Source organism: Papio anubis, chromosome 13, assembly GCF_008728515.1.
Source record: "Papio anubis isolate 15944 chromosome 13, Panubis1.0, whole genome shotgun sequence".
NCBI classification, from domain to species: Eukaryota; Metazoa; Chordata; class Mammalia; order Primates; family Cercopithecidae; genus Papio; species Papio anubis.
This window is the reverse complement of record NC_044988.1, coordinates 62,578,177-62,648,326: the sequence shown is the minus strand read 5'-3', so window position 1 is coordinate 62,648,326 and position 70,150 is coordinate 62,578,177. Positions and strand designations below refer to the sequence as shown.

Here is a 70,150-nt window from a genome sequence, read left to right as displayed (position 1 = left end):
CACGAGGGCTATAGCCACATATGTAATTTCCCTGTGGAGGCTGGGTGCGGTGGCTCACGCCTGTGGTCCCAGCACTTTGGGAGGCTGAGGCCGGCGGATCATTTGAGGTCAGGAGTTAGAGACCAGCCTGGCCAACATGGTGAAACCCTGTCTCTACTAAAAATACAAAAATTAGCCGGTCGAGGCCGGGCGCGGTGGCTCACGCCTGTAATCTCAGCACTTTAGGGGGCCGAGGCGGGCAGATCGCGAGGTCAGGAGATCGAGACCATCCTGGCTAACATGGTGAAACCCCGTCTCTATTAAAAATACAAAAAATTAGCCAGGCGTGGTGGCGGGCGCCTGTCATCCCAGCTACTTGGGAGGCTGAGGCAGGAGAATGGCGTGAACCCAGGAGGCGGAGCTTGCAGTGAGCCGAGATTGCGCCACTGCATTCCAGCCTGAGCTACAGAGCAAGACTCCATCTCAAAAAAAAAAAAAAAAAAAATTAGCCAGTCGTGATGGTGCACGCCTGTAATCTCAGCTACTTGGGAGGCTGAGGCAGGAGAATGGCTTGAACAGGGGAGGCAGAGGTTGCAGTGAGCCAAGATCCAGCCATTGTACTCCAGCCTGGGTAACAGAGTGAGACTCCATTTAAAAAAAAAAAAAAAGTTTCCCTATGGTGTGACAAGTACACAGATTAGGCAAGTTTACTGCTGCATGAGTTCAGACAGAGCCCGTATTCCAACCTTTAGAGACACACAAAGATTTAAAGAAGAGAAGGTGATACGTGTGTGGAATCTTGGATAGCTTAGGAGAGACGTGGGCATGACATTCCAGGTGAAGGGAAGGGATAAGCCAAGGCATAGAAGCAGCATAGAGATGATCACTGGAGCATGAAGTTCAAGGCAGAGAGTAAGGCATGAGGCTCATAGGTGAGTGGGGGTCAGACAGGGAGGCCTGCAAGCCTGGCCAAAGGTGCCTGGACTCTATCTTGAGGGAGATGGAACATCACTGAAGGCTTCAAGGTGGGAGCTCTGCGGAATATCAGATTGTGTTTAGAAAGAGAACTCTGGCTACAATGTGGAGAGTGGATTGGGGGTACAGGGCAGGAAGAGCAGTGAGAAAGCTGCTATAGGGATCCAGCGGGGAGTCAGTGAGGCCGAAATTATAAGCAGAGCAGGCCCTGAAGAAGCTCCTCCCAGCCCACAAGGCCATTCAATTCCTGGCACTTTAAAAGGGTTCTTGGCCCTAGGAACTCTCTCCCCCACCATCTGAACCACTCAGCCCCTCTGTTCCTGAGACTCCTTTTGGTGCTATCTCAGCAACTCTGATTATTCTAGCTGGAACCATGGTCTTTGTCAGTTTCCATATGGAGGCCACTGTGTCCTAGGTTTCTCTATGTTGGTAGATTTGTTAGACTCCAGCTCAGCCTACACCCCAGCCTCTCTCAGTGTGATCCTTTCAAGCACCCTCAGTTACGAATGTGACTGAAGGATCGCCTCCACCAGGGAGCCAAGAGGAGCACTGCTCACCCCTGTCATCTCCTGCTACTCCTTACCAGAGGCCAGTGGCAGGACTGATGCTGAGGGAAGGGCATCCCCTGCAGGCAGAGGAGCATAACCTGAGGAAAGGCCTAGAGGTAGAAAAATGCAAAAGAGGTTTGGGGATCAGGGGCTGGCATTGTTAGCAGGGTCTGGCAGGGAGAGGTCAAGGCCTACAAAACCAGGCTCAGAGCCATACCATATACTACAAAGCATGAGATACCATAGCCAGGTTTTGAGCAGGGATTGAGAGTCACCTTCATTCATTATCTCATGAATATGCACAGAAACCTGTTGAATTATTCAAATAGAAAGGATGTAAATGTGTATGCAATTTTGGCTCTGCCCTCCCTGTTGCTATGGAAACCAGAGAATAGCAAAGTAGGAGCCCAACACCCTGGGGAGACCAGGCTAGAGAGACTGAGGCCAGGAAACTCCTCTGTCCCTCGCCCACTTTTCCCACTCCTAATGTTTTGGTCTCTTTCTTTGCCTCACCCTGTCTTTGCTTCCTTCTGCCTTGTCCTCTGTCCATCTCTCTGCCTCTCTTGACTTTGCTGTCGCTGTCCTCCTCTCTCTCTCTTTTCCATCTCTCTGTCTCTCTCTCAATTGTTTTTTTTCTCCCTGTCTCTGTTTCTCTGAGTCTGTCTGCACATTATTGCTCTGTGACTGAGACAGTTTCTCTCTGATTTCATATCCCTCCCTATCTTGGTCTCTGTGTCTTTAATTTCATGGCTCTCCTTTCTGCATCTCCCTGTCTGTGTCTCTGACTCACATCTCTTTCTCTGCATCTTTGTTTTTGTGCCTGATTGTGTCTCTGAGAGTTTCTATTTCTCAGACTCTCTCCCAAGCTCTCTCTTTTCTCTTTTGCTCTGATTCTATCTCTCTGAATCTTTGGTCTCAATGCTTGTCTTTATCTAATGAGAAGGACAAGAAGTTGCACATTCTGTCCTTACCTGATGGAACGTTCTGCCCCTTGCCCAGCTGCCCACATGTTCGCGGATTCCTGGCTTCTCTCCCCACATAAAATCCTGTTTCGGGTCTGGCCCCCATCACAGTACTGGCGTAGGATCCTCATGACAGGCCCAGGCTGGCTACCAGGACACCAGACTCCTGCCTCAGCTTCTGCCTGCCGTGTGTCCCTGCCCAGAGTTTCTCCCTCTCTGGCTCTGTATTCCTAGCACTCTGCTTGAAGCTGGTGGGCACCTTGAGGCAATGATGTCTTGGGAGTAGGGAAGTGAGGGGGGAGTCTTAGTGGCCCACCCATCTGGCCCTCTGCCCAAGAGTTGATGTGAAGGGGCTGGCCAGGGCCCACGTGTGGCGGCATCTAGGGCTAGTTGAGACCAATCCTGACCCCCAAAGAAGACTCCTTGCTGAACCACAAAGTTGAGCAGCAGCCTTTCCATAGTCTCTCCATGTTCCTGCCTGCTACAGCCTCAGCCATTCAGTTCTTTGTTTGGAGTCCTCTGTTTGTCCCTCCTTCATTTGGTTTATATTTGATGAGCACCTATCCTACTCCATGCCCTCTGCCTTCACAGGTCCACAGTGACATGGAAATGACATCTGGATTTTTTGTGTTCGCCCCAGCACCACCACCACCACCACCAAGAAGGAGCTTTTTGGACCAGGTGAAGAACACAGACTCTTCGACCCCTGCAGTTTCCTATCCCTGGTGGTCTTAGCTTAGGGGTGCAAGGCTTATGCAGTTGCCAAAGTCATAGATTGAGATTGAGAAGACAGAGACACAGAGATAGAGACAGACATAGGGAGAGCCAGAGACAAGAGAAACTAGATCTATGGAGGCAATGTGCTTCCATACAGGGTTTGGGATAGGGTATGGGAGGCTCAGAGCAGAACTTGGGATAAGGGTGGGCCAGAATGTTTTGAGGGCAGGTAAGTAACCCTGTGTGGAGGTAGAGGGCTACCCCTTTCAGTTCTGGCCTTTGGGCAGGTTGCCTCACCTCCAGGCAGGCACTAGTTATAGGGATCTGGCCTGGGTCCAGGTGTGGGGGCAGCTAGAGCAGTCAGGACAAGCCCCACCCCCTCCAAGAGGGCTGTCAGAGTGAGCCCCCAGCTCTCCTGCCCAGTCCATAGACAGAGTACTCACCCCAATGATTGTGGTTCACCTATGTTCAGGCTCAGGCATGACCCTGCTGCCATGAATGCCATATTTGAATTTACCTTCCTGGACACCCCTACCCTACCTCACCTAGGCCAGTTGTGCCAGAGGGTTGGAGCAGGGTCATGCAGGCAGGGCCAGATACAGGGAGAGCCAAAGAGATCAAGAGAAAGACAGTAAAAGACAGAGACAGAGGATGATGTTGATAGAGAGATGGGGAGAAAGGCCGTGACAGAGGAGACATAGACATCGACTGGGAGGAAGCCAAAGTCAGCAGATGAAGGGGGCTTTAGCACCTGCCAGGGCTAGCACTAAGCACTTGACTGGATTATCTCATTTAACTTAATCTTCACCACAGTCCTAGGAAATAGGCACTGTTATGATCCCATTTTACTTCTGAGGTAATTGAGACATTAAGTCACTTTTCAAGGCCACAAAGCCAGTAGGTAGTAGAGTACGTATTTGAACCCCTCTGTCTCTAACTGAAAAGCCAGAGAGAGAGATAGACATAGAGACAGAGGCAGGCTCAAATCTCCACACCAGCACTCGGGGAATCTGGGAATCCTGAAATCTCCGGACTGGTGTGCAGGGGGAGGGCCTTCCCATCAGTCTTACAAAAGTGCAGCTTCTGGTCCTTTTGGCAAGAGACAAGGACTGCGACATAGAGAAAGAGAGACATCCAAGCAAGGAGAGGGATTTCAGGCCACAGAATTCCTTATCTGACCTTCTCACTTCCTGCTACCCTGGTGTGTAGCCTGTACTGCCCCTGCTATAGATCTGGCCAGCCAACACCTCCCTCTGGTGGGGTTCAGGCTTTGAGATCTATTTTTCTCCACATATTTATTGAGCACGTGCTAGTTGACGGGCACTCCTGCCCCACATCTACCTCCTCCCTTTCTTTTTCATTGTTGCAAAATTGTTCCCATTGTCTAACTTCAACCTGCTAGGTTCTGCAAAAAGGGATTGTTAAGACTAGAATTTGGGATGCCTCAATATGAAGAGGTTAGCCTGGTATACAGTAAGCTTTTCTGAGCACAGAGAAGAGGTCCCAGAGGGCTGGTTTTGGGTGCCTTCTGGTTGGGGAGGCCCCTTCTAGTTGGTTTGAGGAGGAGGGTCAGCAGCCCAGCTGCTGGGGGCCTGGGAGAGCTGAGCTGTCAACGGCAGGGAGGATCGGGGTGAGAAGAAAACCAGGAGCTATCCTGAGGGAGCCGCGGAGTCAGCGTTATGGTTTCTAATGTCTTAGCCCTGGTTTCAATTACCCCCAGGGTCCCCAGGGTTCCCCAACCACTGCATGCTCCTGAGCCTGAGGAAGGCTCAGAACTCTCTTGGGAAGACCAAAAACCAGGGGCTCAGGGATGGAAGTCTAGGGGCCTGGGAGGAGCTTTTTGATTCTTCTGCCTGGCTGAGAGAGGACCCCAACCCAAGCAGGGCTCCAGGGAACAGCAGGAAGGCTGGGGAAGGAGGGGTCTACACTCTACTCACAGGCCCCTGTGGAGGAGTCTACACCAGCCTGTTCCATACCCCTAGCTTTGTCCCCTTGGCCCCACCCCACTCCCAGCTGCTAAAGACCTGAGCTCTTCCTTGGTCCTCCCAGGCTGCTTTCTGGCCTCATGCAATCCTGATTCTTCTATCTCTAGGGCCACTATACCGTCCCTGTCTTCTGGAAGTCCCTCATCTTTCCTGTTTTATTTTTATTTTATTTTATTTATTTATTTTAGTTTTTTTGAGGCAGAGTCTTACTCTGTCACTCAGGCTGGAGTGCAGTGGTGCAATCTTTGCTCACTGCAACATCTGCCTCCCAGGTTCAAGCGATTCCCCTGCCTTAGCTTCCCAAGTAGCTGGCATTACAGGAACCTACCACCACACCTGGTTAATTTTTGTATTTTTAGTAGAGATGGCATTTCACCATATTGGACAGGCTGGTCTGCAACTCCCGGCCTCAGGTGATCCATCCACCTCAGCCTCCCAAAGTGCTGGGATTACAGGGGTGAGCCATCGCTCCTGGCCCTTTATTTTTATTTTTATTGATTTATTTTTGTTTTATTTATTTATTTTTATTGCTCCCCCGGCCCCCAATTTTGTTATTGTTGTTGAGACACAGTCTCAGTCTGTTGCCCAGGCTGGAGTGCAATGGCACAATCATGGCTCATATCAGCCTCTACTTCCTGGGCTCAAGTGATCCTGCCACCTCAACCTCCTGAGTAGCTGGGACTACAGGTGTGTACTACCACACTCAGTTAATTTTTGTATTTTTTGTAGAGACAGGGTCTCAGTGTGTTGCCCTGGTGGGTCTCAGACTCCCAGGCTCAAGGTAATCCACCAGCCTCAGCCTCTCAAAGTGCTGTGATTACAGGTGTGCATCACCACTCCTTTCCTCTCTTTTAATCATGGGTTCCCAGAGTTTTAGTCTCAATCCTCCTCTCCTCTTCCTTTCTTATCACACCCGTTCCCTGTTCTCTGATCTATCTCATCATCCCCTAGCACCATCATAATGCTCAGGTTAGTCTGAAACTCTAAATGCCCAAGCCTCCAGCACATGCCGGGCATAAAGGATGCTGGGAACTGTTGAACAGGGGCTACATACCTAGCTGTCACACCACAGACCCTCCAACTGAACATGTCAAGTCCCTTCTCTGTCCCCAGCTTGGTGAATGGTACCATCATCTCCCAGTCTTTCAAGCCAAAAACATGGGAGTCGTCTGTAGTTTTGTACACAATGTTCCCTCTAGGCCTGGCACACAGTAGGCATTAATAAATGTCTGATGGCCGGGTGCAGTGGCTCAAGCCTGTAATCCCAGCACTTTGGGAGGCCGAGACGGGCGGATCACGAGGTCAGGAGATCGAGACCATCCTGGCTAACACAGTGAAACCACGTCTCTACTAAAAAAATACAAAAAACTAGCCGGGCGAGGTGGCGGGCACCTGTAGTCCCAGCTACTCAGGAGGCTGAGGCAGGAGAATGGCGCAAACCCGGGAGGCGGAGCTTGCAGTGAGCTGAGATCCGGCCACTACACTCCAGCCTGGGCGACAGAGCGAGACTCCGTCTCAAAAAAAAAAAAAAAAAAAATGTCTGATAACTGAATTTATTTCAGTTTTTTCTCTTGGAGTCTCCCTCTGCCTCTGTCTGTTTCCCTCAGACATGTTAACGCTGGCATTCAGTTTCCAAATCTCTGACTTTTATCTGCCTTCGCAATCACCACAGTTGAGTTTCTGGGGGAAAGTTGGGGCCTTTTTTCTTCCCTCTCCCCTACTTCAAGGAATCACAGGCTGGCGGGAAATAGAGCCATGGGAGGCGAAGGGAGGGATCCAATCTTAGGGACACATGGTCCTCAGGCCTTCCTGGAAATTCCAGCTGTTATCTGGGAGCCAGTTCTATAGCAGCAGAGGGCAATGTCAGACTCTGGGTTGGTACTAGGGAGGACAATCCTTTGTCTCCTCCATGAGGAATGGTGGGTAGGTGGGATCAGAGCCCACTGGGGTGGGGAAGCATGAAGGGACTTTGTGCTTCTGAGCAGGGAATTTGTTCATGCAAATTTTTGCAAAATGAAAAATTGTATCTGTGAATTTGCAAATGTATGCACATGCTTCCACCTTTGATACACAGTCCCCTGACTCCAAGTTTTTCCATTTTTCCTATCCCTGCCCCCACCTCCCACTGCCTCTCCCTGTCCCTCTTCTGGATACTCTGCTCCCTCTCTCCCCACCTGCTTCTCTTTCCTCGCTTAGCCCAAACTTTGGGATCACCCAGGGCGAGGGTGCTTTGGAGAGCAGACACAGGACTAAGTGTACAGGGAGCCCGTTCTCTGTATATAAGGTGACATGGGAGATCCTCTGGGGGTCATGGGAGCAGATGAAGCAGATGAATCTGATGTCCTGCCCCTTTCCCAAACCCTATCCTCTCTCTCCTTGCCCCACGTCAGGCTGGATATCTCTTTCTTATGGGTCACTGCAAATACCTCTCTGTGGCTGGCCACCTCCAGCCTCCACCATCCTCACCACCCTCTACCCAGCAGTCTCAACGGTCTTGCTAAAACTCCAATGTGTTTATATTCCTGACTTACTTTATGCCCTTCTATACTTCGACAGCCTTGGCCCCAAAGGCATTTCAGGTTGTGGTGTCTGAGCCACTCAGGTTGCCTCAGCCTGCCTTCCGGTCTCTGCCACCTCACTGGTCACTAAACCTCTTTCCCATCCCTCAAGGCTGCAACCCATTCATCTAGGCTCCCACCCCTGTGCCCTGGAGCTTCAGTTTACTTCTCACAGGTCAAGGTTGTTCTACTTACTTGCTTGCATCATTCATTCAGTCAACATTTATTTAAATCTATTTCAAACGTTGAGTGCACCTGTTCTATGCCAGACCCAACTCTACGTGACTAGAGGTGGAGGCCACGGGGCTGCCCTCATTGGAGCTCACATGCACCACAGAAGTAACTAGATAATTAGACATCAAACTAACTACTATAAGGAAGAAGAGGATGGCACTGTGAGAGAGGACAAAGGGGCCTAGTATAGACCTCTCTTAGGTGTCATTTAGGCTGACACCTCTTGCCTGAGGGGGCTGGGGAACCAGACTTGGGACTTTTGCATGAACAAATATATACAGTACACAGTTTTTGTTGTTGTTGTTGTTGTTTTTTTTTTTGAGACGGAGTCTGGCTGTGTCACCCAGGCTGGAGTGCAGTGGCGTGATCTTGGCTCACTGCAAGCTCTGCCTCCCAGGTTCACACCATTCTCCTGCCTCAGCCTCCTGAGTAAGTGGGACTACAGGCACCCACCAGTACGCCTGGCGGTTTTTTTTGTTTTTTTTTTTTTTTAGTAGAGATGGGGTTTCACCGTGTTAGCCAGGATGGTCTCGATCTCCTGACCTCATGATCCGCCTGCCTCGTCCTCCCAAAGTGCTGGGATTACAGGCGTGAGCCACTGCACCTGGCCTGCAGTATACAGTTTTAATGCATGTGTACTGTTGGCCCTCCATATCTGTGAGTTCTGCATCCTCTGATTCAACCAACCAGGACATTAGGAAAAAATAAAAATAAAAATAGAAATACAACAATAAAAAACAATACGAATAAAAACAAAAATAGTATAACAACTATTTTCATAACAATTACATTGTATTAGATATTACAAGCAATCTAGAGCTGATTTAAAGTGGATATGGGGATGTGCTTAGATCATATGCAAATATTATGCCATTTATTATATAAGGGACTTAAGCATCCTCAGAGCTGGTATCCTCAGGGGGTCCTGGAACTAATCCCCCACAGATATCAAGGGACAACTGTACACTTGTACCACTCTCCCCCAACAACAGTAACTACAATTCTGATTTCTGTCACCATAAATTAGTTTTGCCTATTCTTGAGCTTTATATAGATGAAATCATTCATTATGTACTCTTTGTGTCTTTTTTCCTCTTTGCTCAACATTTTGTCTGTGAGATTTATCCACATTGTTGTATGTAGCTGTAGTTGGTTGTTTTCCATTGCTGTACTTACATCACGATCTGTTTATCTATTTGTATTGTTTCCAGTTTGGGGCTATCATGAGTAAAGCTGCTATGAGCATTCTTGGTAAACATATTTGATCATTCCTCCTGGGTATATATCTAGGAACAGACTTGCTAGGCCATAGAATAAATATATGCACAGCTTTAGTAGATAGTGTCACACAGTGTTTCAAAGTGGTCGTACCAACTTATCATGCACTAGCATTGTATGGAGTTCTAGTTGCTCTATGTCCTTGCAGGGGCAGAGATTTTTGTCTGGTTCACTACTTAGATCAATGCCTGGTATATTGTAGGTGCTCAATATATATTTATTGACTGACTTAGGAAGCGGGGAGCCATCAGCATTCTTGAGGTCCTGCTCTGGCCAAGGCGCTAACTTGCTGTGTGACTCTAAGCAAGTGACTCTCTTTCTCTGGGCTGTTTCTCTGTCTGCAGCACAAGGGGACCAACACTAGGGACTTTATTTTTCAGTGCCAGCTGGGTGCTATGAAAACTAGACACCTGTTCATTCATTTACTTCACTTGTATTGATTAAGGATGCCACCTACTGTGTGCCAGGATGGTGAGGGTATGATCTGTGACATGCCACTGACAGCGTCCTTCAGGTCAGCCAGGGCCAGGGGTCACTGCCCATCTTGTCCCCAAGTCGTCTTCCCGGAGCCCGCTCCTCCTCCCTCTGTCCAGCCCTGACCCTGCGGGGTGGGGGTCTGGTCTGAGACTGAGGATGGAAAATGTGATTAATAATCAAAAAACATCCAAGAGGAAGAAACCAGGAAAACAACTTGAGGAAGGCTCCTCGCCCGGGGGAGGGGGGCCATGTCCTGGGCCTCGGGACAGCTCCGGCCGCCCTCCCGCCGCCCTTTCTGGGAAGCTGCCACAGGAGTGGATAATTTTAGCCAAAAGTGAAAAAAAAGTCACCCTAATTATTTATTTTTTAAAAAGATGCCCCCTAGTGTAAATTATGCTTCCCCTGGGGGCTTCCCTCTACTCTGTTACCCCCCTCCGAATGGTGTCCCTGCTTGGTCAGGCTGCGGGGCCCTGGAGACACTGGGCTGGGGGCAGAGGAGGAATTTCAACATGAAATGTTTTGTTCATTAACAGAGAACATAGGGGGAAATTCCCTTTCTGCCTGGGCCTGGGCAGCCCAAGCAGACACTCAAAAGCTATTGTGAAAAATTGAGACTAGGCTGCAGAATGAGGTGGGGGTTATGTTGGGGGGTGTACAACAGACATTGTCTCACCTCTTCTTAGACTCCTGACTTCCAGGGGTTTCCTGAGCCTCAATCTTTCTGCCTTTTGGTGATTTTGTTCCTGATTCCTCAGGTTACTCTCAAAATTTCTTTTTAGCAAGCAGGAGGAACTGGGATTAGACTGGAGTTAGAACTTCCAGTGGAGGAGAAGAAAGGATATCAAAGGGAGGGAGGGGAAACTTGGACCTGAATAATTTAGAATTCTGACAGAATATATTGGAATCGATAGGCAGCAAATCTGAGGGGGACCTGGACAGGAATGAAAGCCCCTCTCTATCAGAGCGGATTTAGAGGGCCCTGGTGAGAAGGGAAGAGGAGATAGTTCCAGGAACTGGGGGTAATTCAAGGTTGAATACTTAGTTTCCCTCATTCTCTACCTTTAGAGAATCTTTGCCCTTTCTGGTGCCAGAGGTTGGAAGGGTCAGGGCACATAGGCAGCCATCCAGATGATAGGATTCCAAAAGGGGGTGTGCAGGATGGGGATGTTGTGAGTGGGCCCCAGGTACTATCTCAGGAGGGTGCTGGGAGGTGTCTCTGGATGCAGGGGTAAGTCGTCCCTAGGGGCCTGGGCTGGACCTTGAGTGGGGGGGTTTTGGGCCCCCCTCCCTGGCTCGGCCCGGGGCTGTGTGGGATCGGGTTTCTCGGCGCCTGGAGCCTCCGCGAGGCCGAGCTGTTCCCGGGTCCCGGCCAAGCCGCCCCGGGCGCTGGCACTGTGTGAGGAAGCAGGCGGGGTGAGGGGGAGCGAGAGGGGGGGCTTGAGGGCGTTTACATAACTGCCTCCTGGAGCCCGCCCCAACCCGCCAAACCCCAGTGTGATTGAGAGCGTGTGTGACTCTGTGTGTGCCTGTGTGACACTCAGTGTGACTGAGTTCATGGCTGTGTAACTGTGTCTACGTGTGGGTATGGTGTGTGTGACTCAGGGACTCTCCTACTCTTTTGGGATCTCTAGTTCCTAGTCTAAGCTGGGGACCCTGACTCTCAGTGTACCATAGTGAAGTTGAGTATACACTTTTTACTGTTTGAGATTGGGTGTGTGACTTTATGTGACCATGTATTTGGCATTTGTAATACAGAGAGCCTGTGTGTGAGAGTGTGTGTGTTTGTAACTTTGGAGAGCCAGGTGTGCGCTCCAGGCAGAAACTTTCTGATGGTATAGCAAGTTAGAAACCAGCACTGTTTCCTAAAGGAGCACTGGAAAGGTAGATCCTCCATAGGAGATGGGGAAGGAGCTCTCCTTCCTTGGGGACATGTCAGTAAGAATGAGGAAGGGTTTTTGCTTGCCCAAACGCTTGGGATGGCACAATTGACCCCTTGGTGTGTGTGTGGGGGGGGGTCCAAGTTTAGGTCACCTGCCAGGGTGGAGGGTGGTGTCAGAAATCCTGGCCATAGAGCCCCTTTCATGGTAGAGAACTCCAGGAACTGCAAGTCAACCAGGAACTTCCCCTAATTTCCCCAGGCCTCTCAGGAACTTCCCCTAATTTCCCCAGGCCCAAATGTGAGATCCCCATCAGGTGCAGGGCACAAGGCATCTGGCCTGGGGGTATTACTTCCAGCCACTGCATCATGGGCAAGGTAGATAGTGAAGATTGGGAAGGCAGTGAATTCTTGGAGGTGGGGTTGGGGAGAGGATGTCAGTGAAGTGGGGTTTGGCTTAAGCATAAGTGACATGACACAGAAGTGGGCTGGCGCAGAGCTGGGGAGGCCGGGAATAGGGGCGCTTAATAAAGCTGGAGAGGAGGCAGGGCCAGATCCTGCAGGGCTTTGAAGCCCCACCTAAGAAACTCAACTTTGCTCCCAAGGCGGTGGGGAGGGTTCAGCACTGAGGCTTACAAGCTCAAAGGCTACTGGCTAGGTAGGGCATCAGAGGCGGCAGGAGCGGAAACCACGACTAGTCTGTTGACCCAGCTCCGGGGGGAGGAAAATTGGTTGTGAGCCGGGTGGCGGCGGTGTGGAGAGGTGGTAGCACCCGGTGTTCAGTAGGTGGCCCAGGCCTCAGCGCGGAGCAGGAGCCAGAGGGGAACGCACGTCCCGCACCGTCCGCCAGGTGTCGCTTCGGCCCCGGGGAAGCGCTCGAGGCCGCTGGGTCCCGCGCCGAGAGGAGCTGCTGACCCGCCTGACGCCTGGACAGAGGTCCGACGTGCGTCTCTTCCTTTATCCTCTGACACCCACACGTCCACTTCCAGGACTCCGGACGCCCAGTGCGGATCTTGTCCCCGCAGCCGTGGACTGCGGCTCTGCATACTGCAGCCTCTGCGTCCCCGAGGGCCGAGGGGGACGAGGGGGACGTTGGACTGGGACAGAATTCCCGACTGCTCCCAACCTGGCAGAAAGAGGCTGAGCCAGGGACACCGGAGCATCTGGAGGTCAAGTCCGTTCCCCAAACCACTCGCCAATTTTCACCCCGTTCGCCCCTCCCCTGTTGGATTAGAGCGCCCAGGCCGGTCAGCCCCCTGGGGAGGAGCGGCCCCCGGTGTACCGAACCTTGCCAGGGCCTAGAGCTTCGCCGCAGGGGCAGGGGCAAGTCCTGCTCCTCTCAAGATCCCGTCGCACCGCCCCCTTCCTTCCTCGCGTCCTCAGTCTAATCCTGGTCTGTGGCCCGGGAAGCAGGAGGCCGGCGGCCCGGAGAGCCCGAGGATAGGACACCTTGGGTGGGCGGCTGTGCGCTGGCCCTCAGCGGGGCGCAGCTAGTTTGCTGTGTGTCCTGAAGTCCTAGCTGGCCGTCTCTGAGCTCCAGCCCATGCCGACCCCTGCCAGTTGTAGAGAGGGGATTCTGTGGCCACGGAAGTGAAAGTGAAAAGCCCAGGCCGTGGCGGGAAGAAGGATTTTCCTCTGCAGTGGGAGTCCCTGAGGCATTTGTTGGGAAAGGGCCCGGGCGCTCTAGGCAGCCTACTGGGGTAGGATGTGAGGAAAGAGCGAGACATTTCCCTCCCTTCTCCTCGCCCTCAGCCCTAGAGCAGCTCCCCGGAGGGGCAGGGCCCAGGATTATGGGTCAAGGGTCAGGTGAAAAATCCAAGGGGTGGAGACGAGGGTGGCCTTCTCGGTCTCCGCCTCTGCCATTGCCACTCCATTGCGCTCTCACGTGGCCTCAGAAGTTGGTCAGGTTGTCTAACCTTACTCTCCTATGTTGCAGCCAGACCGGAGGCCCAGGGGCGAATGCAGTGAACACCCCGGCCCCTCAGAGGCCCAGGCTGCGAAAGGAGTAAGCCTCCTATCGAGGGGTGTGCCTGTGCCCGGCATTGAGGGTGCACCCTCCCTACCCCTTCATTCTAGTGGAGGCTTCTCCCCCGGTTGTGTGTCCTCGGAGCACGAGGAACATGCTAGTAGTGGTGTTGGTGTCATAGGAGACATGGGAAGCATGGGCCTGGGCTCCCGGCTGGGTTCGTCCCCGGTCAAGGAAGCCCTTTTCCCCCGCGCGAGGGGGTGACCGGGAGGGGAGTCGTTGCAGGGGGCAGTAGTAATAGGGGAGGGGCGGAGCCGGCTGGCTTCTTCTGCCCAAAGTGGGGGTTGGGGGTTCTGGCTCGCGTTCCTCTCACGGCGACGCCGGAGGGAGGACCCCGAGAGTTGGCCCGGGGTGTGCCAGGGAGTCGGTGCGAGGCCGTCAGGGCCTGAACGTGCGGGAGTGTGCGCAGGAGAGACCTGGCCAAGACTGAGAGGGAGAGTGAGTGTGAAGGAGCGATCCCGGGGGTGGGTGCGCGCCCAGCCGCCCTAGGGGAGCGGGCGGAGTGGGTGTGTGTGTGCGCGCGCGCGCGTTTGCGAGACCCGCGGCCGGGGCTGCGCGTGAAGCACGGGGACCACAGCCGTCTGGAGGGCGCGCCCGAGAAAGGGTGAACGCGAGGGGGCCACGCGTGCCAGTGCGGGCGAGTATGCCAGCGGGGGGCCAGAGCGCGTGCCAGTGCCGGGCGAGTGGGAGTGGGGGCTCACAGGCCCGCGCAGGGCGAGCGGGCCGCGTGTGCCAGGAGCGAGAGCGTGCCAAGGCGGGGGCGCGCGGGGCCCGTGGCGGGGAGGGGTCGTGGCGCGCGGCCGCGGAGAGACAAGGCAAGAGGGGGAGGGGAGCGAGGGCGCGCGCGGCCGAGCGGGCGCCCGCGGTCACATGGGCGAGGGAAGGAGGGAGGGAGCCCGCGAGGGAGGGAGGAGGATGGGGGGGTTAAAGCCGCCGAGCGCTGAAGAGCCGGTGCAGAGCGGGCGGCGGCGGCAGCGGAGGCGGCGGCTCCAGCCGGCGCGGCGCGAGGCTTGGCGGTGGGATCCGGCGGGCGGTGCTAGCTTCGCGCTCCCTGCCTCGCTCGCTGCCGGGGGCGGTCGGAAGGCGCAGCGCGAAGCCCGGGTAGCCCGAGGGCGCGGTGAGTACCCTGCGGCGGAGTGCGCGCGGCCAGACCCTCAGAGCCCGGACTGACCGACAGACCGTGCGCGCGGGAAGAGTGAGGGGACACCCGTGGGCCTACGGCCGAGGGCGACAGGAAAGTTCACGAGAAACTTTGCCTGCAAACTCGGGGGCGGGGGCGCTGGAGAAGCGAACCCCCACGTCCGGGCGCTCCGGGGGTTGGGCGTGGTGGTGGTGGTGGGGCCGGACTGTCGACTAGAGGGAGGTGGCTCCGGCGGTTTGTCCTAGTGTCCCTGTTCTCCCCACCCCTCAGCTGCACACGCGGGGTCTGGAAAAATTCCTGGGCTTCGGGGGTTCGTAGTGGCCTCTGCATGCCCAAAGGTGGCTTCTTTCTCGGGCAGAAATCTGGACTTCAGAGCGCCCGGGGATACGAACGGACGGTTGCGCGTCTGCCAGTGCATGTGTGTCCGTGTGAATCCGCGCGCGCGCGCGTGTGTGTATGCGTGTGTGTGTGTGTGTGTCGGTCGGCCTCCTCATGATTTTCTCTTGAGTCCGCCTGGATGTATCTCCATGTAGTGGGTCTCCTCCAGTGTGTCTCTTTGTAAGTCTTCCTGGCTTGTGTGAGTCTGCCTATGGTGTATCCCCAAGTGTCTCTTTGTGAGTCTGCTCGTGTGTGTCTCCTCCAGTGCGGCTCAGTGTGAGCCAGCCTGGGTGTCCCTGTGTTGCTCCGAGTAGTGTATCTCCGCGTGCGTGGGGGCTGGGCCGTGGGGAGGTCACCAGACGGACAGCTCTCCCTCTCGGCTCCTCTTCTCTCCCGAGCCTCTCCTCCACCGTTAGCTCGCTGGCTCCCTTGTCCCCCTCCCCCATCCAGTAGCTTCAGGCGGGCAGGACTATTTCACGCCTTGTTGAAAATTCAGGATTTTCTTTCTCTTTACGTCTAGTCTGTCTCTTTGAGAAGCGTCTGTGTGTGTCTGTGTGCCTGGCAGCTTGTCTGCAACACTGGGTGTGTGTCTGCATGCCGCTGTAGGAGTGTATCTGTAACATTAGTTGTTCTGCCTGTAATACTTGGTGAATTTGTGTCTGTGTCACTGGGTGTGTTTGTGTGGCTGTGATCACTGAGGTGGTGAGTCTGAAATGCTGGGTGTGTCTGTGCATCTGTAATTGCTGTGTGTCCGAGGGGTCTGCAACACCAGCTGTATTTTTGTGTATGTAACTCTGGGTGTGATGGTGTGTCATTACATGTGTGGGAATGGGGCTTGAACCATTGCATATTCCTAGGGATGTAGGGCTAGCAATGACTTGCGGGCTAGAGGGGCCTAGGTGTCTCAAACTATGCCCCCCTGTCTCCACTGTCACAACCCACACAAATCCTCTTAGCTGGTGCCAGGGGCTGCTGGTCAGCATTGGTGAGATGGAGCTGAGGTTCACACTGTCAGGGCTGATACTCCAACTGAGACCATGAGCCTACACAAAGACTAGGAGTTTAAAGGTCATGCACAGGACTTCTGGGGGCTCTGGAATTCATACTCAGATGCACACTGGGACACTTAACTCCTTCTAGGGTCTAGGGGTTTACATTCATATGGACTCACACTTACATTGTGGGGCTCATATCCAGGGATACACTTCAGTCCTGGAGTTTCCATGTAGACTCACATTGGAACTCTGCTCACACTGGGACCCACACTGGGAGTGTAGGCTCATGCTTAGATTCACGGTCTTATCCTTTAGCTTAGATCTACATTGAGACCTAGAGCTCACACCCAGAATCTCACTGGGGTCCTCGGGCTCACACTGGGGCTCACATGAAGACACAATTCACGTGTCAGTGACACTGTGTCAGTGACACAGACACAAATTCACCAAGTATTACAGGCAGAACAACTAGTGTTACATATACACTCCTACATTCTGGGACTCCGAGTTGCAGTCAGACTCGCATGGGGAACATGGGGCTCACATTTGTTTATTTTTTATTTATTTATTTTTTTTTTTGAGACGGAGTCTGGCTCTGTCGCCCAGGCTGGAGTACAGTGGCCGGATCTCATTTCACTGCAAGCTCCGCCTCCCGGGTTCACGCCATTCTCCTGCCTCAGCCTCCCGCCTAGCTGGGACTACAGGTGCCCGCCACCTCGCCCGGCTAATTTTTTGTATTTTTTAGTAGAGACAGGGTTTCACTGGGTTAGCCAGGATGGTCTCGATCTCCTGACCTCATGATCCGCCCGTCTCGGCCTCCCAGGGGCTCACATTTGAACTCAAGGACTCACTGAGGACACTGGGGTTCATAGTCAGATTCACACTTCCAAGCTGGGGATCACACTGACTCACACGGGGACCCTGGAGCTTACTCAGATTCACACTAGGACCTTTGGGTTCACACTTAGATTCATATGGGGACTTTGGGGGTCAGACCTCCGTGGGTAACCTAGGGCTCACACAGAGACTCATGCCAGGATCTTGGTGACTCCATCAGACTCACGTGAAATCCTGTGACTCACTGAGGTTCCTATTGGGATCTCAGAACTCACATTCAGACTCACACTAGGATTCTGATGTTCACACTTAGACTTACAAGGGCACTTTGGGGCTCACACTCAGACTTAAAAAGGGATACCAGTGCTCACACTCAGACTCCATATGAGTTACCTTAGCTTATGCTCAGAAGCCCTTACGACCAGGGTCTCACACTCAGACTTACACTAGAACTCTAATGCTTATGCTGACTTGTGCAGGAATCCTGAGACTCACAGGCTCACACTTCAGTCCTGGAGCTCACATTCAGACCCACTGGGGTTTACAGTCTGATGCGTGCTGAGACCTGGGCTCATACTCAAACCCATACTTGCATCTTGGAGTTCACACTTAGATGGGACATTAGACTGTGACACTTAAACTCACACTTTCATCCTGGGCTCACATTCAGATCCACACTGAGATTGTGCCATTCACAATTCCAGTGGAACTTAGGACTCATGGTCAGATATGCCCATGCTTTCCTTTGGTTTGTGGTGAGTATTGGGGCACTTGAGGTGAGGAACAGAGACTGCTACAGGATCTGTCCTCTCCAAAGGTGAGGAGGAGAGAGGATACACATTTGGTCACATCCCTCACATGGGTTGTGGGCTAATGGAGGGGAGTGGTGGTAAAGGCTAACCCAGTCAGATTTCCCTGCTTTCCTTCCATAAGGAGACTAGGCACTTGGCAGGAAAATCTGAGTGGATCGTTGGTACAGGAGTGACATGAACTCTTAGATTCCTCTGTGTGCCATGTCAATGCACACCCATCCCCCTTGAATAGTTTTGGACATCCCTTCTGTAGTAGAGAAGGCCAGGTGGGGGAAATAAGACTCCTGTCCTCCCAAGACATCTTCCCCACCCCATACACACACATCTCAATCATTCTTAGGATGGGAGGGGTGTGAAGATTGGAGGGAGCAGACCTTGGCTCCTGCGACTGCTCCAGGGTATTGAATCTGTGATTGTAGGAGAGATAACAGCCTCAAATCTGTGAGGAGAAGGTAGCTGGAGGAAGAGACGGGATCCGGGATCCCACGCTCTCTTCTCTTCTTTGCCCTGGCTGGGGAGGGGTAGGGACCATGTTATGTTGTGTGTGTCCCACAGTGTCTCTGGGATTGCCTGTTGAGCCCTTATCCTGGCTCCAGGGCATGCCTGGGCTTCCCCACTCTGTTCCCCAAAAGAGCAGTAGCCCTGGGGGGCCTAGGTTGCAGCCAGCCCTGGGACTCCAACTCCCCTGGAGACCCTGCCCTGGACTTTGCGTGCTCTGCTGCTATGGACATTAGTGGGTGGGGCTGCCTGAGATATGCTGTCTTCCCCCATGGGAGCCCACACAGTAGGGACATGGCCCTGTGGTCCCTCCCAATACTGAGATGGCTGGGCTGTAACTGCGCCCTGTCCTGAAGGGGACACATGCTCTCCAGCCCCCCATGGGGGTGGGGGGCTTAAAGGCAAGGCGCCCCTGCTCTGTGCCCCCCCATGGCGAGTTGAAGTGTAAATGAATAGGAAACATATGGAGTGGATTTTCTTTGAAATGCAGATGGGTTGGGGGGGACCATGTGTGCTTGGTTTCGGGGGTCCTAGAGAGCAAGGAGCCTGAGAAGTGAGAACTGACCCCTCCTCTAGACCCACCATTGGGTGGGGGTAGTGGGGGAGACCTCAGCTTTGTAAACTCCTGTGGCCCTGAGTGACCAAACCCACAAGGGCTCTCGGCTTCCTGTGGGGAGGGGCTGGGAAGGCAAGTGGTCCTTGGGGATGGAGAGCACTGAGGTCGTCAATCCCTTTTACCTCTGCAGAGGGCAAAGAGAGTCCCAAAGCACAGAGCTGTGCCTGGTTGGAGGTCACCAGAGCTAGGCACTCTGTGGGTCAAGGGGTGGGAGGAGGAGCTGGAGCAGATGTTGAAGAAGAGTTAGACCCTGCTGCTGTGGGCAGCCAGCTCCCAAAAGCTGGGACTAGAGCTACAGTAGCAGGAACTGAAATTAAACTATGGTAGTGACTTGTATTCAGCTTGAGGGCCCGTCTTGAGTTTAGGAGCAAACTGAAGAGTCCTTAGTCTGTAGGAGGACAGGTTTCTCCAGACCCAGGGCAGTCAGTGTGCCCCACCATATAGCCTACCTGTACTTTCCCCACATGACACTCACCAAGGTTGCATAGTAGTTGCCTGTGAGGTCTGTGTGACTCAAGGACTGGGTCTACCTTGCTCACCCTGTACCTGCCTGCTCTTGGCACAAACCTTGTACACCATAGGAAGGCATTCTTGTGTGAACAGTAATACATCTTTTTCTTTCTCATTGGACCGAATGCTCCCTGTGGGCAGGACCATGTGCCTGACTCCCTGTACAGTGCCTGGCAGGGAATAAGTGCTCAATAAATGTTGAAGCATGAATCACTGAGTGGGACAGATCGTGGGGAGAAGGAAGCTCCTGAGATTTGTGGTTTGAGACCCAGCATCCCCTGTCCTACACCCCTGTTTGGCTCAAAGGAAGACTGGTTTGCAGGCTAAACTAGAGGAAGGACTTTCCTTCACTCAGGGAAGGAGTGCAGAAGATAGGCCCCTTCCTTGGAAAGGCCTGGACCAGAGGAGGCTGGGGCAGGGTAATCACTCTGATTCTGTGACAGAGGTCAGAGGTCACCCTGCTCCTTCCCAGCCTCAGGATTTTGCAGAAGGTAAGGTCCTTTTTTCCCTATGTGGTGGTGAACATGCCCCTTACCCTCTCTGGGTGTGGGTTTCTTGGACAAGAAGAGATGGGGTCCATTCCCTCAGGGACCCTCTAACTGAGGGAATGGACCCCATCTCTGACCTTCCAAGGCTGAGCTCTGAGGCTGTGTAGCTGTTGTGGGCACCACAGACTGTCTGTATTGGTTATTAATGCCTGTCTGAGAACACGGGGTTCGGATCCTAAAAATACTCTGTCCAGCCAGAGCCCAGGAGTTGCTGGCGTGGGCCAGTGTGGCAGTGGCTGCATCTTGGTCAGATAGAGACAGAGAGGAGGAAACACACCCAGCACCAGGAAAGACTGGGAGAGTGTGTGAATATGGGGAACCTGAGGCAGCACAGGTGAGAGATGCACGACAGAGAGAGCCTTTGTTATGTGGAGCAAAGATTTATAAAATTACTGGTGCCAGTTAGTCAAATTATGGCAAAATTTAGGGTAATCTGTTATCCTACACTGCAGAGAATTTCCTTCTAAGAGAGTCTGGAGATACATCTGATATCAGAAATAAAAACCAAGTAGTCTGTAGGATTCATTTCAAGACCAGCTTCAGGATGTTCCAAAATAAGAGTGTGGCAAAAAACACAAAGTATTCCCAACTACCCTTTTCTGAGCTACTGCCCTCCTCCTTACCTCTTCAGAGCCCCTCCTTGCAGCCAGAGTCCCAATGAGGGTCTTAAGACTCCCTTTTATAGCCTCCCCCAACTTCTAAATCCCAGGCCTTTGCATAGCCCCTCTATCCAGAAGGGAGCTGCACAGTGGTCCCAAAAAGGCAAGAGGAGCCCAGAGTCAGAGGGAAGATGCCATGTGACGTTGGCCCATGAGCTGACCCTTCTGGGCCCCTCCGTGAAATTGCGGGATGGGGGGCTGGGCCCTGGCCCAGGCCAGGAGAGAAGGCGGTTTTGGCACCCATCCAGGCCCCTGACGTCAGTGACTTTCCAAATAATGGAATCAATATTGGGGGGTGGGGGCAAGCGTGAACCAGGCCCCAACGATTAGAAACAGATCGGCACAACCCCGCAGCTGATTCTGATAGAGCTGCCTTGGAGAGCTTGGGTGGGAGGCCTGGAGGGAGCTGGACCTGTGGGGGTGGAGTTGGGGGGGTACTCAGGAATGGGCAGGCGGAGCCACCTAGTGTCCAGAGCTCTAGGGTATACAAGTGGGCAAAGATTCAGGCTGTGTGGGATTGGAATGATGGGGTGAGGGCCCCTGTCCTGGTCCCTTCCTCCTCTGAGCCTACAGGGTTCTGAGGCTAGGTAGTTTGTGGATGGAGTCTTGGCCAGCGAGTAATAAAGAGTGGGCGTAGGGATTTCATCTCTCTGCATCCCAGATGTGGGCCCCTAGGCCATATTAGGGGTCACAAGTTATACCTATGCAGTAGAAGAGTTCTGAATGAGACCTAAGTAAGATGACTTTTTGCTTGGAAGCAAAGGGCATTAATCCAAGATAGGGAGATGGGTATCCCTCCTTAAATTGGGAGTCTGGCCTCCTCTACCAGCTCACATTCTCTCAGCCTCCTAGAGGACAGCAGGTGAGGATGGAGGGGACCATAGGGTCTATTGGGGGCTGGCCTGGCAGCAGCTGACAAAAAACAGGAAGAAGGGCTAGGGGAGCAGCTGTAATTATGGGGCATTTATTATTAATCAGATGAAATTGCTGGAAGCAGCTGGTGTAATGTACGTAGCAATACAGACTCTGCATGCTCCCCCCACAACACACACACACACACACACACACACACGCACGCCACACACAGCCTGAGCCTTGCTTGCTTTCACAGTCTGTTTCTTGTGAAGGTCAGATGGGTCTATATGTGTCTGTCTGCATACTGGAGTGTATCTGTCCGTGTTTTTTCATGTCAGCCTGCACCCTCCTCTACTCCTATTGTCTCCTTTTCCAGCTATCTCTTTCATTCTTTGGCCTAATGTGTCCCTCTCTGTCTCTGGCTTCCCCTCAATCTCCCTCCCTTTGGGCCTGTCTTGGTGTGGCTGTATCTGTCACTATCAACCAGCCTGTCTCTAATACCTTATTTTAGTTTCTGGCTATCTCTCCCTGGTTGGTGATGTCTCTGCATCTCTGGGCAGGATTGGAAGACATGGAATCCCTTTCTCATGGTATGTGTTTAGGCACCTAATCAAACCTTTGGCAGATATATCTGGGACCTGTTTTCAGGGGAGCAGTTGGACCCCGAGGATCTCCTGAGGTCTTATAGAAGGTGAGGGGTCTTTTGAATGGCTGGAGTCCATAGAAGCAACAGTGGCTTTCAAGATATCCCTGAGTTCAAGGCCAGCTCCTTTACCAACTACCAGTTGTGTGACTTTGGCCAAGCTGCTTCTCCTCAGTTTCAGGATCTGTAAAACAGAAACAGTATTACCTCCAAAGCTTTTTTTTTTTTTTTTTTTTTTGAGATAGGGTTTCACTTGATCACCCAGGCTGGAGTGCAGTGGCTCAATCTTGGCTCAATGCAACCTTCACCTCCCAGGCTCAAGCGATCCTCCCACCTCAGCCTCAGGAGTAGCTGGAACCACAGGCACGTGCCACCATGCCTGGCTAATTTTTTGTATTTTTGGTAGAGATGGAGTTTCACTATGTTGCCCAGGCTAGTCTCGAACTCCTAAGCTCAGGTGATCCACCTGCTTCAGCCTCCCAAAGTGCTGACTTTACAGGTGTGAGCCACCATGCCCAGCCTTGAAGCTTGTTTCGATGATTCAGTACCAAAATGTAAATTAAGTACTTATCACAGTGTCTAGGTAACCAAGGACCCTGAACAAGTGATACCTGCTATTATTATTGGGAAAGGCATTGTGCAGGTGGGTGAGAGATCTGCACAGGCAAGTTGATATAGCAGCAAGGTTTTGGAATTAGATATAGACTCAAATCTAGGCTCTGGAACTGATCAGCTCTGTGGTATAGGGCAAGACCTCCTTGAAGCTGAATCTCCTTGGCTATCAAATGGGAAGAACAATAAAACCTACCTCATGGAGAAATCATGAAGATTAAGTAAGATAATGCATATAAAGTGCCAAACACAGTTCCTGGCATATAATAGATGCTCAATAAATCATAGTGGTGATAAGGAAGGGGGTGTTATGATGGTGGTTATTTACACCATGCCTGTGACCCTGTGACTCTAGGATTGTGCATGTGAGGATGCATGTGATATGGAGGTGCCTGTGTGTCTGTGAACTGATTGTATGGGAATTGTGGATTGTCTGCGGGTGTGTATCTCTGTGTTGTATCAGGCCACTGCCTTCTGGTAACCTTTGTGCTTGTGGTTCAGAACCTGAAGTCAGCAAGGAGTGCTAGAAGGGGTCTGTATTACTCTCAACTTTTCTTCTTCCAGATTTTAGCTGCTGCCTGCCTCAGTCTCCCCTTCTCACAGTGGGCCTGTGAGTATGGAATGGCCTCTGAGTTGGACTAAGGCCTGTGGCTCCTCTGTGACCTCTGATTTATGCCCTTTGCCCTTCTAGACTCTAGCCTTGTCACCTCATCTTGCCCCCTTGGTTTTGGAAGTCCTGAAGAGTTGGTCTGGAGGAGGAGGAGGACATTGATGTGCTTGGTGTTTGGCCAGTGGTGAAGAGGTAGGTGCCGGGGCCCAGGTGGGGCAGGTCAGTCTCAGGGAATCAGGCAGGTGTAGTGGGGCTGTACGTCTAGGGGACATGAGTGGAGGAGGACCTGAGATTCCTTCCTCTCTTCCCTGTCCTTTCTTTTTCCAGAGGTTTTGGGCTCAGCCTGGCTGAGGCTTTTCATGCTCTCATAATAGGCCTAGAAAGGGAAGAGACTTATCTATTGTCACACAGGCAAGGGCAACACCAGGTTAGGAAACTGGGTTCTATACTAAGGGGGAGCTGAGTCCCAGATATGGGAGTATGTTTCTGTTTCAGTGTCCTCAGGTTTCCTCTCTGCCCCTCCAAACATCTCTCTGGCTTGATTGGAGGAGCAGGTAGGCTTTAAAAAGATGGGATGGGAGGTTAGAAAGTCCAGAATCTTCTGAGGCCAGCTGTGGGGCCGAGCCTGACTCTCCCTGTCTCTCATTCAGGCCAGGCAAGGCCCCTGGATTGGCAGCTTGGGGGTGGGGGCATCCAAGGAATCAAGGCACTGGAGCGGAACGGAAGGGCCTATTGTCCAAAACCCGCCAGAGGCCCACAAAGGCCGACCGGGCTTTTCATCTCAGCTCCCAAACAGACTGGCCATTTTCCTGGCTGGGGGCTGAGGGGGGACTAACCCTTCACAACTAGGACCAGGGTGTTGTTGAGGGTGGAGTGGGGGTACCCCAGGCTGACACATAAAAGGGGCTTAAGATGGAGCTGGGGCCCAGGAGAAGAGGAAGGGAGGCCTGGTAAGGCTGTAGGGAGTTAAGCTTTTCACCCCACTGTTCCCAGAGGACCCAAGGACATGGGGTATGTATCTGATAGTTCAGAGTAGGATGGGGCTAGGAGATGGATGTACAGAATAAAAGATAATATTTATGGGGGGTACCTTGGGAGGAGTCTAATGGCTTACATGGAAAGTGGGCTACTGGGCCGCAAGGGCACATAATCCTCTGCAAACTGGGAACACCTTAGGGAACCGGGATGGGAGCTGGAGAAGAGAAGGATAGTGGTCGGGGAAAGAATGGGCTCCCTGCAGCAAGAAGAACTGAAGCCAGACAGCAGGAGGGACTTCCTGCCAGTGAACAGTAGCTCAGATGCCCTGACCCTCTTCCTGGGGATCTCAGAGGATTGCCTCAGCGAGCAGGGGAGCTGGAGAACACCCCAGGGGCTCAGGCTGAGGCAGCTTCTGTGGGGGCCAAGGAGGAGGAGGAGGCCAGAGAGGGAGGACTTGGCAGTTCTGTTCACCCTCCCCCAGCCAGCACCTCCAGCACCATTTTAAAAACAGCTTTTTAATTTAACAAAGTGGATGAAAAACTGTTTTCGGAAATAAAGAATATCTGCTGTCTCCCAGGCTAGCACACAGCCCTTGTGGAGAGCCTCTCTCTGGGTTTCTCCCCGCTGCCCATGGTTCCTTTCCTCCCTGTCTCTCTTTTTGTTTGTTTGTTTCTGCTCCTCAGGCCCCCAGCTTCCTTTGGCCTCCCATCACCCTTTCTCTCTCCATCACCCTCTCTCTCTCCATCTCAGCCTCCGTGGGAGCCTCACCCTCAGTGTCTTATCTCGATGGTATCTCTGCATTTCCTTCTGTCTCTCCTCTCCCAGTCTCTCTCTTCTAGGGCCCATCTCTCTTTCCTGATTTGTCTCTGTCTCCCAGCCTGTCTCAATCTCTGTCTCTCCACCCCCCTCCTTCTCCCCCAACCCCAGCTCTAAATGGGTCTATTTAAAACGCCCGACGCTGCCAAGTCAGAAAAGCGTCTCCTGATAAAGCGCATTAGGCAGAGGGAGGGAGGAGGGGGAGGAGGGAGCGGCGGGCGGAGGGATTGATCCAAGCCCGTAACCCCATTAATCAGGCAGCGTGGATCCCCCTCCCTCCCCCATTCCAGCCCCTTTTGAGCTAAAAGCCCCTTAAATATTTATCACCCCTCCCCCACGGGGGCGAAGGGAGGGGTGTACGGCCCTTGGTGTGAGCATCCCGAGCTGTCTGGTGCCCCCGACCCCATGTGCGTGTGCACGTGTGCGTGTGCTCATGTGTATATGTACGGGTGTGCACACCTGACAAGCCCAGGGTCTAGCGACCAACCTGCCCCTCACCCTCTGGGCAGCCTGGTCCCTCCCTGGAGACCCTAGGAGTTGCCCTGCTCCTGCCCCTTCTGAAGGGGGATGTGGGGTCCTCATCCCAAATACAGAAGGTCACTGGAGCACGGGTGGCATTGCACTGTCATTCCCAGAGGGCAGGATGGTGAGCCTGAGGTTCAGTTTCCAGATTCCCCCAAATTCCCAGCACTGGAAGTAACTTGGGGAATAGAGTTGGGGCCCCATACTTCTAAAGTAAGCAACTTGGAAGGCTGGCTGAAGTTCCTGCTTTATCCTCAGAGGGCAGGACTAGGACCTGGAATAGGACCTGGGGGTAGGCTGGGAACCTCCCGTGCCCTAAAAAATGCGGGAAAGTGAGCTGGGCCTTGGGAGGGAGCGGTCACCCCGGGAGGAGGAAGGTAGCCCGGAGCTGGGGCCGGGTCCCACATTTCTCACCGCTTGCTGATAGCCCCAGGCTGCAGAGGTCAGCCCTGAGACCGGCAGTGGTCTGCCCGAGTTGGCCTGCGGCAACTTCTCCTTGGCCGGGGAAGGGAGGCCCCGGCCGCCCCTGGGTGTGGAGTGGGGCCTGGACCGGAGCGGGGAGGGTCCCTTCTGCCTCCCCTCCCCCAGCATCAAGTGCCACATCTCCTCCTGACTCAGACAATTAGATTCAAAGGATGACCTCACTGCATGCCGTCCCTCACTCTCCCTCCGCTAGCTCGCTTGCTCGTTCGCTTGCAGCGCGCTCCTTCCTCCCCTCCTCCCGGCCCGCTTGCCTGGTCGCTCACTCGGGGCTCGGCCCTCGTCGCTCACCGCGTGGCCCGGCCCCTCGCCCACCCGCCCGCCGGGACCACTGTGGGGGCTGCTCCTGCCTCCCGGGTCGTTGCGCCTGCCCGGGCCCCAGCCCCGCAGACCCGATGCCCGCAGGCGGGCAGGCGGACCCACGGAGCGCCGGAGGCACCGACGGGGCGCCTGCGTGGGGACCCAGGTCAGTGGCCGCAGGGCCGGAGGACTTGTCACCCCCACCGCCGCGACGCCCCCGCCCCGCGCCCACCCGCCAGCCCGCCCAGCCCGCCTCGGCGCTTCCCGCTCCTTTCTCGGCCCCCGCCCCCCGCGGCTGCTCCGCGCGCTCCCCCTGCCAAGCTGTCTCTCTTCTCTTCTCTTTCTCTCCCCCCAGCCCCCCTGCCTCTGCAGCCGGTGGGAGGGACTGGGACTTCCTGAGGTCCCAGGGATGGGGCCGGGGCCCATTGGCTGCAATCGGACCAGGCCTCTGAGAGGGGAGGGGGCTCTGGCTGTGTCCATCGGCCTGGGGGAGGGGACCACCGCCTGAGTGGAAGGGGGGCTATAGAGAGAGAGGCCCAGGGTGTGGGGGTGACATCTAGACAGAGGGGATGAGCTCTTGATATCTTTCTTTTCTCACATCCTGTGGGCCTCTTGCCTGGTTTGATTTGATCCCCGAAGCCTGGCTTCATTTGTCCACACCTCCTAGCTAACTTTAGTCCCCACTGCCTGGTTTCATTTGGCTCCCACCACCTACCTTCTTTGGGGCCCTGTCACCTGGTTTCCTTACACCCTGCTGCCTGGTTTCTTTTGTCCCCACTGCCCGCTTCCCTGAAGTCCCTATCACCTGGCTTTATGGCATTACCCCTGCCTGGTTTCTTTAGGTCCTGCCTGGCTTCCATGGAGTCAAGTCAGGCTCCTTTTAGGATGGAGGCATCAGGGCCCCAGCTACACCTGGAGTGGCAAGTGGCAAGGATGTCCGCAGCATTGCTGATCTTTCCTGGGCTGGGGCCTGGCCAGCACAGCCTGGATTCCATTCTGCCTGGACAGCGACTCCGCGTCTACTCCTCCAGTGATGGGGGCGGGGCTGCAGGGTCCAAGGACACCTTAGGACTCTCCTCCTCAGTGGTTAGTTAGAGGAGCACCCGCTCGCTCTGCCTCCTGCCCCCCCCCCCATGCTGGGCATCTGCCCTACCTCTCTGTGGGCTGCCAGTGATGCCAGGGCTTTGGTGGGGGCTGGGGGGCTGGAGTGGAGGTCCCATCTCCTTCCCCTCTCCTGCCTCTTCTGCAGCCAGGCCAGACATCTGGGTGCCCGCTAGACAGTTACGGGCATATAGAGGTTTTGAAGAGGCCTTGGGATCACACAGCAGATAGCTAGGCTGAGAGCTGCTGCTGATCCTCATCGTGGCAAAGAGAGGGTCATGAGGGGAGGCAGCAAGGGCCTGGGGAGTTGGCTGGTTTCTGGGCCTTTCTGGCTCTTGCTGATTCCAGTGCCAACATCTGTCTCCCCGAGGTACTTCCTTCACCTCTCCTATATGGAGAGGATCTCCCTTCATCCCCTAATGCTGTTGAAAGCAGGGTTTGGGGAAGAAGGAGCTGCCTGGGGAATAATCGTCTATTTAGGGACCAACAAAGTATTTCCTTTCCTTTTCTTTCCTGCCCTAGGCCACCCTAGGCTTTCTCTCCCTCCCCTCAGGCACAACTAGGCAGCCTGAGGTCCTGGCACAGTGTGGCTGTTCAGGGTGTGTATGTGGGTGTTTCCCATTGCTGGTGTCGGGGCGTGAGGGGCCAAGGGCGACTGGGGGCCCTGAGCTTCTGGAGGTGTACAATGGTGTTTGTGTGGAAGGTTGACTGTTTGGAGTGTGTGATGGTATCCATATGTGAGACCATGGCTGTGTGAGGGAGTCTGTGTGTGTGAGTGTGACTGTAATGTGTGTGTGCACGCACACCAGCATGTACGGGGCTGTGGGAGTGGGTATCCATGTGGGAGGCCCTGATGTGTGGCCACAATGGTAGTCTCTGAATGCCAGTGTCTGCAAAAGGCTGCCTGGGTGTGTCCGTGAAGCTCTGGTCCTGTGTGTCTGAGGAGGCAGGGGCTTTGAGAGCTCTGCCGGGTGTAATGAGAACCCAAGTGTGTGCTCTATCTTAGGATGAAGTGAGCACTAGGCGCTGTGTGGCCTGAGTGGCTGGTGTGTGTGTGAGCATGTGTGTGCGCGTACTCAAGCCTGTGTTTACCCATCAGGAACAGATTGCTCTGGCTTCCTCACTGTGAGGAGGGGAGGAAAGGGGAGGAAGGATGGCTTGGTCTTGCCCAGCAGACCAGAAGGCTCCTCAGAAGTAGCGTGCATGGTGCACGTGCACGTTAGGGGGCAGAGAGAACAGAACACAGAAGACATTCGAAGCTTCTTTTCCCCCCACCCAACTCTGGCTCTGTCAGAATGACTAGCTTCAGGTTTTTTTTGTTGCAAGCCAATGCATCACATGCACTGCTGCCCCCACCCCCCAGTGTGTGTGTCTGTGTGTGTGTGTGTGTGTGTGTGAGCTTGCATGCCTGGACCTCTGTGTATGGATTCAAGGGTGTGTCTGTACTATAGCAGTGATGGGTCCAGGGGTGGGTGTGGTAGGAGATGCTGAGGCAAATAGGTCTTTGTCCCAGTCTCCAACTCTGGAAAGCCATTCTATCCATCCTTGTCTCCATGGGGGGCCCTGCCTTGCAGCCTCCTTCCTGTCCCTGGCATCCACTTCGGGCCTTTCCCTACCCCATCCCCCCTGCTAAGGGAAGTCTTAGTCAACCCTATTGCTCTGCCCATCCCCTGCCTTTCATGGAGTTCTTCCAGCTGTCTAACATGCTGCAGCATTCTGTCCCTCCAAGAAGAGCAGCACTCCGCTCCCCACAGACTTAACCTGACTGGAGTGTGTGCCTTTCCTGGGTGGAGGGGGCCTCCTGATTCTTGTGGAATCCAGAAGAGACTGGACCGGGGTTGGGGGCTGGGGGATTTGGCACCAGTGCCTCAGGTTCTGTGAAGCTCTCCAGAGCCTATGTATCCAAAGGGAGGATATGAACTTATCTGCCCCTTCCTCTTCTCCATTCAAGAGGAAGGGGGCTGGACCAGATGACTTCTGAGGGTAAAAGCCCAGGCCTTCTGCATCTAAAGGGCTACTTAAGCACAGGCCTGCATGTATGTGCATATACAAGCCCATGCCCAGGTCACCAGGCAGCACGCAGGGCTCCAAGTGGGCCTTCACATGTGGGCACAGGCTGGTGACAGATTCCCATCTCCCCAGGATGCCTCCCCATCTGCCCAGCCAGGCCCATCATGGGAGGGCCCCAGGCTCCCCCAACAACACGCCCGCACACACATGCAGCAGGGCACGCACATGCTGATCTCAGGGTCCCTACAGTGCAAAAGGCTGGGAGTGGGGGTTTTGAGCACTCAGAGTCCAGGCCGCTGCCAAAATCCATCGGAATCTTGTCCCCCCCAGGCCTCCATCTCCGGCTGTGGAGGTCACAACAGCAGGTGCGGATACCCACCCCCCCAACTCACTCAATTGGGCCGCCTCCTTTTCCACAGCCTCAGCCAGCGTTGAGAGCTGGGGGACCGCTCCCCTTGCCTCCCTCCTGGCCCCCTCCTACTGGTGCTTGGCTTATCCTGCCCCCTTCTAAGGAGGAGGACGGGGCCTAAGCTTGGGTAGGGTCCTTTCCCCTGAGGACTGAGGCTTGCCCCTGGTGTGGGTGGGGACATGGTAGCCCAGGAGGAGGTAAATTTTGAATCCTGAACCCAGGCACAGCTTGGAGCCCTATGCCACTTGGGGTGGGGTCTCTGAGAGAGCTGAGAGGAGAGGCAGGTCTGGATTCAGAGAGGAGGGAAAAGAGAAGGGGCTAGAGACCAGAGATTCAGAGACAGGAGGGAGAAACACCATAGGGAGTGGGAGCCTGCCCGCCCATGGCCAGCTAGCCCCAGCCCACAAGCTGGCCCCTGACCTAGGCCCGCCCCTCCCTGGCTGGGGGCTTGCTGGGCCAGCTGCCAAGGGCCAGGCCTCCCTCCTCGGCCTGGTCCCCCCACCCCCCAAGCCTCTGGACCGCTCAGGCCTCTGCCCCCGCCCCCACCGCCCACGCTGTCCAGGCTGCCTAGGCCTGGTGGGATCTGGGGGCCTCCCAGCCTCAGCCCCTCCTCCCCATCCTGGAGCTTCCCGCCTGCCCTGACTGTCTCTTCCAGGCTCTCCCTCAGCCAGTACTGTTCCTCCCTGCCCACCATGTCCTTGTCCCTGTCTTTGCCCCCGCTCTGTCTCTCATTTCCTTCTCCAAGTCTATGTATCTCTCTTTCTCCGCTCCAACGTAATTCCTCTGCAGGTCTGAGGCTTCTAGAGTCCCCAGGCGTTTGAATCAGTGAGTCCATGCTGTGTCCTGTGTTCTTGCCTCATTCCTGAGATAGGTCCTCTAGGCTGCTGTGGGGAGAGGTGAAGGAGATGAGGCCCCAGGATAAAAGGTGCCTTTTCCCCTCACTGTGGGATTCTGGAGTCTGGGCTATGGGAGTCAGGGGACTGGAAGCTGTGGGGAGTCCCCTCCGCTCTTTGCTGGGCCAGATGCCCTTATCAGATGGATGTTCTGAACCCACCCTGATCCCTGGCAATGGAGGGAGTCCATCTGGTGACCTTCTCTGGATTTCAATTCCCTGCCTCAGAGATGGAACAATAACCTTGCTTTGAGGTCACTTGTTTTGAGGCCTCCCTGATCGTTCATTGTCCAGGCAAGACTGAGCCTACCTGACCCTCAGCATGCCCACAGCAACCCAAACCCTGAAGTTCATAACACACTATTACAGATCAACACGCACACACAATTATAGCTGAAACGCAGTTAGTGGTGCTCATTATCCCCCACCCTGACCTGATGGTGGCAGGACTTCCCCAGGGTTGGCCTTCTACAATCTAAACTGCTATCTGTGATTCTGCAGGGATAGAGGCTTTCCAAAACTCACCTCCTTTCCCCAGGTTCTACCCTGAGCTAGGCATGGGGTGAGGAGAGGGGCACAGGGCAACTGGAACATTGCTGGGACTGGCAAGACGGTTCTTGGGTCTTGGGTCCTAAGCCAGATTCTTAAACTGGGTAATAGAGGTTCCTGACCTGGAGCCTGTCATAGTGTCTGTCAGTGTTACTGATGGCGGCTGTCAGACTCCAGGGGTGCCAGTATTACTGTGGACTAGTATCATTCTGTGAGACTGTTACTGAGTCCATCGGCATCGCTGTGTCACTGTGTTGATGTCACCGTCAGTGTTACTCTATGTGACGGAGTCTCATTGCATCTTTGATTCTGAGGCTACTGTCACTGTGACTGTGTCATTGTCAACTGGTATCATTGCCCTGTTTGTTGGTGTCAATGTATGTGACTGTCACTCACTGCATTATTGTCATTGTGACTGTCAACATCCCTGTGTGTCATTGTCAATGGTACAACTGTGTCATTTTCAATGGGTGTTGTTATCATTGTGTAATGGTGTCTTTGTGCCACAGCAGGACAATGGCAGTAATTTGGGACCCCAGAATTTGACTCTTAATGTGTTACCTGTGTGGGAGTAATGATGACACTGGGGTTCTTTGCTGGGATAGGTGCAGGGACCCTTGTGCTGACAAGGGATTCAGGGGCTTCTGGGCGCTGGGCTCCTTTCTTGCTTACGGGGTACCCCCTCTGTTCCCTCCTCATTCTGGGGCTGACCTCTTCAAGGGGCTGATAGGAAGCCTGGGCCAGTTTGCATAGTCCTTATCTGGGGCTCTATGGGATTCATCCTGCAGATCTATCCCAGAGCCATAGGGTGTGGACTTGGAAAATTCTCAGGAAAGATGCTCTTTACCCTGGGATGGGTGGCCTGGAATGAGCCAAGGCGGGATGGAGGTGTGTCCTGGATGCCTCTGGCCTCAACCTCCGACCTGGGCAGTGGGCCCAGTTGGGAGTCTGAGGAAAGGGGGAAGTGACACTGGCCTGGGGCTTTCTGGATCTGCAGGGCAGGGGCATGGATGGGGTTTCACCCTTGTCCCCTAGGGGCTGGGGTCCTGGATCCCCAGAAAGAATCCTTCCAGCCTCCAGGAGGGCCCTGCTCTTGCCTCACATAACATTGACCACCATTCCATCCTCCTTTGTGCTAGAGGAGCTGGGCAGGCTACGGAGATGCTCTAGGGTGGGCAGAGACCCCTCCCAGGGGTCTCCTCCCTTCTCTCTGGATCTGTCCCTCTGCCCTTGAGTCTCTGCCCATCTCCTATGTGCCCCATCTTTCCCCCTGCGTCTCTCCTATCTCAGCCTCTCCTTGTCCCTCTGGGTCTCCACTCAGAGCTCCTTCTCTCTCCCTGCCTCTTGTTTCCCCTCCCTGAGTCTCTCCCTTTTCTGGGTGCCCCCAACCCTGCAGTGTCTGTCTTGGCACCCCACCCCCACTCTGCAGCACTGACTCTCAGCAGCGCCCGTCTCCCGTGGCTGCAGCCCTGTTGGCCCAGGGCCCGGCCCTTACAGTAACTCATTGGGCTGATGGAGGCGACTTTGATGAAGAAGCCACCCCTCCCCCTGTGGGGGCCTGAGTGTGTGTGTGTGAGTGTGTGTGCGTGTGCACGCATGCACGTGGGAGTGTGTGCTTGTGTGGACCAGGAGGGAGCTGGGAGTAGAGGCCATCCGTTCCTCCTCTCCCTGAACACTCCCATCCTTGGATCTAACCTCAGCCGCTCTGCCTGCTCTTCTGCCTGCCCATGCCCTGGTTCCTGCTCCCATGTGGTGGGCAGTGGGCCTGGGACCAAGGCAGAGGATCTTCCTGGCTGTGAGGAGAAAGACATGGACAGATGGCAGAGGCAGTGGGGGAAGGTCTGAGGGCGACTGGCCAGGGCTGAGGTCAGGGAACCAGGTAGGCCTCTGGCTGCTGTTCTCTTTTTCTCTCTCACACCACCTCTGAATTCAGGCAGTCCTGGATTCTTTTCCTGGCTCCACCGCTTGCTGACTGTAACTTTGGCCATTGTCTTAACCTCCTAGGCCTGAGGAGTAGCTGAAGAGTGCGGAGGGGCTGAGGGTCAGAAGGAGCCAGGCCAGATGGTAGCTAAGGCTCCAGGAGTCACTGATGTGCAGAGAGTAGCTGGGGCCACTTGGGACACAGAAAGATTTGCTGTGCCAGGGAGGGGCAGTCAGGGCACCTGTGGCTGTGACAGGGAGGACAGGAAAAGCAGGCTCAGAGGAGGGGACTTCCCTGGAGAAGGTCAAGGGTAGCAAAAGGCAGGCAGGAGCCCTCTCCCACAGGAAGCCCCAGGAAGTCTGTTGCTCTCCAACCTCTCCACAGCTGCTTCAGGCTGATACCCACATTTGTCTCTGCTATGCTACGTCTACACCGTCTGGAGCTGAGTCTCTGGCACTTTCTTGGGGTGTATCTGGCACTGCGTCTCTGTCAGTTTCTCTGGCTGTGTGTCTGGCTGTTTCTCTGGCCGTCTTTCTAACGGTGTCTCTGGCAGTGTGTCTGACTGTGTGTCTGATGGTGTCTCTGGCAGTGTTTGGAGTGGTGTGGATACTTCCTGACTGAGCATCTGGCTGTGGCTCTGGCTCTTTTCTTGAGCTGTTTTTCTGGGTGTATGCCTGTTTGTGTCTATCAGTTTCTCTGGTATTTCTCTGCTTGTGTGTCAGACGGTTTCTCTGGCACTGTTTCTGACAGTGTCTTAGCTCTCTGGCTTTGTCGCCGACAGCTTCACTGCCTGTGCTCCTTGCCTGTCCTTCGGCACTGTGTTTGCCTGGGTCTAGCTGAGTCCTTTCCAGTGTTTCTTGCGGGTCCTTTGATTGAGTCATTGTTCTCTGACCACCTCTTTGGCTGGCTATCTGGTTTCATCTACCTGTCTCTTTGGCTTTGTCTGATGGTCCTTCTAACAGTCTCTGGTGTATCTTCCACTATGTGTGGAGCTGTTTCTTTGGGGTCCTGTCTGGTGGTGTGGGGCAGTGTCCCTGGCCAGCATCTTTGCTGTGTGGCTGGCTGGAATCAGAGGGTGGCCCTGGTTGAGTGTCTGGTAGCATCCCTCAGTGTTTCTCTGGATCTTTGCTTCTGTGTGGTTGATAGTTCTCTCTCCTCAGACTGAAGGTGGGGGGTGGGGGAGCGGTTGTTACATTTGTGGCCCATTCTGCAGGAAATAATTATTTCCCTGCCATCAAGTGTAGATGTGTGCTGGGGGAGGGGAAGAGAATAGTTGGACTCATCTCAGGAAGCAGGACATCAGGTTGGGGGGCACTAGATCCATCTGGCTTCTGGGGCCATGTCCTGAGTGCATCCTGTGTACTTGCATGGGTGCATGTGGACACTGATGCACACCTACTGGGCTGGGGTTCCCAGGCTCCTAGGGGCACATGGCTGGGGTCAAGGGTGGGCCAGGGTCCCTGACAAGGACTTACATATTAAAATCCTTCATTTTCTCTTGAGCATTGGTGTACAATTACGGAAAAGTCACATCTGACCTGGGTCATGTCCCGCTACCCTGACTCGACTGCTCTGAGCTTCCCAGGGCCCAGTGGCAAGGCTCGCCGCAGGGGTATTGGGGACAGATGACGGATCTGAGCGGCTCTGGAGCATCCAGGTTTCAGGCTATCTCCCCAGGAGCACAACAGGGGGCTTCCATTCAAAGCAATCTGGAGAAGTATAGACCTCCAATTAAATTAGAACATTACCCTTTCAGTTTACGATGTTTATAGCAAATTAGCTAACCTCACCAGTAAACTTATTTATTTATTTTTTTTAGAAAAATGGCCCTGGCATTACCAATATTCTATAACTCATTTGCGGTTGACAACGCTGTGTAGCCAGCAGTCTTATCGAACAGCAAACCACCATAGGTTGCCTTCTACCATCTTAGCAAACCTTTGCCTACAGATGCCAATAATGTTGCTTTCTATTGCCTGAAAGAAGATCTTGAGCCCCATTAAGAAGGGCATTTTGGGGTCAAGATGCCCTTGCCCTAGGGCTGGGATTTCCCAGTCTTGCCTAAGAACAGGAGGGGCTCCCCAGGACAGTCCTGCCTGGGCTGATGCTGTCTCCTCCCCCACCCTGGTTTCTCCCAACAGATGGCTGCTCCTGTCCCGTGGGCCTGCTGTGCTGTGCTTGCTGCTGCCGCTGCAGTTGTCTACACCCAGAGACACAGTCCACAGGGTGAGTGCTCACGGGAGCCGCCTGCTGACCCCCGTCTCAGAGCTGGACATGAACCCTCACTGGCATAGCTGCATCCTGACAGCACTCAAGAGTCACACACTGGCATTGTCACACATGACCACCCAGAGGGACATGGAGTCATGTGACACTGATATGCACAGTCCTCCACAGTCACACCTGGGTGGTCAAATGCTGACAGTGTCTCTGGCTTGAGGTGATCTGTCTTCTTACTAGGGTGGCATAGGGTACAGGCAGGTGGGATGGGAATTGGTGGGGGAGGCTGGGGCAGGACCTGTGTATTGTATCTGGGTTAAAGGGGATCTCTCAGAGATTTGTGGGGGTGCAGTTGGAGGCACTGATTGGAGACAGTGGGCAAGACTGCAGGTCACCTTCTACCCTCAGCTTCATCCCAGAGGGAGGATAGGGACAGAGAAGGTGGACTGACTGAGAACAAGATGAGGGGACAGGGTAACATGCAGGAGAGAGCTAGTGCACTAAGGAAGGGACAGGTTAGTCAGCTGGGATGGCCACACGGGGGAGAGCTCAGGGCTCAGCCATTGGCAGCCTCCCTGCCCTCCCTCTACCTATTTCTCCAGTGAGGGGCAAGGCCTGCCCACAGCCCACAGGACAAGGAACCGTGTCCCTGCGGGGAGAAACAGGGGCCCTCTTAACTTGACCTCCTGCCCCTCTACTGCACTTGAGGCAGCACCTCAAACAGCAACATCAGCTGAGGGTCTGAACTCAAAACTCACCTCGAACAAGGCTCCCTAAGCTCCCTGCCTGCATGATTCCCACCTCATACTCTGTGTCAGTCGGGTTGGGTAAAAGCAGAGAGGGTGAAGGCCTCTCCAGGAACTAGGCATGGAGCAGACCCTGGTGGCTGGGCTCTGCCACCCTCAAGGCTGTGAGTAGTGAGTCGAGGCTTCTATGGCCTCTTCTTTATGAGATCAACAGTGAGACCCAGAGAGATCTTGGCCACCCCCAGGGGCATTGACTGGGCGTCTCTAGGGCCTGCCAGTGGTCTCTACCTTGTGCCCCCATGGTCCTGGACATAAGGCCACCTGTCTGAGAGTGTGAGATTGTGTTCTTGTGAGGGTGAGAGCGTGTCCCTGTTTGAGTGCATTTCTCTGTGTGGCTGTATTCTTGTGGGCTGTTCCTCACGTGTGACACTGTCTCTCTGTGTCACATTGCCTGTCTGCATGCCCTTTGTGGGCTGTATCCTTGCGTTTGAGACTGTACTCCACATGTAATTGTATCTCTCTATCTCTCTTCATGTGTTTGTATTAAACTGTCTCCCTGTGTCCCCGGGGGGAACTGCTGTGCCTCCGGGTGATGGTGCCCTTCTTGTATGTGTACGTGTGATCTCGTATCAGGTGTCACCATCCCTGAAGTGAGACAGTGTCCCTGTGTGACTGTGAACTTGTGACTGTGGCCTTGTGGATGACTGTCCTGCATGTCCTTCTTCTTTAGGGGTGACTGCCCTTGTTCCTGTGTATGTGGCAAAGTGAAGTTGCTTTAGGATGCCTGGGGGGACTGTTTCTGGCATGTGGTCCCCCTGTGAGGCTGTGTGTGCAGGTGTGAGGGAGCCGTCAGCTCTGTCCCTCTGTGTTCTCCATGTCCATGACCTCATCCTGTCTCTGTCTCTCATCCTGGCTTCTAACAACCTTTTCACAGCTGATTCCTTTGGAGCATTTGTCACCGCGTCAGGGCCAAGAACCCCATCCTCCCCCTGCTGCTTGATTTAATTTCTGAAATGGACAGCACATCAGTAGGGGCACCCACGGGGCGGGAGCAGAGCTGTCCAGAGACAAAAGATTAAATCACTGCCATCTTTGGAGCAGTTGCATGGCTGTGTGTATTGCCATTGTTGTGTTATTGTAGCGGTTGTGACACTGTGTGCTTGTTATGTCCTGTTGCCCCTCCACCTCTCCATTGTGGCCTATCGTTGTCTTCTGCCATTGTGTTGTCATTTCTTCATCCTGCCCTGCCCTTACATCATCGGTTTGTCATTACTGTCAGGTTGTGTTTCTACTTTTTTTGTGGAGCAGACAAGGTATGGTGGGGAGGTGTTATCCCATAGCCATTGTATAATGTCATGTTGGGTCGCTGTGTCCTTGTGTGGTGACTGTACCTGCTCCCCAGGATTAAGGGCCACACTGGGTCCATGTTAGCATTGAACTGCCTGGTCAGTGTTGATGTGTTGCTGCTGGGACCATGATGGCCACACCCCCTCCCCAAAGGTCAGTTTTCAGCCTCCTCCTCAGGCAGCTGGATGCAAAGTCTCTGCTAGGGGGTGCAGAGAGAGGGGCTTGGCATGTTTCCTGGAAGCTCCAGGTTTTTGGAAGGGAGGCTGGAGGGGGGCTCAGTGACTGGAGCTGGTGGACTGTTGGGGGGGCTCGGTGGCCGGAGTCTTGGACACTGGGCCTCTGGTCAGGGGGAGGCCCCTGTTTAGTGTCTGGTCCAGCCTCACAGCTGTGGCCTCCAAGGCCCCTAGCCACCACCCTTCCGCCCGTTCATCCTCTGTTCGGCTGGTCCCAGGCTCCACAGACGAGTGGTCAGGGCTGGCTGGGTTTTCTGCTTCCTTCTCCTCTGACAGGGACAGAGAGGCTCAGAGAGGGGCAGGATAGAGACAGGCAGCGAGGGAGAGAGACCCAGAGTCACAGAGAGACCCTGGCACAGCGAGGACAACAGAGGCAGCAAACCAGGACAGACGTTCCAGCGCAGAGAAAAGCAGTGCTGAGGAGGGGGCTGCAATGGGGGGAGGGGGTGGCCAGTGGGTCCAAGGGGGATCCCTACACCCCTGCAGTCTTGGTGGTGTTAACAAGTCTAATTAAGAGGCCACTGGCCCAACTTAATTGGCTCGTTAACAGGAATTGCCTCTGAAAATTCCCCAGCTCAGCAGGGTGACTCTCTGGAGGGGAGATGTAAGCGAGTGTTAACGAGGGATCCCGCAGCCCCCACCAAACTGCTACCCCCTCCCCCTTCCCTTCTCCTCTCCCACCTTCACTCCACAGATCTGGCCAAGACCTGGAAAATGTCTGTCCCTGAGGCTCAGGGGGTAGAATGAGAAGGGGGTGTCTTGAGATTCCCATCTCCCTGTCTCTCTGTGCCTGCATCTTAAATCTGCCTCTCTGCCCTGCTCGCTTCCCTCACTTCGCACTGCCTGTCGACAGGTGCTCGCCTCCACCCTTCCATTTCCAGTCTCCTGGGCTCCGTTCATCACGCCTGGGTTGCTGAAGCCAGGGCTGGGGTTTGATTTTGGCTCTGACAGGCTGCTCCTGGGGGCAGGAGATGAATGGTCAGAGTGCTCGCTTCATCCCAGCAGCACCGCACCCCTCAAGACCCCAACCTGCCCTAAGTAGTTCCTGCCTTGTGAACTTGACATCTGCTAGGAGTTCCCTAGGGTTCCCTGCTGCCCATTCTCCCTTCTCCTGCTGCCACCTGAGCCCTGGATGGCTGAGGGGCAGGTTGTTGTGGGATGGCAGGCTGGGCAGACGGAGGAAAAGGAGAGAGACAGGAAGAGAGATGGGGGAGGTGGGGATAGAGACAGGACAGAAAGAGACAAAGATGGGGTGGGGAAGAGAAATAGATAGGGAGACAGAAAAAGGAGTCCAGGAGTGGGGCCCCTCAGTGCCAGCTTGCCTGGGTAATGAACGTCAGTGACTGGGCTGAGCCTGTGGGTGGCAAGAGATCAGGGTCATGGGGGTCAGGAAACTTTAAAAAACCCAGGCACTGGAGAGGAACTGGGTTTTCTCTGAGAACTGACCCCTCTCAGCATTATGCAAACTCTGTCACATGCAAACACACACACACAGAAGATTGCCCAGTCATACACCTAGCCCCTGTATATGCATACGCATACATTTGGAGACACTCATATACCCACACACTTGCACACTTGAACACTCTCCATCTCCCCAAGACACTCACACAGTCAGACACTGAGCCTCTCGTCCTCAGTCATACATCCTCACAGGCTCTTGTCTGAGCACATTCATCTGGGAGTGCTGGGCAGGGCTGTGACCTGTGACTTTTGGCCTCTGTCCTCGCCCCCCACAGAGGCACCCCATGTGCAGTACGAGCGCCTGGGCTCCGACGTGACACTGCCATGTGGGACAGCAAACTGGGATGCAGCAGTGACGTGGCGGGTAAATGGGACAGACCTGGCCCCTGACCTGCTCAACGGCTCTCAGCTGGTGCTCCGTGGCCTGGAACTGGGCCACAGTGGCCTGTACGCCTGCTTCCACCGTGACTCCTGGCACCTGCGCCACCAAGTCCTGCTGCATGTGGGCTGTAAGTGTTGCCCCCACCCCTCATTCAGCCTCCCTCCTTCCTTGAGACCCAGACTCCTAGCCCAGATCAAGTCCCCTTCCGGTTAGGGGGAGACAGAGAGGGGAGAGCTGCAGCCTGACCCTTGCCCTCTGATTCTGTCCTGGCCCACTCTTCTGGCCTCTTAGTCCAGTCTTGCCCACTGAGTCCAGACGCCTAGACAGTTTGCCCATGATCCCACCCCCGTGGAGGTCTTAGGTATCCTAAAACCCTATTCCCTCTGACAACGTGGGCAGAGAGCTGGTAAGGCATGGCTTACCTGGGACATGAGTGGGGAGAGACCCTCAGGTCACGGATCTGAGCTGGAGGAGCCTCACTGTGTCTGCTCCCACAAGGGCTGGTCAGAGGGCCTCAGGGAGGGAATTGGGATATGTAGTTATACAGGTATAGGCAAGGTGCTCCAGGAGGCCCCAGGGAAGGAGGAAGGCATCCTGGAGTGGGAAACGAATGGAGACTTGGGAAGCGAATGGTGATTTAGAAGACACATTGAAACATCATTTCTGGCAGAGAGCTGGGTGTGACTGTAGGCCTTAGCAGCTGGGAGGGCACATAAAGGCCACTTGGGCTGGTGTCTATGTGAAGAGAGAGCTGAAGGAAGGGACAGGGGGGCAGATCATGATCCTGGAAGCTGGGCAGTGACAATTTCTGGGTCATGTTCCTAAAAGATCACTCTGAGTGGAGGGAGGCAGGTTGGATGGAGAAAAACCAAGGTATGAAGGAGGCTGTTACTGGATGCAGGAGAGAGGATGAGGACCTGGAACCAGGGCATGGAGCTGGGGAAGCTGAGAAGGGGCAGTTGGACCTCCAGGAATTGGTGATGGATTGGAGGTGGGAAGGACAGGAGAGTAGAGGGTGAGAGGAGTCAAGACAGCTGGAGGGATTCATGACTGCAACAGGAAGAAAACAGAAGGAAAAGATAATGTGTGCTGTTTGAACAGTGTCTTAGTTTGGGTTTCCCTAGAATCAGATCCCAAGATGAGAATTCTTATGCAAGTAGTTTATTTGGCAGGTGAGGGAAATACCATAAAGGAATGGGAAGGTAACACATAAAAAGGAAGTTAAGTTAGTCAATAAAGAGTAAGTTATCCAGACATTGCCTCTTGGCGACTGACATTAACCACTGAAGGTGCAGATGCAGAACATGCACCTGAGTTGCCCTGCTTGAGGGTAAGGGAGCTGGGATGTGTATGTACTAGCTCCTGCCCATCAGTGGTTGAGAGATTCACCTGGGGTGGGAGGGAGGCGCTTTGATTCCCCAGCACTTTTGACCTGATGTCCCAGCAGGCAAAGCAAAAGAAGGCTCTTAGGCGAATAACTGCAGAATTTGAGAGTGAGAAGTATTAACAGTATGGGCAAGGGATCTGCGGCTCCCTAGACATCTGCTGCAGACCTGTTCAGTGGTATCCTTGGAGGACAACCGGGAGTTGAGATGGCTGGTAACCAGTGGGTCTGAGCGTCTGGGATTTGGGGAGAGGCCTCTGCTGGAGATGGATATTTGTGGGGGGTTGTCAGCATTAAGGCCATGGGAGGGGGTGAGATGGCCAAGGGAGAGATCGTGGAGTGAAGAGAGAAGAGGACCCAGAACTGAGCCCTAAAGACCATCAGCATGTAAAGAGGTCGATGGAGGGAAATGAGCCACAAAAAGAAATAAGAAGGAGCCAGCAAGAAGGTAGAGGGAAGACCAGGTGAGTGTGATTTGGAAGAGGGATCTGGAGAAGTCAGAATGACAAGGCCATCACCCTTGCTGAGGGTGAGGTGGGCAGGCATCCAGATCCCAGCTGCAGGTACCCACCAACAGAGTGAATACTCTGAACATAGTTCCATTTCTTCATTTCTTTTCTCCTGAGCCAATGATTCAAGCTCCTCTGGCCTCATTTTTTTTTTTTTTTTTTTGAGACGGAGTCTCGCTCTGTCACCCAGGCTAGAGTGCGGTGGCCGGATCTCTGCTCACTGCAAGCTCCGCCTCCCGGGTCCACGCCATTCTCCTGCCTCAGCCTCCCGAGTAGCTGGGACTACAGGCGCTCGCCACCTCGCCCGGCTAGTTTTTTGTACTTTTTAGTAGAGACGGGGTTTCACCGTGTTAGCCAGGATGGTCTCGATCTCCTGACCTCGTGATCCGCCCGTCTCGGCCTCCCAAAGTGCTGGGATTACAGGCTTGAGCCACCGCGCCCGGCCACTCTGGCCTCATTTTATTTGGGTATGGTTCACCCCACTGCCCAAAAATCATCTCCTAATTCCCTAGAAGCTACCTAAGAGATGTTTAAGGGATCTGGGAGCAGACACTTGCCTCGTTGTCAGAAGACTAGCATAGACCACCATGCAAAATGTTAGGCTGGAGGGTTGTTCAGGGTCTTCTACAAAAACACTGACCCACCTGTGGGGCTTAAAGAGGTGTGAAAATGTATTTTGGTGGGAATGTACCTTTCCCCATGGGAAGGCCTTTTTTTGGTTATTCTTTAATGTGTCTAAACTGAAGAGATGGCAGTCAAAACCCAACATTTTAGTTGCAAGCCATGGGTGGAGTGACCCCTGTTGGCCAGCTTGAGAAATGCAGGACCAGCCTAATAATTCTCCTTGGCCCACTATGGGGTCCATCAGAAGTTGGAGCACTCAGTCTAGCCCCAGGCCCTTACAGAGGAAAAAGGGCCATTTACTGAGTGCTGTGGAAAAAGGACGAACCCAGCTTGGCACTGGTCACCCACATCCCTGTCTTCTCAGTTTGGGTCCCAGAAGTCCTCAGGATGGACAAGGCTAGCTGTGATGGCTGGGCCTTGGTGGCCCTGGACCCCTGTTGCTGATGATATGATCTTCTTTGAGAGGTCGTTGGAGGGGAATTAGGTCTTGAAGTAATGTCCGTAGTCTATACCCACAGGACATGCCCATAGCTGCCCTGTTGTAACCAGGGCCCAGACCTTTTATATAGAGTGCTCGCTGCCCTCCAGGCCCTGCTGCCAGAGGAAGGCTGGCCATGAGTTGGCTGTAGCATTAGTTTCAGGTACTTATCTCTCATTGCATTATTTCCTTCTAAAGACCTGGTCAGAGGAAGAGGGCATATTAATCATTATCGTCTCAGTCACTTTATATTAGTAACAAGAGACTGGCTTTGGCAACACTCAATATCAAATTATCCTTCCTGCCAGCTATCAGAGAACAGGACAGAGTTACCCCTGATTTGTGGGTCATTCAAACCAAAAATTATTTAATATTTATCCTAAACATGTGCAATTTTTATGTCTCTATTTACAAGGGAACTTGGTCTTAACAGTATTCTGTTGGAAGTCTCCTTAACCAGGCTAATCCCTGAACTGCTTTCTCCTGATCTGCCTTCTTGCTCTCAAGCGGATCCTCACGAGCAGAGCCCTAAGGACTCCTCTCCTCCCTAGGATGACGGAACGACCCCCCACATTAGGAAGCAGGATCACAGTGTTCCTTTTAGTAGCATCATTTTATTTACAAGACACTGCTGATTCTGTATCATTCTGATCTTAAACTAAAACAAACCAGAGATTAAAATGATTTTTAAATGGACAGTTCTTTGTCCAGTTTTTTAAAACTTTTATTTGATTGGTTAGGATGGAAGCTCTGGATCCCCTGGTTCAGCACTCCTTTCCCTGTAGCCCTGTTTGGCTGGAAAGGAAAGAGTGGGGAGAAGGCTATGGTCAAAGAAAATGTCTGGGGAGAAATCACAAGTGGGAGGTCGGCGGGGCATTTGGGAGTCCAGAAGTTGGAATGCCTCAAGGGATGGCACGAGATAAGGTTGAACCAGGCCTGAGCCTCGAATGCCAGGCAGGAGGCGGCATGCGGGTGGGGCGTGGGTAGGGCTGGAGTGGAAGGGTCACCCTGCCCCACCCTGCCTGATCGGGTCTGGCCTAGGGTGTGGGCAGCTTGCCCCTCCTCCTCTCTGGGCCGGCGGGCAGGCCTCATGCGTGCCGGGGGCTCCAGCCCAGGCGGGCTGGCGAGATGAGAGGAAAAACATGCGGTTTGGTGGGCTGGACATGGAAAAACAAGTCAATTAGGAGGAAAACAAACAAACCCTGGGCCAGCGGGGGCACACGCACTCATGCACACGCGCACACGGCCCCGCATGGGACCTAGCGACACCCTGCCACAGGCTGACACAGTCACTTGGGTATCTCAAGAGACCCCCAAGGGGCAACCCAGATGCCCTGTATGCCCAGAGCCTGATACTGTGACCTGTGTGCATAGGAGCGTTTGCTCACACACTCTAACATGCACTCACACGGTGTTCAGTTCATACGTGTGAACATGCTGGGAATTCCGGGCACCTTCCACACGCACAGTTTGCAAAATACATTCAGCCTCACTTTGCTCCATCACATATGCGCTGCCTCATGTATGAGCTCTAGCTGTCTCTGTGTTCAGACACAGTGGCACATTTGCAGGCACTCTTACAGAGTACCTTGGCCACACAGCCTTGCACATAGGGACGGTCTCAAAATTGAACAGCCTCACCCTGAGTCATGTGCAAACAGAGTCATCCAGTCCCACACAGCCTCCCATCATACAGTTACACAACTGCCCAGAGTCTCACAGTCACACACACGGAGCTTCTCACAGTTACACACAGCCTTGCAATCACAGCTTCTTAAAAACAGCTTTTCCTCCAACTCACAACACACTCACAACAGGCATCCTGATCCCACACTGTCCTACAATCTCACAGCACCCCCACCTCCACCCACCCGGCCCCTCAGCTGGGCTCCAGCTGCAGCAAGTCACTCCTTTTTTTCCTTTTGTTTTTCTTTCCTCCTTTTCCCTCTGAGAAACCTGGTCCCTGTCAGGAAACCCAAGCCCTTCCCTGCTCAGGGCCCAGGGCCAGGCAGGAGTAGCCAGATGACAGACAAAGCCCCCAGTCGGCCCCCCAACCCCCACCCCACCGTGACCTTCCCAGTCAGGGAGAGGAACTGGTGTGAGGGGGAGGTTGGAAGGGGAGGCTGGTCTGAGGGGGGAGGACAGTTGGGGAGTGGAGGAGCCTGGTCAGTGGGGAGGCTGGCCGGGGGTGGGGGCCTGTGAGTCCAGTGCTGTGGCCCGCTCTGCCCTCCGAGGAGTCCCGGGCAGCAGGGAGCTGACTCTGCAGGCTCCGATCCCCACCCCACCCCCAGCGCCCTTCCCCTTCCTGGGGGTAAGGGGGGCGGTGGCAGGAGCGGGGAGTGGAGGCTTCTCGGCCGACCTCGGAATGTCCTTTCCTCCTGGGGTGCCTGCCAACTCTGGCCTGGCCAACAGGCCCCCAGAAGGCACTTCCTGTGTCCTTGGCCGCCCCCCACCCCACCCCCAGGCAGAGTTCTGCACCCGTGGGCAGACAGGGAAGAGACACTAAAGGCACACAGGATGAACATGGAACGACACGAGATGGACACAGGGCCTGGAAGGCTTCCCAAGGGAGGAGGACAGTGGAGGGCAGAACGCAGGTTGGCCCTGTGGGGTCTCAACTGGGCCCTGCTTTCCCCGACAGGCCTGGGGAATGGAGCTGCCTCCGCCCACAGCATTGCCCCCTCCACCTGGAGTTCTCCTGATGCTTCTCTGTCCCCTCATCTCTTCTGCTGCAAAGCGAGATCTGGATCCTGGGGGTTCTGCCCCAGGCCCCTCCCAGCATCACACATACTGGACACGCACATGCAATCACACAGAGTCACTCACAGTCACGTGCACACTGTGGATGGAAGCCCACTGTTCCCCTGTGTCACCATGGCCACTCTACAAGCATAGACATGCACTCCCCTTCACTGTCCCTGGCTTATTGAGCTGCCCCCCTCCCATTTCCTGTCCACCTGTCAGGCCGGGGGCGGAGGAGGGGGGAGGCACAGGAGGGAGGTGTCAGTGTCCCTGGAGCCGCAGACGGACATTCCTTGCTTGGGTCAGATCACATAAGCTGCCTCCTTCCAGGAACCTGAGCCGCCTGTCCTCACGCCTTACCCAATGCCTGAGGGTGGGACAGCTGGGCTAAGTGCTCACGGCAGCAAAAAAGAGTGCGGGCTAGACTGCAGAAAGGACTTCCCAAGTGTGTGTATATAGGGTTAGCCCTGTCCTGGGGTTTAGTCCCAGCTCTGGCTTACTGTCTGACCTTGAGAGGTCCCTATCCCTCTCTGGGCCTTCCTATTCCAGAGTGAGGGCAGCTGCTTACCATGTAAAGGGCTTCTTAAAGGGTCTGCGATGAAGATGCTGGGGGCTGGCACTGGGATGAGGTACACACAAAGGGAACAGCAGCTTCCTTTCAACAGGCACTTGTACACACAATCACACAGACACGCAGATTCACGCACATCCACATAGCTGCTCCTATGGATCCTTGGTCACTCATTCATGTCACATAGAGACATGTATGTAGCATATATACCCCTGCATGCAGACATCTACAAACACAGATATGCATACAAACAGCTGCCCAGTGCCGTTCATGTGTAGCCACCAGGCCTGTCCTTGTGTCTCCATCTCTACTGAGGGAAGTCTGGGGTGTCTCTTCTCCAGGAAGTGCACCCGATACTCCAGCAGTCGGAGGACCCATTCAAGACTCCCCTCGTCTCCGCAGCACAGTCTTCCTCTGGGAGTGGACACAAAGTGGCAGGAGATGTGGGGCTGGGGCCGATTCCCCCAGACATCACCTCCAGCCTGTGATTGATGAGTTGAGGCCCGCAGCCCCCTGATCCCCATGGTTCCTGCCTCCATTGAGCAGGTGGAGGGGGGGTTCCCTGTCCGCACAGCCCTTGTTTTTCTTTAATTAAACATCTGGCTCTCTGTGGCCTGGGAAGCCTCAGACCCTCGCTGACAGCCTCCCCCCCAACAACTTTGGCATCGATGATGGGTTGAGGGGGGAGAACTGGGGCTCTGGGGCCCACCTGTCCCCATACAGTGCAGGGGACTGGGAGCTCCAAGAATGCCCTGACCATACTGTCCTCACCCCCAGTGCCGCCGCGGGAGCCTGTGCTCAGCTGCCGCTCCAACACTTACCCCAAGGGCTTCTACTGCAGCTGGCATCTGCCCACCCCCACCTACATTCCCAACACCTTCAATGTGACTGTGCTGTGAGTAGCTGTGCCTGTGACCCGGGTCCAGCCCTGACCTCTGACCTCTCCCCCATCCCACCACCATGCCCTCCGTCCATACCCCAGCCCTGCCTTGGGCTTGACCTTCCCTCAACCTCTACCCCATCTGACCCTTGATGTTGGTAACAGTACCTGGGCCTCACCTCTCCCCAGGCATGGCTCCAAAATTATGGTCTGTGAGAAGGACCCAGCCCTCAAGAACCGCTGCCACATTCGCTACATGCACCTGTTCTCCACCATCAAGTACAAGGTCTCCATAAGTGTCAGCAATGCCCTGGGCCACAATGCCACAGCTATCACTTTTGACGAGTTCACCATTGGTAAGTGTGGTGGTTGGGGGAACCTGCTGCCTACTCCAGTGGGAATGTAAGTGGATATGTGCCAGAGGCACATGAACATTGGTGGGGATGTCCACATGCATGCAAATGTATACATGGCATGTACATGCCTCTGCACAAGTATGTGCAGTGCGCATATATGTGCACATATATGCATGACATATATACCTGTGAATGTGTAAGTGAATGTCCTTTACCTGAAGGGCTGAGAGACTTGTACAGCAGCTCTTCTGATCATTTTTCTGGCTCCCAGAACATGCAGCAGGGGGAAGAGGGGGCAGGCTGGGCCAGACCCTTGTGCAGCTGCAGCCTCCACCCCCGCCCAACTCTAATGGCTTCCTTACGGCCTGTGATGAATGAGGTGTCAGAACAGGAGACAGGACTGGGACAGATACCGTCCTCCCCCTGACGCCCCCATCCCAGCCAGTCCCTCTACCTGCCCCTGCCCTATTCCAGGCAGGCTTTCTGCCTGCTATTCCTCCGCCCCAGCCAGATCTTCTGCCTGCCCCTGTTTTCTCCCCAGACCCCATGACTGGATCCCTAGCCAGAGTATTTCTACATAAGCTGGGCCCTTAGGCACTCCCATCAGATCCCCAGCCTACCTCCAGATCTGCAACACCTGTGGACTCTTTTACTCTTGACCCAGGTCTTAGTTTGGAACTGGAAAAGTTGAAGTGAAAAACCAGGCTTGGGGGAGTGTGTGATGCTGGGGTAGGAGGGGGTAATCCAGGTGACAGTGGGGGTGACAGTGGTAACTATGGAGGCATCATATTGGCTTAGTTACTGGATGCAGGTCAGTATGAGGATAGAGTTGGGATGATGGGATGATGAGATGAAATTTGGGATGTTGATATGAAGAGTTGGTGACAGTGACTGTAGTGACAGCCATTGGTGATGATGGGGATGTCAGACTTGGAAGTAATGAGATAGTTTTCTACGGTAGCTACCAGAATTGACAATAGAGGAGAGGCATGGTGACTGTGATATTGATGACAATGGTTGGCAATATGAGAGGGTCAACATGGTGGCTGGAGTTGACAAAGTGGGTTGTTGCCAGAGATGAGTGTAGTAATGAAGCTATGTCTCCTGAACAGTGAAGCCTGATCCTCCAGAAAATGTGGTAGCCCGGCCAGTGCCCAGCAACCCTCGCCGGCTGGAGGTGACATGGCAGATCCCCTCGACCTGGCCTGACCCTGAGTCTTTTCCTCTCAAGTTCTTTCTGCGCTACCGACCCCTCATCCTGGACCAGTGGCAGCATGTGAGTGCCCTGCCCTGTCAAGATCCTGGGTGCCTGAGTTAGAATCATGTGGAGTGAGTGGCACCCATATCCCACGTGGCAGCAGCTCCAGTGTGAGACCTGATGAGTCAGGCTCTCTGTAGGGAAAAGGGACCAGGTGGGCCTGGGAGAATGGATGGAGCTGAGGCAGGTGTCCTTAGGGGTTCCCAGTGACCCCTGTTAGTGCATTGGGAACACATATGTCTTTTTGTGGCTCCCCCGGGTAGTGGAGAGAAATGCAGGAAGGGAGATAGCGGGCAGGACAGGCAAGGCTCCCTTTCCTTACCTCAGCCTGACCAGACATCTCCCTCTTTCAGCCCTCAAAGACATCTCCCTCTTTATACTCTGGCCCAGGCTCTGGGCCTGTGCTGGCCCCAAGGGGTCAGGATCAGGCAGTGGGGTCAAGCCTGGTCCAGGGTGCGAGTTTAGGCCCTGACTGGCATCAGGACTCCAAAGTCAGACCCAGCTTAGGGGTCAGCTTGAGGCTATGAGTTGGAAGGTAGCCTGGCTGGGAACCAAGCAGTGGACAAGAGTCAGTATGGGGTCGGACTATGGTCTGGATCAAGCTACAATAGAGAGCTCTGGGGAACAGCCAGAGGTTTGAGGCAGACTTGGAGTTCTCTTGCTTTGAGCACCCTGGGCCCATAGGGTTGTGGGCACTCTGTGTGGCCCACGAGGCCTGTAGGCTAGGACCGGGGTTGGGAGGGTGCTCCATGGGACAACCCAGGCTGGTTCCTGGGGGTCAACTTGTACCCCCACCTCATCTACCAGGCTCCAACTCCAGCTCCTCGTGCCCCTATCCTGTCTGGCCTTTAAAGCGTGTAATTCGATTCCTGGGTGCCTGTCCCCCACAAAGCCTGCTCATGCACTCACATGTTCCCTGACAGAGTCCGGAGTCCCTCCCGCCTGGCCAGCTGCCCGCGCCTAATGCATTGCTAATAACCAGGGTCTAGTTTCACAAGCCCCCCCTCCCCCGCTAACGAGCTACAGGCAGCAGCCCCGCGCATCGCGGCGCACACGCCTTGCAGTGGACCTGGCACACTGCCCACCACACACACGGGAACATGCACACACGCGCAGCTCCCAGCAGGAATCATACGCCATACGTGTATGCAGCTAACATGCCAAGACCATGCGCAAAACTGACCCCCACACTGAGGTGGGAAGAGCAAAGTGTGCAGGCTCCGTGGCGAGAATACGTGTGGCCTGTAGCTCATCCTAGCCCCATTCTGTGTCTCAGTGGCACTGGGGCTGGTTAGATTTATGGTTCTTTTCATCTGAAGTTTTGCTCTGAACAGAGTCTATTCTCCCCAATCCTTGACCTTGGGGAGAGGCAGGTGTATGACTGGGAGGGGGCAAGAAGGGCAGAACAGAGAAAAACATCACCTGGATTTTCAGGAGGAAAATCCAGACCAGGAATTGCAAAAGAATAGGCCCTAGGCAGGGGCTGTCTCAGCATGGACAAGAGAGAGGCAAGTACGGGGACCCAGCATGGGTTCCCTGCAGCTCCTGCCCTGGCCCTAAGTGGACAGGGAGGGTGGACAGGGAGGCTTGGAAGGCGTGTCGGGCATCTGCTCCAGCAGACCATGGAGGACTCCCAGGGGAGGCCAATGTCAGTGACTAGGGAGTTCCTGCCAGTTGAGAAGCCTTTTTCTTGAGAGGAAGGATGAAGGGATCACTGATAACCTCACAAGAAGGATCCTGGTCTAGGATATGTGGTCCCCAGGAGAGCACTGACCTCCTGGGGGCCACATTCCCAGAGGTATGGTGCCCACCATGAGCCCACAATGAAGCGGCAATTTGATCTGTTCCCTGTGGCTCCCTCCCTGTGGGGAGAGACTGACATGGAGGTCTGCGGTCTAATCCTGGCAGGAGGGAGACAGAGCTGAAGGAGCCGAGCAGAAAGGGACTGGGGTACCAGAGGTAGAACTGGGACCCTGGCTCCAGGAGAAGAGGGTCTTTGGGACCCTCCAATCTTCCAGGGCTGAGATTAGGATTTACTGAGCTCAGGGTCTGGGCCTAAAAGGTGTCTCACCATGACCCTGACCTTTACCACCGTTATCAGGGCCACAGGCTGAGCACATGCCCAGACACACATACACGCATGCGTGCATGCACTCACAGCCTGTCAGGTCAGATAGCCCAGACCCCAGTTTTCTGGGGGGAAGATTGGAACAGGGACCAAAAAAGCCCTGAAGCCAGACGTGGCCCAGAGCGGCCCCCTCCTCCGCCCCCGCCGGCTGCCCCTGTTTACGAGGCGGCTTAATGAGGCAGCGGGTGCCGCTGAGATGAACCAGAGCCCAGCCTGGGCCTGGAAGGGGCGCCGGACAGGCAGCCCGGCCTGGAGGGTTGGGGGAGACCAGCAGGATGGGGCCAGCAGGGCAGGAGTGGGGTTGTGATGCCTCCAGGAGGAAATGGAGCAGCTGTTCTGTGCCCTGCAGCCCCAGGGGCTGTCCTCCACCCCTTTCTGCCCCAGCAGGGTGATAACCACACTGAGGCCTTCCTGAGGGAAGGCTCAGCTGGGGCCAGGCTGGTAGGTGCCTTGGGCATCTGGGAACCCGGGCTCTGACCAGAAGCCATGGTAATGACAGCGCTGGCTGAAGTGCGTTTGGTACTGTCCTCATGCCTTGGTCCTCATTGTAACCTTAAGAGATGGATACTCTCATGAATGCCGTTTTACAGATGAGGATGGCAAGGCGTGAAGATGTTAAGTAACTTGGTCACCTCACTACTAAGGGATGGGGCCAAATTTGAAACTCAGGCAGCCTAGCTCCAGTCAGTGTGTGGAACCTCCCCTCAGTGGCTTCCTGGTGGGAGAAGAGGGCGGCACTACCATCTCCTTTCACCCCCTGCCCTTGCCACCTCCAGGCTGGGACTGTGGTCAGGATTCAGCCAGGCTGGGGACTGTGAGAGAGCAGGGGCAACAGCAGAGTCGTAGGCACAGGGCAAAGACTTCCTTATTATCCCCTGGGGTGTTTCTGGTCTCCTTGAAGATGTCATTACTCTCCTTCAGGGACAACTGCTCTCCCGTGGGGTCTCCTCCCTAAGATGTCCCCAATCTCTGGCAAGAATATTCTCCATGTCCTCCTTCTCCTCCAGGGAAGTCCTCACTGTCCCCAGAGCACTTCACTCGCCTCTCCCCAGAGGCATGCTCACTTCCTCTGGAGGGACCTCACGATCCTGGCCCCCAGGTGTGTCCTTACCCCCACCCCATGGTCTGGCTGCAGGTGGAGCTGTCTGATGGCACAGCACACACCATCACAGATGCCTACGCCGGAAAGGAGTACATTATCCAAGTGGCAGCCAAGGACAATGAAATTGGGACATGGAGTGACTGGAGCGTGGCTGCCCATGCTACGCCCTGGACTGAGGAACCGCGACACCTCACTACAGAGGCCCAGGCTGCGGGTGAGCTTGCTCCTGCCCTCCCTCCTGGCTCTGCTGTCCTGGAGGCCTGTGGTTGAACCTGTGGCCTGGTTCTACCCTGCTGCCTCCAGCCTCTGCTCCCGGGGTAGCCACACTCTGTGGCAGCCACACTTCTGCCTGTCTGTCCAACCCCTGCCATTCCTGGTCCTTGCTATCTGGACATCCTTGGTAGGGGTCATTGGGTGGAGGGGTTATCTGTGAGCCTTGGGAAGCAGGATCTGCCTGATGGGGGAGGCAGTACCAGTCTGATGCAGGAAGCAGAACGGTATGTCTCATGAGCCCCCAGATCTGGATGGGACCCCAGCCCCGGCCTTGCCCTGAGTTTCCCCCATGTTCCCCAGAGACCACGACCAGCACCACCAGCTCCCTGGCACCCCCACCTACCACGAAGATCTGTGACCCTGGGGAGCTGGGCAGCGGCGGGGGACCCTCGGCACCCTTCTTGGTCAGCGTCCCTGTCACTCTGGCCCTGGCTGCCGCTGCCACCACTGCCAGCAGTCTCATGATCTGGTAGGTTGAGTGAGGCTGGGTGGCAGAGGGAGCCTGAGGGAACCCCCACTGCAGCCCCCTCCCTGACAGGCCCCTGCCTGTCTCTGCAGAGCCCGGCACCCCATGAGGACATGCAGAGCACCTGCAGAGGAGCAAGAGGCCGGAGCTGAGCCTGCAGACCCCGGTTTCTATTTTGCACACGGGCAGGAGGACCTTTTGCATTCTCTTCAGACACAATTTGTGGAGACCCCCGGCGGGCCCGGGCCTGCCGCCCCCCAGCCCTGCTGCACCAAGCTGGCCCTCCTTCCTCCCTCGTGGGAGGTGGGCCATGCAGCTAACCCACCCACCAAAGACCCCCTCACCCTGGCCCCTTGGGCTGGACCCTCCAATGCCAGCGACTCCCAGGAGCCCTTGGGGGACGTGAGGGGAGCCCCTCACATCCGATTTCTCCTCCTGCCCCAGCCTCCTGTCTATCCCAGGGTCTCTGTTGCCACCGTCAGATTATAAGCTCCTGATGCTGGGGGGGCCCAGCCATCCCCCTCCCCCCAGCACCCACACTTTTCAGTCCCCTCCCTTCTGCCCTGTTTTGTACACCCCTCCCCTGACCCTGCTCCTATCCCACAGTATTTAATGCCCTGTCAGTCCCTTCTAGTCTGACTCAATGGTAACTTGCTGTATTTGAATTTTTTATAGATGTATATACAGGGTGGGGGGTGGGGGGTTCTCATTAAACGTCACCATTTCATGAGTCCTTGGAACAGATCCGCTTTGGGAGGGTACCCCTCTTCCAAGGACCCTGCCCCTTCCAGGGCTGGTGGAGGAAAGAAATTGTGGTTGGGGAAGGTGGGGAGAGGCGTTCAGCTTTCAGGCCAGTGTATCTGGTAACAGTGTTGTCTACTTCTTGGCGGGTAGGGCTTCCCTGGAGCACAGGGTTGCAGCCAGGGAAAAACTGCGGGAAATGAGGGATCCCATAGGGTATCCAGTCAGTCCTGGAGGCTGCCCAAGTCTTGGCTGGGGCAGAAGCCTTTCAAGGGTCACCTCTAGAACTGCCTTCCATGAGTGCCCAGGCCTGAGCCCAGTGCACAGGGCTAAGATGGCAGAAGGGGAGGGGCAGGCTTCATCCTTGGGGCCAGGGGGTGTGCCTGATCCCTGCCATCCAAGAGACAGTCCAGGAGTGCCAGAAGGTCAGGCCTAGGGCTCAGCCAGGCCACAAGGGCTCAGAGCACAGAGTGTCCTGGGCCTGGGCAGGCAGGGCGGCTGCCTGAAGGAGGAGGTTGCTTGGAGTATGACCAGGGACAGGACCTGGGCTTCAGAACTGGAATGACAGAGTACAAGGCTTACTCCCAGGGCTGGGTTATAGTCAGGACTCTGTGGAGCTGGAGAGGGTGGGGCCTTGGCTTTATAGGATGGTCAGTCTTTGGTCCAACCTCAGATCCTGCCCACACCCTTTCAGTCCCCAAACTGGGGCTCCGGGGTCCCTCTGACTTCTCCTCAGAGGAGGACACTTGGCTGTCCCAGGCCTGCTTAGGTCCAGACCCCACTTATAGAAGCCGCCTTACTGAGCGTAAGCAGGCATTCTCAGTTGGGAATGTCCAGGGCTGGGGACAAGTAGGCAGGCCCTATGACCTGGGGGCAGGGGTAAAAGGAGAGGCCGGAGCTCTGACCTGGGGAGCCAGGTTTTGGCCTTGCTCTGGATGCCTGGAGTAAGAAGAGGGGGGTGGAGTCAAAGTCAGGTCCACACCCACACCCACCTGTGCACAGATGTGTGCACAGAGCCACCAGCCACCCTGATGCCATCACACACTTTCTCCCAGTTCAAACCTTTCCCCTCAGACTAGGCTCCAGCAATGGATACCCCTTCCTGGGATCCAGGCCCCCCGGGAACGTGCCCTGGGAAGGGGATTGACAGTGCCTCAAGCACCGATGAGTCCGGCCTTGACAAGACATAGTCCCGGAGGTGAGGCCTGGTGAGGGGCTCCAGAGTAAAGTGGCCGTCTCTTCTCCAGGTTAGAAGAGAGAGGGGTGTTCTAGGTGGGAGACCCATGAAAGCAAAGGCCTGGCATCAAGGTGAAGCCTGTGGCTTTTCAAGCTGAACACACCCAGCTATGGAAATGCAAGGCTCTTCATTCACAGGAAGAGGCTCCCAGGATGGACATCCTGAGAGGTGGCTGTGGACCTGCTCTGTACCCTGAACCCCGAGTTCTGCCTGGGGGTCTGGTCCCTGTGAGGTGTGGCTCAGCCTGAACCTAGGCTCCAGCATGAGTAGAGGTAACGGGGTCACCAGCAGTCTCCCCCAGAACATTCCTGGGATGTGTCAGAACTTCCACCCTTCATCTTTGGGGTGGGTGGGATGAAGTGAGGAGTCTCTGGCCTGAGCTGCCTTTCTGCCTTGAGAGCCCTGGTCAGCCCTGACCTACCCACCGCCCACCCAGAGCTTGGGCATCAGCAATCTGGCCTCCATTAGCAACATGGGAAAGTAATTATGTGGGGCCTCGGGAGGAGGGGGCAGAAGTAGGGGAGGGGGCCTGCCGGAGCCTCAGAGGCCAATGGAGGGGAGGACTGGGGCCTCTATCTCTTCCCCCAGCTCTAAGAGAGAGACCCTGCTCTGCCTCAAGCCCAGGGTGGCTGGAGGGGCAGCATCATTGCCTCTGACTAGACAACTGCCCTGGGCCTGCGGGTGGTCACCCTCCTTGTGGGTCCTGGGCCCTTGGCCTCACAGAGGCTGTTCGCCTTGGAGGGTCTCAGTTGCTGACTGTCACCTCTCTCTAGTACTGTCCCTCCACATCTAGTTCCCACGGTGGTTCTGGGGAGCCGGGCATAATTGCAGACATCAGCTCTTGGAGCTAAAACAGAATCTGGAGAATTAAAACAACCCTGAGGCATGGGGGGAAGGGGAGGCTAGGATCCCAGACCTCAGGTGCATTGCACAGGGTCCCAGCCTTCCAGCCCCCTACTTCTCTTTGTGCCCCCACGATACACTGTGGCTGGGCCCCGCTCTGTGTCCTGGCCTATCAGCCCCCTGCCCACTTGATCTCTCTTCCAGTGTGGCTCTACTCCATTCTTACAACTCTAGACCTGCCTCTGTGCACCCCCGCCCCTCTCTTCTTGCTGAACCCATTTTCATTTCTATGTTTGTCTCTTCTTTTTTTTTTTTGAGACGGAGTCTCACTCTCACCAAGGCTGGAGTGCAACGGTGTGATCTAGGCTCACTGCAACTTCCACTTCCCGGGTTCAAGCAATTCTCCTGCCTCAACCTCCCGGGTAGCTGGGTTTACAGGTGCCCACCACAATGCCTGGCTAATTTTTGTATTTTTAGTAGAGACGGGGTTTTGCCATGTTGGCCAGACTGGTGTCAAACTCCTGACCTCAGGTGATCTGCCCGCCTTGGCCTCCCAAAGTGCTGGGATTACAGGCATGAGCCACTGCACCCAGCCTATATTTGTCTCCTGTCCCATTCCTATCTCTGAATCTGCCTTTGTCCTGTTTCCTATCTGCATTTCTTTCTGTATGTTTCTGTTCCATCCCTGTCTCTCTCTCTGTCTCCATCTTGTGTCTCTTCTCCTGTCTCTTCTTCCCTCCTTGTCTTTATATCCATCCCTCTCCATGCTTGTCTTCGCATCTCTTCTTCCTTGTCTGTCTTCCCTTTTTCTGCCTTCTCCCTCTCCCTCTGTCTCATGTGTCTCCATCCCCATCTCTGTGTCTCTCTGTATATATCTCTATCCGTGTCTCCACCTCTGTCTCCCTCTTCCCTGACTCTGTCAGTCCTTCTTTTTTTTGCCTCTCTCTGTGTTCCCATACCTATCCAGACCCCAGCCTGTGGCCGCCGCTCCTCTCCGGCCTGCACCAGGGACTGTCCTGGCTTCTGCTGCCCCCTCTCGGCCACCCGCCTACCCTTCATTCCTGCTCCTAGGCTGGCAGCTCTCAGCACAGACATCCCATGTCTGGTGTGCGTTCCCAGCAGCCAGCCAGGAAAGAGGGCGACATCAGGCAGGAATCCTTCCTGGGCAGCCTCGGGCCCTGAGAACTCCCTGGAGCCTGTGAGCTCACCCGAGAAAGTTCATTCTCACGTGGAGAGAACAGAATCCCCGGCTCCAGTGCCAGTCCTGCATCCTGCACCTGCCTGTCTTCAGGTCCTGAGGCCCACAGCCCAGAGCGGCCGGACCCTGGGAAGGCAATGCCTGCCTGGAGATGGAGGGCTAAGGTCCTCGGGGCAGGAGTGATTGGGATGTAATCTCTCCACCTTGCCTCTTCTCAGAGGAGGGGGAGAGGAAGGAGGTCTGAGGAAGGGCGTCGGATGGAGCCAGTTTGGGGAGAGGCTGGAAGGGACCTACCTGACAGTGCCACTCTGATGGGGAAGCCAATCTGAGGGTGAGTGGGTCTGAGAGGGCGCATGCGACAGGGTGAGCCTGAGCCAGGGCTCGTCTGGGAACGCATCAAAAGAGCTTTCGTTTGAAAGGCCCAGCCTGAGGGGTAAGCTGACCCAGGGGTGTCTGAAAGGGCCTGGTCTGATGGGTCCAGTCTGAGGGGAGACTGAGCTGAAGGCACACGGATCCGAAGACTAGAACCGCCAACTAGTTCTAGTCTGCCTGAACTTTCCCAGTTTTAGCACTGAATATCTCAAGTCTCAGGAAACCCCTCAGTCCCAGGCAAACTGGGACATCGATCACCCTGTTTGAGAAGGCCTTGCCTGACAGCACCAGTCTGAGGGGGGAGGCTGGTCTGAAGGACGTCTGAGGTGGGAGGGTGGTCTGGAGGATGTCTGATGGGGGAGACTGGTGTGGAGGATGTCTGAGGGGCCTGGTCTCATAGTTGCAGTTTGAGGGAAGAGCCTGCTCTAGGCCAGAAGGCAAGGAGGTAGAAGGGGTCCTTCTAGAGGGGCAGTGGCTTGGGGAATGGCCACCAGGGGGCAGGACAGGTTCTCAGGAAATTTAGAAGCAACTGACCCAGAGAAGGAGCCAGACTGTGGGGCTGTGTGCAAAGTATGCCCACAACAGCATGTGTCACTGCGCCATCACATGCACATGGCAGTGTTGGTATGCAGCTGTGTACCATGTTTGTTTTAGTGTGGCTAGGTGACCAGGGATGCATCTGTGCTACATTCGTGTGTGATGGCATGTGCCTGGTGTGGCCATGGCTGAGGCTTTACCTGCAGCTGTCAGGACAACAGCAGGAACACCTTGGGCATTACCAGGACAAGGGGGCACTGGGAGAGAAGCACTCAGAGGAAGGTCTCTGGGAGGGGCTGAGGATGGGGAGGAGAAACAGGAACCAGGCTTCCCTACTGCACCTGCCCCGCCCACCATTAGTATCCCTGAGATTCCAGACCCAAGAGCTAGGTGCTTTGGTTACAACAAAGGCAGCCCCTGCCTGGACCCTGCCTGCCCCACCGCTCCAGCCTCTCCCCTGCTTCTCCAGCTGGCACTCCTCCAGCTGGACTCCTCCTGTTCCCCAGTAATTGTTCCCATCCTCTCCTACATCTATGCTTTGGTTCATGCTGTGCTTGTGCCCAGATGCCCTCCTGAGAAGCATCTGAGTTCCCTCTAACTCTGTCTCCATGAAATGCTTCCTGCTCATTCCCTCTCTTCCTTGGACTGAAACCCACTGTGTGCTGAGGCCTAATTCTATGGGCCCTTGTCTCATCCCAGGAACTTGAAAGTGCTGGGGGCTGGAGATGCCAGAGGGGGCAGTCCAAGGGGAGAGGTATGGACAAAGCAAGGTGGGGACCTCTGAGTTAATGAGACAAAGAAACACCATCACAGAATCCCCTGAAATGAAAGAACTGAATATTCAGATTGAAAGGGGCGTACTGTATACCAGAAAAGTTGACACAGAATAATTGACATGAAGACACATTGATTTGGCTGGGTGAGGTGGCTCACACCTGTAATGCCACCACTTTGGGAGACTCAGGCAGGAGGATCAGTTGAGCCCCGGAGTTTGAGGCCAGCCTGGGCAACATAGTGAGACCCTTCCCTCTAAAAAAGAAAAAAGACACATTGATTTAGTTACCAAACTTTGGGGCTAAAGTAAGAATACTTAAGGCACCTAGACAGAAGAAGCAAGTCATTTATTTACGAGGGGGAATATTCAGTCTGGTCTCAGACTTCTCCAAGGTAGCATTTGACAAGTGAAGACAATATCTACAGAGTTCTGAGGGTTAAAAAGTGTCACCCTAAACCATAACCAACAGAGTGGTGGATCTCAATCATGAATTTGGGGGATGGTGTACTCATGAGCCTTTCCAGAAAAGACTACTCAATGACAAAATCCAGTCAGCCAAGAGATTAGTCAAGTTCAGGAGCTGAAGAAGGGAGATTCATGGTAAAGAACCTGTGGTGACATTAATTCCATTTGGGAATTAACCTTAATTCAATTTAGGCTAAGATTACACTGTGGGAATTTTAGTTACAAAACAATGTAAATACAGTTGACCTTTGAACAACACGAGTTTGAACTGTGCAGGTCCACTTGTTCACAGATTAAATAAAATCAGTAAAAGTTACACCAAGAGTGCCCGCCTGTCCTGCCTCTCTCTCCCTCTTCTGCCTCTGCCACCCCTGAGGCAGCAAAACCAACCCCTCCTCTTCCTCCTCCTCTTCAGCCTCCTCAACATGAAGATGAGGATGAAGACCTTTATGATGATCCCCTTGCACTTAATGAATAGTAAATATTAATATATTATTTCTTCCTTATTATTTTCTTAATAACATTTTTTTCTCTAGCTTTATTGTAAGAATATAGTATATAATACATATAACATACAAAATATGTGCAAATCAATTGTTTATGTTATCAATAAGGCTTCTGGTCAACAGTGGGCTATTAGTAATGTCAGGGGAGTTGAAAGTTATATGCACAGTCAGGAATGCAGAGGTGAGGTAGCAAGGAAAGCAGAAGTACTAATCACATCTTTGTTCATAGCTAAGTCAATAAATAGATAAAGCTAGAATATAATGGTAAATCCAACCTCTTTTTTTTTTTTTTTTTTTTGAGGCAGGGTCTTGCTCTGTTGTTCTGGCTGGAGTGACATGGTACTATCACAGCTCACTGCAGCCTCGACCTCCTGGTATCAAGCAATCCTCCCACCTCAGCCTTCGAGTAGCTGGGACCACCACAGGCATGTGCCACCATGCCTGGCTAATTTTTAAGTTTTTGTAAAGACAAGATCTCTCCATGTTGCCCAGACTGGTCTCGAACTCCTGGGCTCAAGTGATCCTGCCGCTTAGGTCTCCCAAAGTGTTGGGATTACAGGTGTGAGCCACTGCGCCTGGCCCAATCACTTAATTGAAATGGTTCTTGAGAGAGGTCTTTCAGGAATGACTGTTCTTTTAAGGTGAAGAAATAGCTCAGCTATTCCTTCATTTTCACTTCAGTTTCTTTTTTTCTCTGTTAAACTCAAGTAAACGTACCTTTTCTACTTTTGGTTAAAAAAATAGTTTCTATAGTATGCCCCATTAGGACTATGAGAACAGTCCCATTCTTAGATATTTTTTTCTACTTGACTGGCTGTCTCTCTAACCTTTCTCTCTCAGTGCTTCTTTCTCTATATTAGGTATATGGTTACAAAATGTAATACTGATCATTTCTGGGTGGTGAGGTTTTGAGTGCTTTGTTGCATTTTTCTTTGTATTTTGTCTATTTTAGAAAACATTTATCATTTATCTATCTGTCTGCCTGTCTAAGGTAAATCACTTAACTTCTATGAGCCTCCAATTCCTTATCTTCAGCCTGATAATAACAAAATTGGAGGGCATTTTAAAGACTGTGAGATAATATGCCACTCCCCTAATGGTAGGCTGAATAATGGTCCCAAGATGTCCACATCCTAATTCCCAGAACCTGTGAATATTACCTTATATGGCAAAAGAGACTTTGCAGACGTGGTCAAGGATCTTGAGATGAGAAGATTATCCTGGATTATCTGGGGTGGGGTGATATAACCACAATGATTACGACAGGAGAGAGGGAGGCAGGAGGAGTCAGGGGAGACAGTAGTGGAATGATGGAAGCAGACACTGGAGTGCTGTGCTTTTGAGGATGGAGTACTGGTCCACAAGCCAAGGAATGCAGGCAGCCATTAGATACCGAAAAGGCAAGGAAATACATTCTCCTCTTGGAGCCTACAGAAGGAACCAGCCCTGCCAACACATTGACTTTAGCCCCACTAAAACTGATTTCAGACCTCTGAGCAGTCAATTGTAAGAGAATAAATCTGTGTAGTTTTTTGTGTTTTTGTTTTTGAGACCGAGTCTCTCTCTGTCACCCAGGCTGGAGTGCAGTGGCACGATCTCAGCTCACTGCAACCTCCGCCTCCCAGGTTCAAGCGATTCTCCTGACTCAGCCTCCCAAGTAGCTGAGATTACAAGTGCCCGGCTAATTTTTGTATTGAAGCCATTACATTTATGGTAATTTGTTACAGCAGCAAAAGGAAACTAATGTTTACACCTGTTTCCTTGGCCCAAGGTGACCTCCCCGTCCATCCCCTTCGTCCAGCCAACTTGTTCAACATTTTACTCACATTTCCCTGACATCTGTCCTCCACTGCTGCCCAGAGGGGGGATGTGCATCCCTCACCTTAGCACGTGCCACTCTGTGTGATAGTTCCTCATGGACAGGTCTCTCTTCCTCCCACGCTGTGCATATGTGAGGATAGGGCTGAGGCCCAACAGAGGACTCAGCTTAGTAACTGTTAATGCACAGATGAATCAATGAGGGCTGGGTGAGAGGTTGGCACCTGATAATTACCTATGACCCTCCTTTCTTGGCGTCAGGATCTCTCCCTTCCCTATGTTTATCTGGCTTTCTCTCCCACCAGTCTGTCCTCCTCCACATACACACATTGTTCCAATCTCTAGAACACATTTGCTGACACCTATTAGTGACTCTGTAGGTAGGCTTATCTTTGTGTGTGTGTGTGTGTGTGTGTGTGTGATGGAGGCCTGTGACTCTCTTCATGTGTTTTCCCAGCCATGGGTATGTGTGTAGTGGTATAATCATGTGTGTTTCTGTGCATGCCTGTGTCTGTGGGTAGGCTTGTCTGTACATACATCTTTGCTTGTATGTATGTGTCTCTGCTTTGTGGGTTGTATGTATGCTTGTTTGTCAGTGTGTGTCTGCATATGCAGGGAAGGATACTTTTGATTTCTTCCCTCAAGGGGTTGGACTGCCTGCTGCAGGACCTGGTGTGCCAGAATGACTGACCAGGATGTTAACTGAGTTTGGCTCCAGTCACAATCTTCCATTTCTTGTCTCGTGCAGAAGGTCGGGTCAGGCTTTTTTTTTTATCCTTGTCTCTTGTAGGGGGGATCTCAGGCCCAAAGCCGAAGTCAACCACAGCTATCTTCCTGACCCTGACCTTCTGGAAACCTGAACTTCCTGAGAGGACTATACCAAGGCAAAGGGAGAGGAGGTGAAGCAATCCAGACCCCCCGACACACACACAAAAAGACTGAGTCTGTGATTGCATGGGCAGGGGGGCCCACTAATACTTCCTAATGGTACCCCAGGAGTGGAAGCAGAGTGGGGGCTTAGGAAGGAAGGCTCCTGGACATTGACCTCCCAACAGGCAGAGCCCATGGGGATCACAGCATAAAATACCCAGGCCCTCTGTAAGCTGGGGAGGACGGGGTGAGGAGAGGGCCCAATCATGACCTATCTATTTGCTCCAGGGACTAGAACCCTGGGGGAGGCATTTATATTTAGTTTTGTTTTATCATTTTAACCTTCTTTTTTTTTTTTTTTTGAGACAGGGTCTCGCTCTGTTGCCCAGGATAGAGTGCAGTGGTGCAGTCATGGCTCACCACAGCCTCAACCTCCTGGGCTCAAGCAATCCTCCCACCTCAGCCTCCTGAGTAGTTGGGACTACAGGCATGTATTGGGAAAAAGGCTTATGGGGTGCCTGCATAAACTGGCCATAAAAATATGGCACAACAAGTTGTGGAAAGCCACAAAAGGCCTCTGAGGAGGAAACCCTCCTAATTGCCATCATATTCCCATGCTCAGAGCGAGACCCGCTCTCTTATCTGTAAACACTGTTCAAGAGAAAGGCACTCCTTTGAAACACTGAAATGTGGACAGACGTGCAGGCTCCTAGTTAAGTCGCTCCCACTAGCTACTCTCCAATAAGTTAAAGATACACTGAGCACAAAGGAGATTCATTTAAACCACTGTTGCTATAGATTACGCCTATGATGCATTGCCTCCCTTTCACTGTTTTGCTCTGAACATCTGCTTCTCAGATCTAAGTGATTGTACTCAATAGTGTGTTGACCAGAACTCTGAGCCTTCTGCAGCCTCCATTTTGCAGCTGGCCCCTGGGGCTCCCCACCTTTCAAATCTTAATTTGTCTCTTCTCAATCCTTTGTCGCCACCAGACTTTGGGTACCCTACAGGTGGTGTTGAGGCTGGTCCCCAACAGGTATACACCACCATGTCCGGCTAATTTTTAACTTTTCTGTAGAGATGGGGGGTCTCCCTGTGTTGCCTAGGCTGGTCTCAAACTCCTGGGCTCAAGCAATCCTCTTGCCTCAGCCTTCCAAAGTGCTGGGATTACAGGTGTGAGCCACTATGTCCAGCCACCATTTTAACCATTATTATGTGTACAGTTCTATGGCATTAAATACATTCACATTACTGCACAACCATATATTTAGCTTTTATAAAATAGACATTACTGATTTTGCACACCTTAGCATGCCTACCACTGGGCTTAGTGTCACTAGAAAAACATATATGGGGAGTGGGGCTGAGACTGTGGAGAGACAGAGGACATCCCCTACCCATGCAGGGCAGAGCAGGAGAAAGGATGGGCGGGAAGACCAGCAATGGTGCAGATGCTCCTGTGCTCAGGAGAGGGTTGGGTGGGTGCTAGGGCTGCAGAGGAGGTGGGACCACACAGTCTGTGGTTTGAAAGCCAGGCTGAGGTTCAGGAGCTTTTGCTCAGAGTCAGGGGTTCAGGGAGCTGGGGAGATCTGGTAAGCTTTGTGTGTTGGAAAGACTGGTCTGGGGGCTGTGCAGAGTAGGGCTAGGAAGGAAGAGAATATGGGACCCGTGGTGGTTGAGAAATGAGCAGGCCTAAGGAAGGTTCTTTGAATGAATGATGGGAAAGCCCTGAGAGCAGGATCTTGCTATGTCTAGGCAGGAGAGGACTAGGCCCCGGGCAGTGAGAATGGGGTTTTTAGAGCACACAGTCGCCATGTCTTGATGAGTGAGTGGTGGGGAGGGAAGGGAAAAGGAAGAGTCTCATGCAGCTCCTGTTGACTGGGAGGCAACAGGACTATTTATTGAAACAGCATGGGAGGAGGACAGGCTTTGGGCAAATTGAAACAACTGTGGCTCAGACATTCACTCACTTGCCTATAGTTATATACGAAGCAATGGACAGTTGAGTTCAGATGCAGACATGTCAAGTGTGAGACCTCTTGGGAGAGGACACTGAGTCAGCATAGCAGTTAAGAGAATGACTCTGGGGTCAGACAAAGCTAGGCTCCTGTTGACCTTGGGACAAGTTGATTAATCTCTCTCTCTTTTTTTTTTTTTTCCAGACAGTCTCTCGCTCTGTCACCCAGGCTGAAGTGCAGTGGTGCAATCTTGGCTGACTGCAACCTCCATTTCCCAGTTTGAAGCAATTCTCGTGCCTCAGCCTCCCAAGTAGCTGGGATTACAGGCATGCGCCACCACCCCTAGCTAATTTTTTGTATTTTTAGTAGAGACGAGGTTTCGTCATGTTGCCCAGGATGGTCTCAAACTCCTGAGCTCAGGCAATCCGCCCACCTCGGCCTCCCGAAGTGCTAGCATTACAGGCATAAGCCACAGCGCCCAGCCTGATTAATCTCTTTAACGCTCAGTTTCCTTAAGTGGAAAATCAGATAATAGTAACTACCTCATAGGATTGTTGTAAGGATTTTTATTTTTTACTTTATTTCATTTTTCGGACAGGGTCTCACTCTTAGCCAGGCTGGAGTGCAGTGCAATCTCGGCTCACTGCAACCTCCACCTCCTGGACTCAAGGGATCCTCCCACCTCAGCCTCTCGAGTATCTGGGACTACAAGTGTACGCCACCATGCCTGGCTAATTTTTGTATTTTTTGTACAGACGGGATTTTGCCATGTTGCCCAGGCTGATCTCAAACTCCTGGGCTCAAGTGATCTGCTCGCCTTGGCCTCCCACAGTGTTGGGATTACAGGCGTGAGCCACCACGCCCAGCCATTGTAAGGATTTAATGTATATAAAGAAACTGGCATGGTACCTGCCATGTTATAAACACTCCATGAATCTTAGTTCTTAATGATAATAGCAGCAGCCACAACAACAATGCATACCAGACTGCGACTTGGGAGTGAGGTGTGGGCATTAAAGCATCATCAGCACAAAAATGGGCACTGGCTGGGCGCAGTGGCTCACGCCTGTAGTCCCAGCACTTTGGGCGGCCGAGGCAGGCTGATAACTTGAGGTCAGAAGTTTGAGACCAGCCTGGCCAACATGGTAAAACCCTGACTCTACTAAAAATACAAAAATTAGCCAGGCGTGGTGGCGCATGCCTGTAATCCCAGCTACTAGGGAGGCTGAGGCATGAGAATTGCTTGAACCTGGGAGGCAGAGGTTGCTGCCAAGGTGGAGGTTGAGCCCAGATCGTGCCACTGCACTCCAGCCTGGGCAAGAGAGCAAGACTCCATCTCAAAAAAAAAAGAAAAGAAAAGAAAAATGGGCACAGAAGCCACAGACACAGAGGTGCTCACTTGAGTTGTGAGGAGAAGAGGGTGGGGGCTGAGAGCGCAGCACACCAAAGAAGAAGAGGAGGGGCCCAAGAGGTGAGGGAGACAACAAGCTAGAGTTGAGGTCAGCGAAGCAAATTTCAGTTCGAATCCAGGCTCTATCACCTGCTGCCATGGGGCCTTAGAAAAACCCCTTGACCACCTTGAGCCTCGGTTTTCTCATCTGTCTCATGGACCCATCTTGCATCCAGGTGAGGATTATCTATAATGAATTTAGTAAAGCCCCGACAGAGACTAGGTGTTTAATAATGAGTTGTTATTTTAGGAGAAGGAATAAATGTTCCCAGAGAGAGCAGCTTCATGGAGGACACGGGAAGACAGAGTTTCAAAACAGGGCCAACAGCTTCAAGGCTGCCAAGTAGTCAACACAGATCAGGACTAAAAGGTATTCAGTGGAAGTGACAAGGAGGTGAAAGTGGCCTTGGTGAACCAGCTTCAGGGATGGTGAGAGCGGAAGGCAGGGGCAGCAGCTGGGGAGTGATGTGAGGTGGGGAAGTGGAGCTGAGACAACAGGTGGCAGCTAGGCAGTGACACTGCGGAGTGAGTAGGTGGGCAGAGAAGCGACAGGCAGGGTTTTGAGATGGGGAAGTCAGAGCCTGTGGCAAGTTTGCCTGTCACTGGATGTCACTGCTCTGTGAACACCCTTCCCCCACCGCTGAGGACTGGCTCAAGCCTTGGGATCATTTGTTCTCCCCACAATCCCAGGCCCCTGGGTGTGCCCTGGGCCCCAACCTGGCTCATCCAGTGCTGAGGACAGGCACCTCTTCTCTTTGCCCTACTTTCCAGTGTGGCTTGGGAAAAAAGTTGAAATGGTTCACACCTTTAGCCAGGGCCTTATCTCCTGTTCCTGGCCCTTCCAGCCCAGGGGAGATGGGCAGTACTAACAAAAATAGCTATCCATCAATTACACCTTTTCTCGTGATTCCATCCCACCAGTATTTAAACATTCCATGTCAGAAACATGTAAGAAATTATTTAAAATAAAAAAAATTCCTCTGACTCCATATCTTTCTGATCTATTCTCCTTCCTCCTAATTTTCACAGTCAATCCTCTTGAAAGAATCATCTATGTTGTATTTACTTTCTTTTTTTTCTTTTTCTTTTTTTTTTTTTTTTTTGACAGAGTCTCACTCTGTCACCCAGGCTGGAGTTCAGTGGCATGATCATGGCTCACTGCAGTCACCAACTCCTAGGCTCAGGTGCTCAGGCAATCCTCCCTCATCAGCTTTCTGGGTAGCTGGGATTACAGGTGTGCACCATCACACCTGGCTAATTTTTTTTTTTTTTGCAGTCAGGTTCTTGCTATGTTACCCAGGCTGGTATCAAACTCCTAGCCTCAAGTGATCCTCCAACCTCAGCCTTCCAAAGTGCTGGGATTACAGGCATGAGCCACCGCTCCCAGCCTATATCTACTTCTTACTCACTCTGGAAACCACTAAACTCTGGCTTTCACTACATACCCCATTTCCATTTCCTACTGCCCACTGGAACTACTCCTTGTCAGGATAATCAAGAACCTCCTTATTCTTAAGTCCCACGGTCGCCTTTCTACAATAACCGCACCTGTCTTTGAAATTTTGGAGTAATGACCCCTTTCTTCCTTCTTGAACCTCTATCCTTTCTTGGCTTCCCTAAAATTATTGGTCTCCCCCAGTTTTTCTTCTACATCTCTGACATATCCTTCCTTATCTACTTTGCAGATTTATCTTTTCCCCTGCATCCATAAAAGTTAGCATGGTGGACTCCTTTATGTTATAGCTGGAAAGCATCCCCTTCTGGTGGGAACCACTCTTGTGGTTATCATGGAAGCCACAGTCTTATGACCTCCCCAACAGATGACTGGTGCAGGGAATGGCATCTGTCCAAAGCCGGGCTGATGAGAGCAAGTCCTGAGGAATTATGGAACTGAAACTGAGAAGGATAAGCTGGAGCTGGAACTGAAAAAGAGCCAACATCTTCTTGGGTACCTGGGTTATAAGCTGCAAAGTTTGATAATTGTTAGGAGCTGGGTTTATTATTATATAGACTAGAGAGGGAGGTTGAAGGATGAAGGAACAGAGGGAAGGAGGGAGAGATCGAGAGGAAGAGAGAGAAAGAGAGAGAGGGAGAGAGAGGAAGCAAGCAGAAAGGCACGTAGATGAGCAGTAGAGAGTCCTGATGACATTCAGATTGCCAGATCCATTTGTTCCCAAGTTCCAGCCATATTCTTGCACTAGGACTCTATGAAATACTATAGTTTTCTGATAAATAATCCCCCTTTTGCCTAAACTAGTTCAAGTTAGGTTTCTTTGACTTGTAACAACACAGAAATCAGGTATCAGGACCAAAGTATTCTAAACGACAGAACTTAAAGTGAGGAACTAAGTTGAGATGTGTAGAGAGGCAGTAGGAATCTCCTAAAACCAGCCTGGGAACCTGGAAGTCCTTTTTCTGTCGTAGCAAAGCAATTAGGTGAACTAGCACCTGTTGTCTCTTGTGTCTTAGCTCATATGCCGACTGAAGCTGAAGCACTTGAAAATATGGTAATAGGCTGGATGCAGTGGCTCACACCTTCTATTCCAGCACTTTGGGAGACCAAGACAGGTGGATGACTTGAGGTCAGGAGTTCCAGACCAACCTGGCCAGTATGTCGAAACCCCGTCTCTGCTAAAAATTTAAAAACTAGCCTGGCATGGTGATGGGCACCTGTAATCCCAGCTACTTCGGAGGGCTGAGGCAGGAGAATCACTTGAACCCGGAAGGCAGAGGTTGCAGTGAGCCGAGATCACCCCACTTGCACTCCAGCTTGGGTGACAAAGTGAGACTGTCTCAAAAAAAAAAAAAAAACAAAAAAAAAACCAACCAACCAAACAAACAAAAATGAAGAGAAAATACGGTAATAAAAAGTCAAGACAACAAAAATGAGTTATTCAAAATGGGTGGTCTGTGAGCAGTTAGGGGACAAGAAAGTAAGCATTTCACTTGGATAAGGAAATTTGTTTCAGCCTTGACCTCAGATTACTAGGAGTAAGATAATATGTGCCTTGCTGAATTTCAGGAGCTGGGTTATTTGCTGCTGTCTAATGTTAATACCCTGATTAGGAAACTGTGAGAGTCTAGCAATCAGGACTTACAATGGAAGATTTGGCATTGGAAAGCCCTTCTTGGTCCCCCCTTGCCAGGCAAATGTGATGGTGTCTCCCATTGTAAAGTGCATTGACTGGAATGGGCGAAGCAAGGGCATCTATTCCAGGGCAGGTGGAAGAAGAAAGGATCCCAGCCCTTCTAGTCCAGCCTATGATTTCCTATGAAGCCACAAGCCATAGTCAGAGGGACTGAAAAAGACTCCGACATAGAGCTAAAAAAGAGAAATTGCTCCAAAAGTATGCTCAGGCCCTGAATCATCTTGGTAAACCTAGAGATTCTAGAAGCATGATTCTGTAAAATTCTGGTATTGATTATGGTAGTAGAAATGTATTCATGGATGTCCTTCACCTTTCATGCAGTTTTTTTTAATATGGGAAAATTCCCATTTCAAAATCCAGCCTACTCAGTATGGAAGTCAGAACTGAAATTCACAGCATACCCTTGTTTACAGGGATGATACTTCACCCACGTGAGACTTCCATTTGGAAGTGAGAAAAATGAGTGAGGGAAACACTAAAGTTCACCAATATTTCTGGGTTTCCTCTCCTTCTGAGTACCAGGAAGACTGTACTTCCCCTGTCCCTTGATGTCAGGTATGGCTATGAGATTTGTTTTGATCAATGCAATGTGAGCAGAAGCCAGTGTATGCTTCTCCTCACTTTTTTCTCCTGCCACGGCAAACCCTGAAAGCTCATGTCAAGAAGGTCAAGAAGGCAGTATCATCACAAGATGGTGGAGACTCCAGAAGCCTGGATGTTTGAGTGGCTGCAGTGAGCAAGACTTCCCCACCCGACCTCCCACCCTGCCCCATGCTGGAACTATGGCATGAAGAAGAAATACCTTTTTTCTTGTTTTAAGTCAGTAAGATTTGAAGGTTGTTTGTAACTACTGTGTTACCTAGCTAATCCTGATTGATATAGGTAGGAAGCAGGTTAGACACAGGGCTTCGATTTCTGCTGTTGCCAGTAGTAACACAAGTGTCCAGCTTTTGGGGGGTGGTAGCGGCAACAGCAGTGGTTTCCCAGTAGTTGCAATATTGAGTTCCTGACACAGAAGGGCCATAGAGATTGTAAAATTGGCAGTCAAATTGAACTCTTGGTACTTAGTATTCGGAGTGGCAATGGCTGTGGTTTCCCCATCAGGTGTGTGGTATGATTTGGGTGTTGTTCCTAGGATCTTAGCCTCAAGTCCATTTCCCCAGCCCTCCTAACAGTTTTGAGCTAAATAATCTTTTCTAACAAATCATTTTTCTGCTTTATCCGGAATGGATTCTATTATTTGTGAAAAAGAACCCTGACTGATAAAATTACTATATTTAATAATCTCAGATTCCATTGATTATAAGAGGCAAGTTATTGTATAAACGACTAAGAAAAAAGAGGGCCCAGTGCAGTGGGTCTTGCCTTTAATACCAGCACTGTGGAGGCTGAGGCAGGTGGATCAGGAATTCCAAACCAGCCTGGCTAGCATGGTGAAACCCTGCCTTTACTAAAAAATACAAAAATTAGCCGGGCATGGTGGTGCACGCCTGTAGTCCCAGCTACTTGGGAGGCTGAGGCAGGAGAATCGCTTGAACACGGGAGGCAGAGGTTGTGATGAGCCGAGACTGTGCCACTGCACTCCAGCCTGGGCAACAGAGCGAGACTCTGTCTCAAAAAAATAAATAAATAAATAAATAAATAAATAAAAAAGAAGAAAGAGGCTAAAAAATGATTACATGCTATTAATTGTAAGACACATTCTGATTACATAGTTGTTTAAACTGGGGGAAAAAAGTGCACCTTAGAACCAATCCAAC

At 53.3% G+C, this 70,150-nt stretch overlaps 1 protein-coding gene across 6 annotated transcripts; it reads left to right on the top strand.

The window, feature by feature from the left end:
• The first annotated feature begins 13,948 nt into the window (after positions 1 to 13,948).
• On the top strand, positions 13,949 to 53,201 carry CNTFR (ciliary neurotrophic factor receptor). 6 transcript variants are annotated; one of them, XM_017949776.2, is made up of 10 exons: positions 13,949 to 14,053; positions 23,411 to 23,521; positions 35,449 to 35,533; positions 39,593 to 39,826; positions 46,785 to 46,902; positions 47,077 to 47,243; positions 48,356 to 48,519; positions 51,765 to 51,945; positions 52,305 to 52,473; positions 52,563 to 53,201. In XM_017949776.2, coding segments are annotated over exons 3-10 (1,119 nt in total). In that variant the 5' UTR covers positions 13,949 to 14,053; positions 23,411 to 23,521; the 3' UTR covers positions 52,564 to 53,201. The 6 variants fall into 6 exon arrangements, with proteins under 6 accessions (XP_017805265.1, XP_009186869.1, XP_017805266.1 ...); XM_017949777.3 differs by lacking the exon at positions 13,949 to 14,053 and adding an exon at positions 14,057 to 14,079; XM_003911569.2 differs by lacking the exon at positions 13,949 to 14,053 and adding an exon at positions 14,569 to 14,732.
• The last annotated feature ends 16,949 nt before the right edge of the window (positions 53,202 to 70,150 follow it).

Coding starts and splice junctions, on each gene's coding strand:
- CNTFR (XM_009188603.4), top strand. CDS start 27,239: ATGGCATTACCCCTGCCTGGTTTCTTTAGGTCCTGCCTGGCTTCCATG. Junction 48,520..51,764: donor TCCTGGACCAGTGGCAGCAT/GTGAGTGCCCTG, acceptor GTCTGGCTGCAG/GTGGAGCTGTCTGATGGCAC. Junction 51,946..52,304: donor TACAGAGGCCCAGGCTGCGG/GTGAGCTTGCTC, acceptor CATGTTCCCCAG/AGACCACGACCAGCACCACC.